This window comes from Setaria viridis, chromosome 6 (assembly GCF_005286985.2).
Source record: "Setaria viridis chromosome 6, Setaria_viridis_v4.0, whole genome shotgun sequence".
NCBI classification, from domain to species: domain Eukaryota; kingdom Viridiplantae; phylum Streptophyta; class Magnoliopsida; order Poales; family Poaceae; genus Setaria; species Setaria viridis.
In genome coordinates this window covers 29,703,767-29,774,753 of record NC_048268.2, presented here as the reverse complement: position 1 = coordinate 29,774,753, position 70,987 = coordinate 29,703,767, and the positions used below count along the sequence as shown (strand labels likewise).

Here is a 70,987-nt window from a genome sequence, read left to right as displayed (position 1 = left end):
TGGTTTAATGCTATGAATATCTAGGACACGAGGCTTGGCAAACCTAAAGGCGAACTTACTGCTGAGATGCAGAAAAAGTTCGATGATGCTAATAATCTTTTCGTGGGATGTATCATTAGCATTATATCTGACCGTCTGGTCAATGTCTACATAGACATGACAGATGCGAAGGTGCTTGTGGCGGAACCGCCCAAATTAACCTGACTAAAATGCATTGAAGTCGCCTGACATGCGATTATGCACTTTAAGCAAGTCAACTTGGTCGACCGTTGGATTTCCTCCGATAAACCACGTAAACAGGATCGAGAAGCATCGCTCACGCGAGGGTGAGTAGCGCAGAGATTACAACATTCCATCCTGACAACATAGTTCAACACTTTATTACATCAGAGTTTTTGGAAATTCAAACCGAAATTTTGCATGGTTCGAAGTCAAATTAAAACTAGCGGAAGCTAAACGTCGATACAAGGCATCATGACGGAGCCGGTCATGACATCAAAAATTCCTTCCTTCGCCGTCCGAGGAAGGATCCCACTCGACGGTCCAGCCTGGAGGAAGCTGGGTCGGCCAAGTGGTACCAACACCCAAGCTACTGACATTACCTGAAAAAGATTAGCCACAACAAGACTGAGCAACTAGTACTCAGCAAGACTGACCCGTCGGAAGGACACGACCGAGACTTAGACATGCAAGGCTTTCTGGCTCTGGGGTTTTCTTGCCAAAAGTGTCTAAAGTCAGTCCTTACTTTCAACATTTTAGCTCGTGTTCTATGTTCCTTATCCATTCTAGATTAGCAACTTATACTAGACAAACATGGTTTCCAAGCAATTACTTGACAAACATCAAGATTAAAATCATCATCATGTTCCATCTTTACTCAGTGCAGAATAGCGATCAAGTAGTCCCAATCTGTGAGAGGCAGACGAATCGATTCGAATTTATTAACCATGCATGGCAAACCTAATCTCACGACATCTGCGCACCACGAAGGGTCGCTTCATTTGTCAGCCGTCCCCATCGATCCCTTAGGCACGTGTCAGGGCCAACTTCCTTTGGCATGCAATGCTCTACAGTCCCGGCCTATTGCTGCACTGTGACCACACTTGCACCCACATGATGCACCATGGGAACGACGTTCCAAGGACAGCCGGAAGGTATGCCACGCCCCAGTTCAATCAGGTACTAGGCTTCCCCATCCCATACTAGGTATGAGATTAGTACTTTCAATCACTTGATCACGAACGCCGACACGTTTTGACCTTAGTTCATTTTCATTTAGACAGACGGGGCAATCCACCAAGCATCGAACACAAGCCTGACCCCGTCCGTCGTCCTTATAGTGGCGACAAAATCTGAAGCATTCAACTCCTATAACTCGCGAGTGACCGGAAATCACTCGACTTTTACCGAAACCTATTAAGCAATGCAACTACACGGCCTTAGCAACTAGTAGTCAAAAACAAGGTACTAAGTTATGCATCTAAGGTTTCATTACAACTCCTCGAAACGTAAATGCGCAATCAAGTAATCAATAAGTGGCATGAAAGTAAAACAGGGAGTTCATGCACCGGGGCTTGCCTTCAGAAAAAGCTTGGGGGTCCTCGGGGTCTTGCGCTAGCTCAGGCTCTCCTTCGAAGGGGTGCAGCTGTTCCTCGGCGGGGTCTTCTTCTGGTGCTGGATGAAGCTCGTACGTCCCGTCGGCGAGATTCAACTCTACACGGAAATGCAATGCAGGGGTTAAACATTTTAGATGGTTATCTCAACATTCTCATGTTTAATGCGGACACTGGTAGCAAAGCTACAGAAAAGGTGGGGGAGTTCAACTTCTGTTGGTGGAGAGCAGGATGAGAGGGTCGGATTGAGGAAAACTTAGGGTCTGACCCTCAGGTTTAAGGAAAACCGCACCGAGGTCCTCAGACTCAACATAGAGGAATCCCTGAAAACATTTCACCGATACCCTCGGATCAAAGAAAAGAATTACAACCGAGCCCTTGGGCGAGGTGGAGAAAGGGTCGGCGAACCGAAACAAGGGTCGGGCGAAACGAAAAGGACAGGGGTCGGGCGAGACGGAAAGACAGGGGTCGGGCGAGACGAAAAGGACAGGGGTCGGGCGAGACGGAAAGACAGGGGTCGGGCGAGACGAAAAGGACAGGGGTCGGGCGAGACGGAAAGACAGGGGTCGGGCGAGACGGAAGGACAGGGAGGTTAAGTAGCTTACCTCCAGGTCTACCGGCGAAGCCTTGGGGCCGAGCAGGAGCAGGCTGGGGCGGGGAGGTTGTACGCACGAAGACTTGGGCGGTGGAGAGACTTCGACGGTGGTCCGGCGGCGGCGGCGCTACTGGTGGACACAAGCAAGCTCTAGTACCGCGCGGAGGAGCGGGCGGCTGGTGTCTTGGAAGAAGCGGCTTGAGGGTGGCGGCGAAGTCGTCGGAGTGTAGGGTGGCGCAAGGGGGTGAGCTCCACGGAAGCTCAGCGGCGGCGCGGGAAGAAAGCGGTGGCTCAGAGGAGAAAGCAGGGCGAAGAGGAGAAAGCGGCGGCGCAGGTGCGGGCGGTGGCAAGGGGTGGCATTGCCGGTGAGGGGGTCCCCTTTTATAGGGCCGGGGTGGCACGGATGGTCGAGGCGGGGCTCCGGTGGGGAAAGGATAATGCCAGGAGCGGCGAGTGCTTGAGCGAGACGGCCATTGGCCGACGACGCCATTGGGCAGAGGAGGCGGGGCTCCGGGTGGTCTTCGGCGGTGATTGGCCTTGGGCGGCGAGCGTCTGGGGCTTCCGGTCTGTCGGGCGGGCGAGGCGGAAAGGCTACCGTGGGGGTTGGGCGAGAGGGCGGAGACGCGGGACGTCTGGGGCATCTCAGCTTTCTCGGCGAACGGGCAGAACCGGGTTGGCGGAGCAGAGCCGTGGCAGGCGGAAGGCGACCTGCGCGCGGCCGGTGATTGGCTAGCCCTGCGCTTGCTCCGTCCTATCGCGGGTGCGGGTTGGGCGCCGTGGCTCTCGTCCTGTCGCTGTCGCGCTGGGGATAGGGCGCCGGCGAGCTGCCGGTGGCCGGCGGCCACGCGGTGCGCGGCGCGCGAGCGAACATGCTCGGGCGTGCGGGCGTCGAGGCTCCCTTCAGGCTGCAAGCCAGACCAGCTTTGGAGCGATCCTTCTCCGAATCTTTCAACACAACTCCCGAAACTCCCTTAAACAAACTTGCTCAACTCTGATAGTTCTTCAAACATTGTTTAAGGTGTCGGTTTTGATTGTGAAAGGATTCAAAGATATCTTACGCCAAAGTTAGCCAAAAATCTGGGATTCCAGACTTAGGATTTTTAAGCATCCGGGGTGAGTTGACTGGTTTACCTCACTTTGACCGGGATTTTGAACAATTTCGGATCCGATTTGGATCTGGGTCAGTGTAACAAAGTTGGAACACTCTTGAGGTACTACAACTTCTATTAAGGCTCTGACTCGAGTTTAGATAGGAAAACGGGAGATGAAAGCTTGCAAAGATGGAGGAAAACTCGAATTCCAGGACTTAAAGAGATTTTTAGGGTCCTGTAGGAAGGCCGGCTTTGGTTGTGGTTTTTGACTCCTTTCCACTCCGAATTAGACAAGGTGCCTTTAACAAAATTTGTTGGAATTTAAAAGTTTTACAACTCTTATTTGGGCAGAAATTTAAGTTTGTAAATAGAATTTCAAGCTTTAAAACAAACTCCAAAAGAGAGCTTCTTAGGTTTATAAAGGTCATTTCACTTCTTAACTTAGGGATTTACTTTGACACTGGTTTAGAATTAAAGCACTTAATTTAGGTAGAGTTGTTACAGTGCTGTGGGTTGCTCTGGTTGCAAGGTATGATGCAGCACATGCAGGCAATGAATTATACCTCATGGAGAGTTTCCATGACTACAGGATGGTGAACAACGGTTCTATGGTAGAACAGGCCCATGAGGTGCAGTGCGTTTTGAAGGATCTTGAGCTTCTTAAGTGTCAATTACATGACAAGTTTGTGGCTAGTTGCATAATTGCAAAGTTGCCTTCCTCATGAAGGAATTTCGCCACTACTCTGAAACATAGGAGACATGAGATATCAGTTGAAAATCTGGTAGCATCTCTTGATGTTGAGGAGAAAGCTTAGAAGAAGGATACTGCTGAGAAAGAAGACCAAGGTCAGTCCAGCACCAACATGGTCCAGAAATTCCCACATGGCAAGAACAAAGGGAAAAACAAAGTCGTCAAGACTACTACCTTCAAGAAAAAGAAGAATAAAACTAAGATGAACTGCTACACTTGTGGTGAGCTTGGACACTTCTCTAAGGATTGTCCAGATCGTGCAGACCGCAAGGGCAGAAGGGCTAATGGGTCCAAGAATATCAGCATGGTGACCATAGGAAACACTGGAGATGGGTAGGGTAATCTACCTACTGTTCTTTCAGTTTTTCATTCCACTAGTTGGTGGCTTGATACAGATGCTAATGTTCATGTGTGTACTGACATCTTCATGTTTTCTTCTTACCAGGTCGCCCAGGATTCCTCCGTGTTGATGGGGAATGGGTCACATACTACTGTTCATGGTGTTGGTACGGTAGATCTGAAGTTTAGTTCGGAAAAGATTGTGCAGCTGAGGAACATGCATCATGTCCCTACCATCAACAAGAATTTTGTGAGCGGGTCGGTCCTGTGCAAGGATAGGTTTAAGGTAGTGTTAGAGTCCAATAAATTAGTCATGTCAAAATATGGACAATTCGTTGGTAAAGGCTATGAGTGCGGAGGCTTGTTCCGCTTTTCCCTTGCAGACTTTTGTAATAAGTCCGTGAACCATATTTGTGGCAACGTTAGTGATGATGCGAGTACTTGGCATTCACATTTATGTCATATTAATTTTGGTTTAATATCTCAGTTTTCCAGCATGTGTTTAATTCCGAACCTCACCATTGCCAAAGGTTCTAAGTGCCATAGTTGTGTGCAATCGAAGCAACCTCGAAAGCCTCACAAGGCGGCTGAGGAGAGACACTTGGCACATCTAGAACTCATACATTCTGATATGTGCGAGATGAATGGTGTGTTGACAAAAGGTGGAAAGAGATACTTCATGACTTTAATTGATGATGCGACTAGATTTTTCTATGCTTACTTGTTGCGAACTAAGGATGAAGCATTAGACTACTTTAAAATTTATAAGGCTGAGGTTGAGAATCAACTTGAGAGAAAGGTCAAGCATCTAAGGTCTGATCGTGATGGCGAGTATTTTCCCAAAATCTTTGATGAATTCTGTGAGGAACATGGTATTATTTATGAGAGGAGGCCTCCCTATTCGCCCGAGTCCAATAGGATTGCTGAGAGGAAAAACCGCACACTGACTGACTTGGTTAATTCCATGTTAGATACTACCGGTTTATCTGACGCATGGTGGGGGAGGCTCTATTGACTTCATGTCATGTCATGAATAGAGTTCCGAACAAGAATAAAGATCAAACTCCATATGAGATGTGGATCGGGAGAGAATCATCACTTTCAAATTTGCGTACTTGGGGTTGCTTGGCGAAAGTCAATGTACCCATTCCGAAGAAACGCAAGTTAGGACCTAAGACAGTGGATTGTGTCTTTCTAGGATATGCTCAGAGGAGCATTGCTTATAGATTTTTAGTGGTTAAATCTGAGGCCCCTGGTATGTATGTTGATACTATTATGGAATCTTGTGATGCAACATTTTTTGAGAATATATTTTCTCTTAAAGATATGCATAGGAACTCTAGATTTTCTGCTGAAATAACTCCTGAACCTACTGCACCTGTTGAGTCTTCTGAACAACCCGATGAGCATGAGGACGTCCTAGAGAAGGATGACAGTGAAGCTCCTAAAAGGAGCAAGAGACAGAGGGTTGCAAAATTCTTTGGTCATGATTTCACAATGTACCTTGTGGACAATACTCCCACGTCCATCACTGAGGCATATGCATCTCTAGATGCAGACGATTGGAAAGAAGCTGTCCAAAGTGAGATGGATTCGATTCTTTCTAATGGGACATGGGAGCTCACTGAACGATCCTATGGTTGCAAACCAGTGGGTTGTAAATGGGTGTTCAAGAAGAATCTTAGGCCTGATGGTACTATTCAAAAGTACAAGGCTAGACTTGTGGTCAAAGGTTACACACAAAATAAAGGTGAAGACTTCTTTGATACCTATTCACCTGTCGCTAGACTGACACTACTTTCTCTGGCTGCCTTGTATAGTCTTATCGTCCACTAGATGGATGTAAAGATAGCTTTCCTAAATGGAGAGTTGGATGAGGAGATCTATATAGATCAGCCTGACGGGTTTATGGTGAAGGGTCAAGAAAGCAAGGTGTGTAAGTTGTTGAAGTCTTTGTATGGCCTGAAACAAGCACCTAAGCAATAGCATGATAAGTTTGATAGAACTTTAACGTCCGCAAGCTTTGTCATTAACGAGGCTGATAGATGTGTGTACTATCGCCATGGTGGGGGTGAAGGAGTTATATTATGCTTGTATGTGGATGACATACTGATCTTTAGCACAAACATTGATGTGATCAATGAGGTCAAGTCTTTTCTATCACAGAACTTTGATATGAAAGATTTGAAAGAAGCTGATGTTATTCTGAACATCAAGCTAATTAAGGATGAGAATGGGTTTAGTCTTTCACAATCCCATTATGTGGAGAAGGTCTTGAACCGTTTTGGTTATATGGACAGCAAGTCTTCTCCAACACCTTATGATCCCAGCATGATACTTAGAAAGAACAAGAAAATTGCTAAAGACCAACTGAGATACTCTCAGATTATTGGTTCACTCATGTACTTAGCTAGCGCAATGAGACCCGACATAGCTTTTGCTGTGAACAAATTGAGTAGGTTCATGTCAAACCCGGGTTCTGATCATTGGCATGCACTTGAAATGGTTATGCGCTACTTGGTGGATACTATGAGTTATAGGATTCACTATTTCGGGTACCCTGCTGTGGTTGAGGGATATAGTGATTCGAACTGGATTTCGGGCGCTGATGACCTATATGCCACGGGTGGGTACGTGTTTACCCTTAGAGGTGGTGCAATATCATGGAGGTCTTGCAAACAGACCATCTAACGAGGTTAACCATGGAAGCAGAACTTACTGCTTTGGAAACAGCCACTGTTGAGGTAGAGTGGCTGCGTGATCTCTTGATGGACTTGCCTGTGGTTGATAAACCAGTGCCGGCAATCCTTATGAACTGTGACAATCAAATGGTGATAGTCAAAGTGAACAGTGCTAAGGATAACACAAAATCATCAAGACATGTCAAGAGACAACTGAAGTTTGTCAGGAAGTTGAGAAACTCCGGAGTAATAAGTGTGACTTATATTCAAACAGACAAAAATCTGGCAGATCTCTTTACAAAAGGGCTATCACGGAATGTGATAGAATGTTCATCAAGGGAGATGGGTATGAGACCCGTTTGAGTTGCCGTAGTGGTAACCCAACTTATGTGATCGGAGATCCCGTGAATTAGGATTTGGAAAAAATAAGCTGTCGGTTGACTGAGGAGAGTAATTATTAAACCCTCTCTATGTAAAGATGCAATACTCTCAAATGTTGTAAGGAAGGTTAACAATATGTTTTAATGTGCTTCTATTGGCTTGATTAAGTGAAGGTGTTGTCCTACAGAGCATCCTTGAAAGAATACACCTATATGAGCCCGACTGTAGAACGTCGCAGTCTATGAGACTTGGGTGATCTCTAGTAATCTTATGAAGAGACCAAGGAGTATGACGAATATGCTCCACCCGCGAGGTAGGCTACTGGCAGCCAGGTACTAGTTCCGACTTTGAGTGAAATTTGTCCGCACAAAATTTGCAAAGGCTTAGTCCATTATCAAGTTGTGGATGAATGTAGCTTGAAGCTCTAGGTGAGAATTCAACTTAACATTTCTTGCTGAAACACTTGTATATAAACAACAGTGAGAAACAGGCAAAATCTCTGATGGACATTTGAGATCTGGTGGGGGATTGATGAAATAATGGGCTTGGCCCATTGCAATTTCAGAAATTCCAAATAAATCTCAAAAGCCCATGTGGGCATGAGCAAGTGGTTGGAGTGGAGCAAATTTTTAGTCCCACATTGCTAGTGGAGGAGAAGGATGGCCAACAAAATATGGAGGTTGTCTCCACTCTTCCAAGCTATGTGTGTGGGGAGAGAAGGAAAGCTCCACACGCGCGCGCTCGCTCGCCTCACCACGCCTCGCCTCGACAAGCCAGGCTGGGTTGGGCGAGGCGAAGGGCGCGGGCGTGCGACACCTACGTGAATGGTCCACCGAAATTCGGCCTCCAGCCTTGCGGTGGCGCGGTTTCCTTTTGCGGTTTTAATTTTTGGTTACTTGGCCTTCAAGTCAGCGAGATATATGGAAGCCTAATCAGTTTAAATCACGATCGCAACGTGAGGCCGTGGATTCTCCTATATATACGACCTATCGGCCTCTACCGAAAAGACATCTAATCGAGCTAGGGCTTTTGCCTCTTCTCGCTGCTGCGCCACCACCGTAGTCTACTCCATCTCGAGCGCTGACGTGCACCGACGAACGGGAGAGCAAGTATCCGGAACCTCTTGCTCTTGTGATCCTGCACCAGGAGAGGGCAAATAAGATTTTTGGGAAGCGCTCCGCGCGACTGCTCAGGGTCTTCGCCATGGCTCATCTTCCGTCCAAGTCGGGCGTTGTGGCATGCCATCGTCTTCGACGTCATCTGCTGCACTCCGTCCGCAACACCGTCGTTGTTCCGTCAGTACCGCTTGTCATCACAGCTGAGTACGTACAGACCTAATCTGCTATTTCAGCATGCTTTCTGAGATTATGTTGGTGTGCTTGATGTTGCCTAGTATGTTAAAGATTTGTGCGCTAGTTTTTTTCTTGTCATGATAAATCTAGTTTGGAATTTACTCTTGCCGTTGTCTAATTTTCCAACAATTTTATTATAAGTTTTCTCTAGAAAAATATGGTGAAATCAAAGGCAAACCACAGTCAACAAAATATTGCGCCCCAAGCGTACGTCTTTATCATCTTTTCTCCTTTTCTTTTTGTTCTTTTCCTTTTGTTGCGGGCACTGTGCTTAACAGTAAGCACAAAGGCAACTCAAGACCCTCGTGCCACCGAGTGGATAATGTTGCCCTCAACTATCCAGCCGAAGGGTTACAAATAGAGAGGCCAATGACACATTGGTAAACATGAACTTTTGTTCACCAATTTATAGGCTGATCTGAATCTCTTATTATTGCAGGGGTTTTTGTAGTTTACACTGTAAAATAACTAGAGGATCTCTGGGGTCATCAACTAGAATCCACAAAATCTTTTGCAACTCTAAATTTGATACAAAGGAGGCGCTAATATTTTGGCCATCAGCTGCAACAAAAGTTCAGCCGATGAAGGTATAGATATTATTTCACGTGGCAAACTACATGGCCATAAACAAACTAGTTTATCAAACACTGTTTACGCGTTCCCACCGACCTCGTTCACTACCAAGCGATAGCTAGTTGTAGCCATATGGCCAATTTAAGTTAGTTTTTAAAAGGCGAAGGCTAGGTAATTTTCGTTGATCGATGTCCCTTTTCAAACTTTACAATTTAAATTACAGCCAATGTATATGCACTAGTAGAGAACTGAGCTTTAATCCCGGTTGGTAGGGTGCAAATATCACGAAAATGCATCCGGGATAAACCAACCGGGACAAAAGGGGGGTGTCTTTTATCCCGGGTCACTCAACCAGGATAAAAGACCCCCTTTTATCCCGGTTGGTAATACCAACCGGGATAAAAGGGTCGAGAGCGCCGACGCTGAAAAAAAAAATCCCGAGCTCCCAGGCAGGCCCCCCCCCCCACACGCGCAAGCCGCAAGTCACGCGATTTTTCACGCGAAATATGCGCGTGCGCGGTTCGTGGGATTCGAACCCACAACCTCCAGCCTCGCGCGTAGCTTCCTTGCCATCCCACCTACACACCACATCTGACTATGTAGGGGATACTATCCTTTTGTATTAACTCGTGGGGGACCCTTTTATCCCGGTTGGAAACACCAACCGGGATAAAAGACCCCCTTTTATCCCGGTTGGTGTTTCCAACCAGGATAAAAGGGTCCGAGGATTTAATCCCCTTCCAGCCACCTTCCAGTGACCTCGTTGGGGGACCCTTTTATCCCGGTTTGAAACACCAACCGGGATAAAAGGGGGTCTTTTATCCCGGTTGGTGTTTCCAACCGGAATAAAAGGCTCTTGACCCTTTTATCTCGGTTGGTGTTACCAACCGGGATAAAAGGGGGGGGTCTTTTATCCCGGTTGGTGTTTCAAACCGGGATAAAATGCATCTCAGAGTCTTTTTTTCCCACTAGCCTTTGCAACCGGGATAAAAGGTCCCGGTTGGTGAGCCCCCCACCAGTGACCGAGTTTTAGTCCCGGTTGGTGAACCTTTTGTCCCGGGCCAACTTTAAACCGGGACAAAAGGGGGCGGATGGAAAGTCGTTTCTCTACTAGTGATGCTTCTGCTTGTTCATAAATCCACAAAGGTCGGTTGGATAAATGGAATATCGGAAAATATCTGCATGCCAATATATATGCATTGGAAAATTCTAAATTCCAGTGAGTTGAGCGTATCTTAGTTCCCAGTGGTGGAACCAATCTACCCGGGTCAGAGTCAGCATGGTACTAGCTAGTAGTGTGTACCGAAAAAAAAAAGAAGAATTCTAAATTCCTAAGGATAAGATTTCCAACTTTGTTCCAAAATAATTTTGCACCTAGCCCCCGGGAGCATCCATCAAGCTATTTCATCTCGATCACCTCATCTCGTGCTACGGTGCTATGTGCAGCATTGCAGTGCATTGGGGTGGTCCAGTGGATGCCCCGGCCCCCGGCTTGTCCCTCTCCACCCCAACCGGCAATATCTCTCACGCGAGCCAAGTACGAATCAACACCCCCAAAAGTCACAACGCCACGTCCAATCCAATCATAGTCCATCCATGCATCCAAATACGCCGGCCCTACCTCCGGTCTACGGCGCGGTGGGTAGCGGTGGAGAGGAACAAGCTTCCCGTCCATCGTGAGCGGGCTGCTGCTACGCGTACGAGTGGTGCGCGAAGAAGACACTTTTCATACGGTGGCGCAGAGATGTAATGCAACTCATGCAAGTGGGTAAACTAACGGTCACGTTAGAATCTTTGTATGCCCAGCCAAAAAGAAACGAAATCCTTATCTTTCGCCTCTATGCTCAGGTTTGATCTTCAAAACAAAGAATCCAACCGATCCATCTACAGTAGAACTCTATCTGTTTCTGAAACACTCCATCCATTTCTAATGTTTGTCACTTGTTTATATTCTACTCCCTCTGTTCCAAATTGTAGGTCATTCTAACTTTTTTGGAGAGGCAAACCAATTTTATGTTTGACCAAAATTATAAAGAGAATTGTAAAGATTTATGGCACCGAATAAATATACTCTGAAAATATATTTAATGAAGAATCTCATAGTACTTTGTATCATAAATGTTAGTACTTTATTATATAAATTTGATCAAACTTGAGATTATTTATTTGATGGAATGATTTACCATTAACGGAGGGAGTACAGTTTAAATAAGACGAACAATCAGATGTTTAAAAACTGAGCGTACGCATAGCAGACTAGAATTATAGCACCTCTAGTCCTCAAGACCTCAACGACGAGGCGTGCAGCGCGTCGGATCACCCCGGCCAGCTAGGCTGACAGCGACGGCGGGGCACGCGCAACCCGACGAGCCTTGCGCTAAAAAGAGGGTCTAAAAGTGACATGACGTGGCCCCGCCCGTTGCCGGTGGAATTTCTCCCCTGCTCGTCATCCCCGCGCCGGGCGAACGAAACAAAAACAAGCAACGTGCCCCCCGGCCGCGGCGCCGGCAGATGCCAGTCGCCGAGCATGGCACGAGGCTGCTCGCGGCGTGGTTCGAGCTGTGCGCATATGCCGCCTGCGGTGGCCGGCGGCGACTGGGAGGCGGATCCTACTCCGGTCTACGGCATCGGAGGCTGCGAGCCAGTGGTGGCAGTTTCTGATGCCGACCAGTACAACGTCGCCACCCGCCGGGCAGAACACGCTCGGGTCTCGTGTCAGGGAGGGAACCACGAGTCACCAGATGACAGGAATCCGGTACACCGAGTGGTCCGGCACTTTTAACAAATGTTGGCTGAGCCATTCGTATATCTGCCCGGACGTCTGGAAGACTAGAAGGGTAGGAATGTTCCGATGGATTTCACTGAAATGCTGCTTGCACAAAATGCAATAGTTCCTCTGAAATTGATACTTCCAAGAAAAAGAAGGCATGTGCCTCAAACTACTACGAATATGCTTTATATAAGGAAAAAAATTCTAAAATATCGTCAGTTTTAGCAGTCCTAGAATAATTGATGGTACAACCGCCCTTCGTAAAAGCTGTCCACTATGAGCAATATCATGTCTGTTCAGTTCCATTTCCATTTCAACATAAAACAAGGAAAATTTACAACAGCAACCCGGTAGAGGTTCGCAAGTGTGACAACAACTGTTACTCTTGAAAGAACTGCACTGCAATCTCCAAAGGGTCTTGTAGGCAGGCTTAATGAGACTCTGTGTACAGGCTACAAAAGGCTGTCAAGCTGAGACTGCAAATCAGGTATCGGCAAAATGCTGATAGATTGCATTTCCTCAGTCGAGTATTCCGACTTCAGAAGGGATTGCAGCTGTATATGAGCCTCCACTATATTTGTCCTGGGATGAAAGAGAAAGGCATAAGCATAAATACATTGAAAGTTAGAGAGCTTCTCTGGGTATTTTAATACACCACAGCTAAATAATTCAAGAAATAATTACGATTATTTTTCTAGTTGATTAGTTTCATTCGTAGCAAACTAATATTACTGTCAGAAGTGCAGTTTCACCATGTAAAACTTATATATTGCAAGCAACACTGGCATCAGACCGAGTAGCAGTGCATACGCCATAGCAGATAGCACGTTCTAAACTGCAGCAACATGCTGTCTACAGTTCAATACATTCATGAGGAAAGAACCTTGTATACACCAAATTAATCAACAAGGAACTAAGATCAAAAGACTATATGAATGGCATATCAGTACATCGCACAAATAAACAGTGCAGGATTCATAGTTTCAAGGTAGAAAGTACGGCAATTAAATATTTCGAAATGGTGGCTCAGCTACAAGTGTTGCAATTAATTCGTTGTGCTGGTTATGTGTGGGCATGTCTCCTTAGACTGAGTTCATATGCTTCAAAAGATCAGCAATTTGATGTCATAAAGATGATCCAGATTGTAGATACTGCAATTGGTAGACCAAGACTAAGATGTTACAATTTGGTTTTAGTTTTAGGATTTATACAATTCAGACCTTTTTGTGCTGAATTATGAACATAGAGGAAAATACTATGCTGATTTTGGCGAAACACCTAATTCTTGAACTAATCTTGTGAGTACGGATATTCCTTGAAAAATCCAGAAGGCAAAAGGAAGTGTATGGATGTGTGGATGGATATCCTTACTTGATAGGTTTGAATAAGATCATCCTAGTAGATGGATTTTGCAAATACAACCTCATCTTGGTCATTACTTTGGGCAGATCTTCTTGAATAGCGGTGGCAACCTGTTTAGGGGAAAGAAACTTTTCATATAACATTTGGAAAAAAGGAGATATTTTCTTGCATCATATATTGAAGAATTTGAAAATGCACCTTTTGAACTAACTCTGCAACTTTATCAGGAGAAGCAAAAGCTTGAGTCTTCAGGGGTTTTGCTAGAACAGAATCCAACTTCTGACCCTGGCTACCAGAGGACAATGCAACTTTGACGGCAGTTACCTGCCACAGATTTATGTCATAACCACGTTAGAGTATAGCAGACAAAAGATACAAGGGAGTTACACCTTAGTGGCATTACAATTGCTGCCACCATGCTACCTGACTAGGGACTTTCCAGTACTATATGGGATAGTCAAAGACCTAAAAGGGGCTCAGGCAAACTACATTTACCGAAGAACAAAGTGCAAAGCCTCAAAGTTTGCTCTTAGTAGCATACAACTAACAATTTTCAGTGCCGTCATTGGTTGAAGGATAAAAAAAAACATAGCAACAGTTCAAGACGAACTACAGGTGCATTAAAGGATGCCCCCAAATCATGCAGTAAGGTCTGCAGAATGCTAGATATGGCTACCTTAGTAACAAAAGAGAGCATTGGGTCCACTACTAATTTAGTGATGGACATTATAAACTCTTCACAGGTAGCTTTAAGGCTTTTCTCCAACTCCTGAAATAAAACAGCAATAGCAAAATAAGCCAGAATCAAAGGAAACTGAGAAGCAACTAAAGAAACAATAAAGCCTGTCAGGTAAATATTGCCTACTTTATCTGTTTAGCAAATGTCATGACTTAAATCCATTTCAGTAGCATATGCAGAGAACTGCACATGGAATGCATGCACATATCTAGCCTAATATGGAATACTAAATTTCTAGGAGAAGCAAACAAATAGGTATTTTCCAAATTTGAGGCTGAACCACAAAAAGGCATCAGGTAAAGTTAGTTACTTTTCTGGCATCAATTTGATTCTCCAAAACACGAGGAGAAAAGGTCCTAGCTAGTGATGTTGACCTTGACCAATCAAACAATGAGACCTGACCCCTGAGAATCCTTCTTAGGTGATCCTGCAAAAATATTAATTGCTGTAATTAGCAGTCAGAAACTATCTATTCCAAATAAATACAATGACTGTACGGTAAGTACCAATTAAAACTAAAAATGTAAAGAAGAAAGGAGCAGACCTAAGGAATTTACGTCAGAGAAACCAAAATTATGATTTATGAGAATGAACAAGAGTTTCAAAGGTACATATATGTATATCTAGAATGTCAATGTTCCCTCGCAAACCATATGCAAGAGATAAATAATTAATATTTCAAATGGAATGAACAAAGTTCGTAAATACCAACAAATGGGAGAAATCCAGCTCCTTGTGCGTGACAGAGAACTCAATATCAAATGGAGCAATCTGAAAACATGTATGGCACCGTATGAGTTGCAAGATGAATGAACGAATAATAAATTTTTAAAAAAATGAACGAATACGATGAAATTTTCATGAAAGGTAGATAGATGGCCACCTGTTCCCTTAGAATGAGGAGGTGCTTAATCAGAAAAAGCTGGCCATCCATTGGGGTTGCTTTCTTTGAGATGACCTTGCTTGCACTCTGTTCACAACATCAATAAAGTGTTTCTCAGAATAACAAACAGTAACATGATACATCATAGCATAAAAACATGAAATAGTGTGTTTTCTTGATCCCATGGAAAATAATAAGAGGGCAAGTTGGGGTAGAAAATTGTGTACCAACCTGAAGAGATGTTGAGCAAACCTCTACAGCGTCCTAGTGTCAATCAGATTAATCTCTTGTCAAGTTAAATGAAAAGGGACTGACCAGTAAATGAAAGATTTAGTGAGACAAATGGTCTTGACTTTAAGAGGTCCAATACCTGGGCTAATCCAGTGAAGACAGAAGGCTCTAAGCAGCGATATAGCTTTGATAGGCATGAAACTGTTTTCTCCAATGGCCTGTACCATGTCAGGTACACATCTGAGTTGTCACCAACCTGCAGATTGAAACAAATAGAACAAGTACTAAGAACCATGTGTTGTCATAAAAACAAATGTAACGACAACAAACAGCTAAACAAATTTAATTTGGGATAAAGCTAAATGGAATTATCTTTGAGACCAGAGAGGGCTAATTAGAGGGTCAAAGTAGTGTGTTATTCAAAGTGCCCATGTCCAAAATGATACGCTATTTTGTGACTCGAGGGAGCGGCACTATTTACATATATAAGTTACAGAGGAACCATGTCTATTAGCCAAAAAACTGCATGTAGCAACAGATAGAGTAAACTTGGAAAGAATCAGTTGTGACTAGTAAGTGCGAAGCAAACTAACAGTAGCACTTGAAGACGTATCCACAGATCGCTCGAGCTTTCCAGGATAATCCAGATCTTCATCAGTAGGGCGGAAATTTGCAATCTGATAAAAAGGGAGATAATAAAGGTTAAACAGAAGTATTAATTAAGAACTCTTGATGCTCAAAGCCCTAAAGTATAAAGATAAATTATTTGAGAAATAATGAAAATGAAAGAGCTATCTTATAAGGTCAGGTCCAACAATCCAATCAATTCTTGGAAGGTCGCCACCTTTCAGGCAGACTTCAGGGTCTTGTTTGAAGGGGCTCGTGCTTACTCTACATGTCATGAAAGCATGTATGCCGGAGGGTATCTTAACGGTGTCATAAAAGATATAGCTTAAGCATGTCAAAAGTTAACTGGAACTCAAGGGAACTCTGCTTATATTATAGTCCAAACAACAGCCTCCAGTGCTAACAAATATGCATGCTCTCCGGTGCATAGATATATGGTCATATGTGGCAACATGTACACTCAACTACCCAAGTTTACACAGACAACTAAATGAGAACCAAGCGATTCAAATGATTATTATGTCACTAGCGCATTTCGATTACCAAGTTTCAGGTTCTCACATCAGAGCATTGAAGATTCAAGTACAAACTTAAAAACAATGGCAGTTTCTGAATACTAAGGAACAATGCCCATACTATATATATATGGTGAAAAATATAATGCAAACATGAGTGTAGCAGCCAAAAAAAGAATGCTGGCAGAAAGGCATAGAGTCATTAGTCAACATATGAACAGGCAGAATGCTACCTCCTCACGGATATGAGTCCGAGCACAAAATGCTAGCCGCTCATGAACATCAGCAAGTATCCTCTGCAATATTGGACGGAGACTGGCTACTGATTCACCACGTCTACTTAGTTGTTCTCCCAGCACTTCAACTTTCAGAATATCAACAAGTTCGCAGAGAGAATCAATATTTCCTTCATATATCAGTCTAGGCCTCAGAGTATCATACAAATATGTGCACCTGAATAAAAGAAATCATTAATCTTCTTAACAATGAGTATTTAGATCAGACAACATCACAAGAGACCCATGAACCTAATTCTAGTCCAACTACATCACTGACCTATACACTACAAATAGATCCGTGATTATATCGTCTACCGCCTACTGGAGGGAGCCTCCTACTTGACTAGCACGCCAAGTTGGATGACTGGTTGACTAGATATAGAGTTAAGCACTCAGCCTGCTAGTCAAGTAGGAGGCTCCCTCAATTATGCTGTACACGGGAGACTGGATACATATAATAGCTGTTTGGTCAATGGCACAATAATAATGTCAATCACATTTATCAAGGGATGTTAACACTGCTAGCTTCCCACAAGATACATCCATACTGACAATGCTAATTTCCAAGCATGAAACGGATGAACATCTTGTCCCACATGATCCAACAGTTCAGACCAACTACTGTGGAGTTCCAGCATAATAGCTGATGTATAGTTATATACCCATTCAAATTGACACCTATAACATCTAAAACTGTATAAAAACTGTACTCTAGGTTTTATGAATTGTTATGTTGATGATCTCTTCAAAGTAACCCCTAGGTTTTAGGATATATTACAGGTTATTGATATGTACAATCCTATGCTTCTCAAATCAAGCTTGGTGAATTTCACAAACTAATCGCCTCAACTAAAAGTAAGTCCGGCGGCATGGCAGCATATACAAATAATGCAACAACAAATCATGACAGAGAACAAATTAACTTACAGCAGCATATACAAATAACACAACAAGAAATCATGGTGAAGAACAAATTAACTTACAGGGGCTCCATTAAAGGAGCCATACTTGAAACATCTGCAGCAGATGATGGGAAGAAGTGAGCAAAAAGCTGATGCTCAAACTGGCATGCCTGACAAGCAACACTAAAACTAGTAAACATGTTTTTCTAGCAATCAAACAGAAGCAACAATTCATTATTATCATTAGAAAAATAAAAAAATACATGTGGATAATGCTCAGCAGCTGACAAAGTATAAGTACAATAGTTACTAAACATGTATAGGGGAGCATTTAATATTAGCCAGTAAATATTAACAAAGCAAAATGAATCAACATCTCTAATTGAGAGTATTACAGTAGAAACTTGCCAGTACAGTTAGTTACGGAATTTCTTCTGCCTTTTCAGTATGCTACGCATGTTTCCTTATACTACCATTATTGCAACTTTCAACTTTCAAAAACAACATTCCAATACAAAGATGAAATATAAACAAGTTAGAAAGTATGCAGTTACCTCCATCAGATAGGCACAACCAGACCTTGTTAAAGATGGTAAGGCCTCTTTTCTTGCAAACTCCGAGATTCGTTGCTGCACCATGCCTCGTACCTAGCAGTCATATCGAACTGTTAAGGCTTAAGAGACAACTGAGTTATGGAGGAACAGAGTGCAAAGGAAATACACTTGTAACTTACCAAGTACAGCCGCTGCTCGCAAAACAAATTGTGACACTCAGAAAGAATCTGCGCGTACTCCTTTCTAGAAGATCTACTTTCAATTTCACCTAATATTGGTTTTAGCTGATTGACAATAATAAAAAAAAGTTGTATCAGAACTGCATTGTCAGATCATATTAGAGACAGCATAATTTGCTATCATCAATGTCAAACATCATATAATGAAAAATTATACCTCACTAGCAGCCGCCTTGAAGCGAACATAGATAAGAGATGCCTCAATACCCTCTGTGACAATGTTTTTGCCAGAATCGCTGCCTCGAATTGCAGCTTGAACCTGCAAGGTTCAACCAAATATCATCTATAGCTGTCTATTTACTCCACTTTTAGTACCAAGGAAACGAAACTGAGAATCACCTGGGATGAAGCACCTTTAAGTATTGATAGCACATGTGAGCGAATCATACCCAATGCACGAGACTGCATAAAAACAACCAAATAATTATCAGGTCCTGTGCTCTAATTCTTTGTGCCTATGAATGTAGCTATTGGATCTGTAGAAGTCATTTACTTGAAGTTGGCGAAACTTGACCAAGTAAACAGCAGATTCAGCATATTGTGGGTTGTTTTCAACATATCTACAATCAGCAACAAGGGAGGTTGCATTAGCTCTGGAAACCTTCGCACTACACTCAAACACAAAGCATTACTATGCAGCTACTACTTACGAGATACAATCATCAAGTCGCTTCAACAGTGGGAGAAACTGTTCATTTCCAATGCTCATATTTTGAGAATAAAAGCTGCTTGAGACCTGTAAACGGAACCATGTGGTTAGCTCACAGTGGTGTGTACATGGCACAGCTAGGTAGTCGTGCCCATTAATGACAAAGCAATTCAACAGGATTCGCATGTCATCAACTGAAGAGTTGTTATGTTGGAAAAGCTCTCCATGACTTCTTTGTCATTATTCTACATGCTGTAAGCCTATCCTGATACTTGGTCATTTGTGTTCTTTTTTTTCACATCTGGGTGATGCTGCCACCCATGATTTATCAGAAACCTTTCTTTTATAGTAATTATTGCACTTACTGGGTCTAGGATTTGATCTCATGACCTTGCTGACCAACTAGGGCTGCTACCACTAGGCTAGTGCTATGGTCTGAGGAAACTTTGACCAGTATATCCTCTAGTCTATAGATATGAACGTGTAAAATAGTCCAATTTTATTAGGAATCCCCAACATGTTTTCATAAAATTTACTGGTCAGATAATGTTAAAATCAAATAACTCAAACAAACTATTTCTTCAATGGAAGAAGTACACAGCACCTGTTGTTGGCAATGAACTATTTAAGTAGCAGAAATGCCAGCACAAACTTTTCATCAATTATGCTACACTAGATTTTTTTTCTCAAACACATGCTATGTTTGAAACTCGACATGCTGCAGTTTTAGGTGCCTGCCTTTCACTGTTTTGCATGTAGCAGCTGTTAGTTCACAATTAGCTACAGTTACTTCACCTTTTTATCAAAAGAAAACAAGGCCAAAAGTGCAGCACCAAAGCTAGCATCACACTTACTTATGGCGATCCAAAGGAACACCATACTAGCAGTTGAAAAGTCTATTCATCAGCTGAACATGTTCTAATCTTGCAGATATAGAGTATTTTTAACAGCATCAAAAGCAAGGCCTAGGGGACACATACACACCAATACATATAACAATACAACATTAATCATATGTTGAAACGTAGGGTGTGAAAGTTAAATAGACATTACTCACAACAACCAGATATCAGTTTTTGTGTTTTGCACGAAACAACCACAGGCTGCAATAATAATACAAGTGTAGAAAGTCTTTTCACAGTTAGGTTCGGTAACTTTCACATAAAGTAGTAAGATAAAAAATTCCATATTTTTTTTACATTGTGTAGCATATTCATCACAGGGGTGTGAGCTCCAGAAGCAACTGAACAAGAATTTTTCATAAGTAGAATAGAAAAATCTTTGTAAGACGCCAATTAGAGACGCAAACCTTACATTTTCCAATTCATCAAAGTAGTTGAGCCTACTTCGAAGTGCCTCTGCAAACTCAATCAGCCTTTGTTTCTCAACCAACTGCATCATTAATAGAAATAATGTTCAGGAGAGGAAGAGCAAAATGTTTTTACCACCAAACGATCAACAAGGAATTAACATAATTGTTTAGTACAAATTAAAATGACACCAGAATCCAGTCATGAAAAGAAGCATTGGGTTTCATTTGTGTTCACCTAAACGCAAAATGCAGAACAGCCTGCCACCCATTGTTTAGCCAATAACCGGGCAAGACGGCCTTATAAATGGGCTAAATGTCCATTTTAACTGTTTAAATGGCCTTTTAAATGAGACATAGCTGACCACCATGTAGCATTTTAATGGGATAAACAGAGTCGTTGATCAGAAGGCACTTGCTATAAACCAAAACAGATGTGAGCTTTTTTCAGTTTGTTTTTAGGTTATTGATGGACCACTATGCCAACCTAATGGAACCTGTCAACAATTACTTGGGTTGATGCCCATGAGGACAAAAATACATGTAGTTTGACTTGTGTACCATAACATGCCTCAACTGAGCTGTGAGACCCATGTATGAAAGTCAGACGCATAGCAATGCTCTATTTTTTTACTCTTCAAGATGTCTTATGTGCACAAGTTATGTAGAATCAACAGTTCTCTCTGTTGGATATTTCTTTTTCCTTTCTGGTCAATATTTCACTATTAAGAATCAAATGGCACTAACACAACTGCAAGAATGATAGTAATATAAGTAGCGCAAAAGGGGCATACCAGTTGGTCACAAGCATCATGCAAAGTTTTTGTCTTCGTGGCAACACTCGAGTGCAAAGACTGCAGTTCTTCAAATAAGTTCAATGTATCATCAACCTGTACAGATGCACTTTAAAAGGTTAGAGCTAAAAGGGCCAAGCTGTATACGTCTGTTACATCTCTTTTCAACATAAACCAACAAAAAGTTTTGCAGGCTTACTTGCTTAAGGATACCGTCACATGTGTTGACACGCTCCTCTAATGTATTCTCATAGAGACGATACTTTTCCTCTGTCTGTCAATAAACCAGAGTGAGCAAACAATACCCTCACAATCTTACCATCACCAAGCAAAATAGTTACATTAAACAAACCTCAGATTTCATAGCAGACTCCAGTTCTGCAAACCACTTGTAAAACTACAGGAAAGAAAAGTGTAATTTCAGAATTCCATTGTCAATGAAAGTTACAAGTAGTACTACAGCCATTAAGCCTAAAGTCAAGGAACGTAAGAATGAAAACCTGATGTGTATTCACCAAGACCGCATCCATGGCACCAGCCTCTTCTAAAGCAGACTCTTTCTCTGGAACAGCCGCACCTCCATCCTTCCCTGAACTCTTTTCCTGATAAACACCCAGAAAACACATTTAAGGAACTATTTATGAACTATATTAACCCAAGCTAGAAAAAGAAACATTAAAACAGGACAAACATATTGTTCAGTAGAAGCCATTCAATGAAATTACCCTACAGGGCCAAATATGCGCTTAGCAACACATGCAGAAATCATAGTATAGCATGTCCGCTAGTCTAGAATTGATCCCAAGTTCACAACACCACAAAAGTAAATAAGCTAAACCCAGCATTGCCAACTCAAACCTCAATTTCGCGGGGCTCAGTGCAACCAGGCATATAATTTACAGCACGGAATAAGACCTTACAGCTCTACGAGGTCTCAACATTCACCGATTCAAGTAAAGCATGCGTACAAAATATGCAGACAATCCTCAGATGTGGGGCCTCACCAGGTTCGCCGGGAACGGCCGCTCGGCGACGGCGTGGGAGAGCGCGGCGATCGCGGCCTTCTGCTGCTCCGTGAGCGGCGCATTCTGCAAAATACGCGAACGCGGAAAGGAAAAGAAAAGGCTTCAGATCCACGAAACGGCTGACCGCACCTGTGCGAGATCTCGGTCCGGCCACGGCCAGATCTGCCAGAGGCGGAGGGCACGGAAACTAACCTGCTCCCAAGTGGAGGCGAAGTTGTAGCCCTTGGAGACCGCCCCCGACTTGGGCAGCGCGGATGCCGGCGCCGGCGTCGTCGCCATGGGCGGTGTGCTCCCGCGCGGTTCGCGTCAAGCGGAGGGAAGCGGAGCGAGTGAACCACACCTGTGAATACAAAACCTGCCCGTTAAAAAAACTCCCGTCACGGGTTTAATTTTTGCTCAAACCCACACCCATCGGATTAACGGGTACCACGGGTCGCCCGTGGTACTAAGGCAAGCAACCAAAAATAATTATTATATATACATATATATTCACAATTTAATTTATATGCATGCGGAAATATAGAAAGACAGGACATAAAAGTTATCAAACAAAAAACCACATGCTAACAAAGTACTTCAGTTAATAAATTAATAGTATAAATCTTAAACTACCAATAGTATAAATCTTAAACTACCAAGTTCAGTATTTAACAATTCAACTCATGATAAGAATTAAGAAGTACTCCCTCCATCTCAAATTGTAAGTCATTCCAAGAATCTTGGAGAGTTAAAGTATCTCAAGTTTGACCAAATTTATATAATAATATAATATTATTTATGATGTCAACTAAGCATCATTAGATTCTTCATCAATTATATTTTCATAGTATACCTATTTGATGTCATAAATATTTATAATTTTCTCATAATTTTGGTCAAACTTAAGATGCTTTGACTCTCCAAGATTCTTTGAATGACTTATAATTTGGAATGGAGGGAGTAGCAACTATATCTAAGAGTTGGACTATGGCTATCAAAATTAAGGTATCAGCTAAGGATATGAGCTTATTTGGTGGTATATGATCGGATAAAAAAACCTATGGGTTCACAGGTTTGGATTTTATGTTCCCAAACCTATGTCCGCAAGCCTCACTTTTTGCCCATTAGCAAACCCACGGGTATAAAAATTGACCGACGCTCGTACCCTAACGGAGTAAAAAACCCATCAGGTTTCAGGTTTCAAGCACCATTGCCATCCCTAGCACGACGAGCGATCATCGGGCCTGGACCTTGGAGTAGCTGCTGTGTGCGGGCTCACCAGCTAACGGTAAATGGACATGGGCCTGTTGTGTGGTTAGCCGACATGGGCTTGGCTATGACAAATAGATCTGTATTTCGCTGCAGCTGTAAATTTAATGGGCTTGTAAATAGAGGGTTGGGAGCCCACATATGTTCGAAACATGTAGTCCAATAACTTCCCTCGCATCACACAAATCGTATCGGAGGTCTTTTAAGATCGCAATCGCTAAATTTTAAATACAATAGTCTCAACGAAACCTAAATCTTGAATACAAAAGATTATTGAATCAAACATCTTTATTTAGATTGTATAAAGTCCTATGGTAAAATCTAAATTTTGACGTGTAAATTGCAGGCATCTTAGTTGTCTTGGGGAAAAGGCAGGAATGTGTTAATGTGGCGAAACGATGTGACAGCGCTCGACACCGGTCAGAATTTGGGAGTTCTTAGCTTCTATGGGGTGTTTGGGAGCACTCCACTCCACGAAAAATTGCTCCACTCCACCAATTCCGAAAATTTCGCAGCCAAACGCGTCTAGCTCCAGCAACTCCGGCTCTAGAAAAAAGATGGAGCAGGGGGTAGATCCACGTTTTTTGTGGAGTACCTCAAGGGGTGCTCCAAAAACCCCCTTTACAGACCTCCTCGTGGAGTTGGTGGGTATTTACCTACCATTGCCACCCGTTACACACATACCGGTTCGATTCAAGGAAAAGAAAACACCCCGTCGCCGCCCCTACGTCCGCCGCTCGCCGCGCCGCCCCGGCCTGCCGCGCCGCCCGCCCGCCCGCCGCTCGCCGCCCGCCCGCGCGCCGCTCGCCGCCCGCCGCGCGCCGCGCCGCCTGCCGCGCCCCGCGCCCGCCGCCCCGACCTGCCGCCCGCGCCCGCGCCACTCGCCCGCCGCCCCTGCACCTCGGGAGAAGAAAGGAGAAGGAGAAGAAAAGGAGACTGACAAGTGGGACCCATTCACATGGGTATAATAGACCATTCACAACAAGTGCTAATGTTTTTGGAGCTGGAGCACTGCCATTAGCCAAACATGTGCAGCAGCTCCATGTTTTTTTGGAGTTGGTGGAGTGGAGCTAGAAAAGTGTGGAACTGGTGGAGTGGAGCTGGTTTTTCTGGAGTGGAGTGCTTCCAAGCAGGCTCAGTAGTCTGGTTTCACAAGTTTGAGGAGAGCAGCAAAACCAACGATTCAGACTTCAGAAAGCCCAAGGTGAAAGTTGGATTCTCAAAATGGACTTTATTCCTCACAAAAAGCTAGCTAGCCCTAATCTTTCGGTAGAAGAAGAGTAGAAGACCAAAATAGTAGTAGTCAAACTATGCTAGCTAGTCTACAAACTTTTTCATGGCCGGTGCAATCTGTGCAATGGCTACGGAGAGAACGTATATCAGAGAAACAGCCGGAAGGAAGCCGCTTCTCCAACTCCAAGATTCGACGACGGCCGCACGGGTCCCAGGCTCAGTTCCAGCTCTGCGTCGCTGAGCCCCGGCGACCCCAGCGTAAGGCCGATGGACGCCACGTCCTCCTCCACCTCCCCCTGCGCCCGAACGCCCAACCGATCCGCCGCAGTCGCCTCCCTCATCTCCCCAGCCCTCAACGGGAACAGATCGAGGCACGCCGGGGCCGCCGCCTGCTGGTCCTCGGCGGCATCGGCAGCGTCCTCCTGCGCGGCGGCGGCAGGCTGCATCTTGCGGAGGGCGGAGTTCCAGCGGTTCTTGACGGCGTTGTCGGACCGGCCGTGGAGGTAGCGCGCGATGGTGGCCCACTTGTTGCCGTGCACGCGCTGCTGCTCCACGATGCGCGCGTCCTCCTCGGGCGTGAAGGGGCGGCTGTCCAGCTCCGGCGCCAGGTGCTGGCACCACCGCAGCCGGCACGACTTGGCGCCGCGCCCGGCCACCGCGCCCGCGATCGCCGCCCAGTTCTGCCGCCCGTGCTCCCGCACCGCCGCCCGCAGCGCCTCGTCCTCCTCCGCACTCCACGGCGTCTTCTTGCAGTCCGCCTTGCCCTCGCCGCACTCCGCCGCCATGAGCGCGCGCGCGCGTGCGGCGTAGGGCACGATGCCGCTCGGTACGAAGGGAGCGAGCGACCGCGCCGGCACGAGGCTCTGGATTAGGTACCGTCGCGCCGCATCGCCTATATACTCGCCACCATCATCATATACGCATGCGCGTCGCGAAACTGGAACGGAAATTGGGAATTGCCTGGGATATGGAAGGCTCTCGGAGTGGAGGATTTGCCTATTCATGGGAACCGGCCCGTCCGTGGTAAAATTGGGATTTGGAAAGTGGGAACAGCTTGGGATCACCAATCCATTTGTCAACTCATTTACTATCATTAGCAAATGAAATGAATCAAATCAACCACGTTGTAAAAGAATCGACCAAGTAAATCCTCTTCCTCAATCCTCAATTCCTCGTGCCATGCTTCCCGTTCTAACAGCATGCATCTACCTCTCCAACGGTATCCTCACCATTGGATCCGCTCACTGGTCACCATGCTACTGCCCCCGACCCAACTCCGAATTTTTCACATGTGCATGAATTATATGGTTTATCATGGCTATTCATTTTGGATCAATGGTTAGATAAATCATGGATAGGTAGGAGAATCAACAGTTGGATGAAAATCACGTGAGAGAAAATGATGGTGATAGCGCATGCTAACACAAGTGCATGTGGTCTTACAATGCAATCCTCAGAATGGTGAAATTATATCGAAGAAATCCTTGCCGCTCATAACTAATAAACTTATGGATAAAATTGCCATAGACTAAAATGCCTATGTTTTCAAGCTATTGGAGTTCAGATCGATGAATTGCATCTTAAGCTTATCCTTGAAACCAAACAAGTTTGCAAGTTTACTGCATCGTGAAGAATAAAAGCCTTGTTGAACTTCACATCATGAGACAATTCAATCCCAATGGAAACTTCAAACAATTGGGAGTAACAAACTTGAATTTTAATAGACCTATATATTAATTTTTGTCAAGAGAATATATGTTGAATGAACTTCACAAATCACTCTACCTTCACTGTCATGTTCACAAAGCCACACCTAATACCTCTTAAGAATTTATTTGTTGGATGAGCTAAACATTTCATAATTTTTAGGTGCCTTTTGGAGGATACTTTGTTTATTAGGCCTGGGCCTTTTATGTTAGCATAGGAAAAGAGTATAGGTTTAGAAAAAAAGACTTTTTAAATTAAACATAATTTAGGAGATAGTAGATTGTTACCTGGTTTATCAACTGCCTCTGTCCAATTACAGATAAGTTACATTTTGAATTGCAGGCTGTCAAACAGTTCTAAACTTTATTTGGTTCCAATTTTTTTCATTAAGATTGGATATTTGAAACACAATATGTTTGTCTCAAAAGTTACCTTTATAAAGGTATATATTTACTAGTATGTTTTATGAATATATACATTATAATAAACAAAGTATTAATTGAACCTAACATTTTAGAGGCCGTATTGTGTTCAAAACGTCAGTTAATTGTGACCTTGTAACGAGGGAGAAAAACGACATAAGAAAATTTCTATTGTAACGAGCATGGCCTCGTTGAGCCATAGTCTGTGGTTTTTGGTGATTGAGTGACAACATAGTTATTGGGACTAATGCTTTGTCTAGCATGTACCTTGTAGGTTTTTTAATTCCCAAGAATGCAAACCAAATCATGGCAAGGTCCAAATGATGGTATTCTTGACATCCAAATCACGGTATCCGAGTATTCAAGTCATAGTATTCGAGTATCCAAGCTATGGTATTTAAGTGACCAAACTATGATATCTAGGGTTATTTTATGGTATTGAAGCATCCAAATGATAGAGAAAATTCTAGACCATCCAAGTGATGATATCTTCGGTGTGAAAGTCCCGGTATTCAACACAGAAAAATCATTACCATCAAATGTTCCGATGGCCCCCATAGAAGGCGTCAAAGCAAGCGTCATAGTAAATTAATGGTACACTGCGAAGAAGTTCACGCAAAGTCAACCATCGGATATTCTGATGGTCACATTTCTAGTAGCATCGGATGAATTCTGAGGGGCAGGCTTGAAAGGCGAAGAAATCCCAATAGCACCGGATGATCCGATGATAGGCCAAGAGGAGAGTCGGACAAAGCATTTTTCTTTATTTCCTGATAGAAGATTTTGATCAAAAGAATCTTCAGCACCGGATGTTCCGACGGTACCATCGGAGCAAGTGTCGGAGCAATGACATCAGGGGATTCAACGGCTATGTGACATGGCCAGTGGCACCAGATGATCTGATGGGGGCATCGGATAAAGCGTCGGACGAATTTCTGGAGAATTTGGACGCGGGGAGTCCAACAGCTAGTTGCACTAGATGTTTCAATGCAGGCCAAAAATAGACCATCGGAACATTCGATGGTATACTTTTTCACTAGCCGTTGGAGCAACGGATCTTTGAGCCCTTGTGGCTATTTATACCCACACCACTTGCCCATTTGAAGTTGCTGGAGTGTCCAGAGATGCATTGAAGATCAAAACTCATCAAGAACACATCCATGCCACCAAAAGTATTTAAGTGATCCATCAAAGCCTTAGCACAAGCTTAGGAGAGTGATTAGTGCTAGGATAGGCCTAGAGAGAAGTGAGTGCAAGGTGTGCCTACCTTGTGATTAGGTTTTAGAGTGAACCACAGCTGTACAAGAGGTGTACCGGCACCTTGGAGCCTTGGTGGCTCACCGGCAAGTCTTCGACCCTCCAGCTTGGTGTGGAGCGGCATCGACGACTTTGTGTGTGATGTGGAGACACCTTTCCTTCGTGGAGAAGCTCCTTAGTGAAGACGGCATCAAGGTGACCGAGAGACTTGGCATGAGCCTTTGTGGTCAAGCCTTTGTGGGAGAGACTTGGTGACCGGGAAGCAATAATCTTATGTGAGTGCTTCAATAACGTGGACTAGTGGTGGCTTAGTGCTTACCGATACCACGGGATAAATCCTTGTGTCAAGAGTTTGCTTCCCCTCATCTCTTCTTTATGTTTTCACATTTCATACTTACAACTTGTGTGCCTTTACTTTCCTAGAGTAGATCTTGATAGGATTGGCTATAGGTTGCAAAACTTGTTTTGGGATGAGGGTTTCACACTAGATCAACTATAGATTGCACATCTAGATAGCATGATCTAGTTTATATTTTGATGAAACTAGTAAAAGCCATAAGCTAAGGATTTTAAGTTACCTAATTGTGGCGGAACCGTCCAACTTAAACTGGTTTAAATGTGCTTAATTGCTGCCGACGCAGCAATTATCCGAAACGCACTTAAAATAGTATAAGTCCGGTCGTCCGTCGAGTGTCCCTAGGACTCCTCGAAAGATCCACGTCGTGTCTCATAGCCATACATCAGGATTGTATCCGCGATGGGATAGCATCAACAAATATTACATTTTTACATACATACAAGAGGTACGAGTTAATACAAGACATAGTTTGAAGCAAACTTAATAGTGCAGTGTTAGACAGAGTTCTAGGGCTTAAAACATAAACGGTTTGGGTGGAGATGAGCATTACAAAACTTCTTCTAAGGGTATTGTGAGACTCATAACAATACCCTAGGGTTTCGGGGCTTCCTCCTCGGTGGACTCCGGCGGTGCTTCTGAAAAGATAGCCACAAGGGATAACCCTGAGTACGGGGTACTCAGCAAGTCTTACCCGACTAACCAATATAATAGTTTTTCTTGGAAGTACATGATAGCCTTTTGTTGTACTTGGCTGATACATTTTTGCCGCAAAGCTTACTACAAGTGATGCCTTAGTTTTATCTTTTATTTGAGTTAAGTTGTTACGTAACCATTCTAGATGATGAGAAAAGATTAATTGCGAACAACAAGGTATTAAGTCATACATCAATCATTAACAGAAAGATAAAACATTCATGAATTTATGCTACGATGCTCAACAGTGATCAAGTGCATTCATAACCGAGAATTGCGGCGACCCGGATCATATTACATCCTGCAGGAGAGTACCCTGATCACCAGTTATATACGACTGTCCAGGTCGTACGTAACAACTTTTCGATTAGCAAAATCAATGATTGGGAATAAGACTACCCGGACCCAGGGACGCACCCCCACATAGGACCCCACGTCTGGTCCGATCACCATGTGAGTTTCAGGCTACGCCCCTGCCAATCTCCAGCACGTCAAGCGCGGGTACGAAGTATTCCCGATCAGAGAGTTTACTAACCTACTAGGCTTTACTGGTCCCATACCCAGTAAGTGATCAGATGATTATCACTTGATCAAAGGTTAAGACAACGAATCGGGCCTTAACCAAATTAATCTAGCAGACAGAACTACATCCCTAGCTTCTGCCCGCTTCTCAATTTCCATGTCATCTTTCCATAAATAACATGTATGACTCAAAAGTTTTCCTTAAGGTTGGTAAACCAAGCATTTAAGCAACTAAGCAATTCTAGACTTGGGTTATCTACTAAAGGTTTGAACAAGTGGCAAAGATGTCCTTTAAACAAGGTATGATAATGCACAAGAATGGGTTTCAAGCAATTCCTAGACTTAGTGCATACATATAGCAAATAGCTAAATATAGGACACATGAAATATTGACTTCAAAATAATAGGTGTATTGCACCGGGGCTTGCCTTGTTCGCTTAAAAAGTTAGCACTGTCCGAAGGGTTGGCCTCGCAGGGGACCAATTCAAAGATTTCCTCAAACTCCGAAGATCCTTCTGAAAATTCCAAGTAATCTCCTTCTAACGCTTCGGGGTCTATAGCACAACATATGCAGGGGTTAGGAATGCAAATTTTTGAATATAAGACTATACAACTTTCCTTCATGATAAAGTTGCAAGCCAACAAGGACTATACAATTTATCATGATAAAGTTGCAAGCCAACACACAAAAACCCGAAAAGATTAGCCCACAATTTTTATTTCCTTAATTAACCTTACTAAGGGCCTTTCTTTTATTTTTGGAAAAGGTTACAATTATTTTCTAACTTGAAAACCTAATTTCCTATGAGTTAAGAATAATTTGTGATTATGAAAATGTTATCCCATATTTTATGCATTTTATAAAGATTAAGTATTTATTTAATTACCTTAAAAGAAAGGCATTAAATAAATACCCAAATTTTTATTATTTTTCTAGGGTATAAAAATTTTAATGCATGAAGGAAAATAAAACAAGCCTAACAAAATTGGTTTCACTAATTTTGGACACTCCTAGAAATTTCTGTGATTTAAATGGTGAGATTCGGATTTAAACTATTTATTCTATAAAGAAAATCTAAATTTTCCCGAAAAACTCCCGCGGCAACTTTTCTCACACGACCCTACTCTACCCCCTCTCTCTTACACTGGGCCCGCGGTGCGGACCCACCCTTTCTCCTATTCACTTCACCCGCCGGCCTATTCTCCCCTCTGACGGGCTTCCTGGGCCGATTCTTCCTTTTCTTTCTCATTTTCCGGACCGGCACCGGCCCACGGCCTGCTTCTCTTTTTCCTTTCCCTCGCGAGCGCGGCCTGCCTTTCTCCTAGGCCTCTGGCCTTTTTCTCTCCACTGGCTAACTGCGCGCGCTCCTGGGCCTTCAAGACCGCGGCCCAACTGGCCTCCACGTCCGGCTGGCCTACTTCTTCTCCTCCTTTCCACTGACACGCGGGCCCCTAACTCCAGCACCTTCTTCTTCCTCCCGCCAAAAACTCGAGCGTGACAGGGGCGGCGCAGCTCGCCGGCCGGCGCCCTACCGTGGTCTACTCGTAGGCTTGCGTGGTGAGGAGGTGGCGTAGCTGCCGCGCTGGCGGGCGACCGAAGACGGCGGTGGCGACACGTCGAGCTTGTTCTGTCGCCCCTTCTCTTTTTCATTCTCTGACACCCGAACTTCAGACCTAAGTCACGGTCGATTTCCAATCCAACGGTGCACAAGTGTCTTAACCAAAGTTGTAGATAAACTTGAACTCTCCAAGTTTTATTTTTGCTCTGACCCAAGATAATCATCCGAATATAGTCAAATTTTGAATTCTTTCTTTCATTTGCCTGAATTCCTCTGAAACCCGATATTCAGTTCGTCAGTTACATGACAGTGCCATTTGCCTCACTTTGTGAATGAGTTTAGTGATCCAAATCCTTTTCTTGTAGTCCAACTCCTTCCCATTTGTGTTCTACAACCTTCAAGGATTCCATTTTACCCAAAAACACCTACACCTTTTGATCTACATTCCTCTGAAATCAACTCCAAACTCGGCCATATACTGCTGTTTTCAGACTTAGCCATTTTCAGCAAAGCTGCCTACTGTGACAAAGTGCCGACTTTAGGCCTCCATTTGAAATGGTTCCCTCTACCATTCCTGATCAACAACACCCAAATCTAGGAGTCCAAAGTCCACACTTTAACATGGTATAGTTTTTTGGATCCACTTATTTGAAAAATTCAACAGAATCTAATTTCCAAAACGGAACCTTACGCTGTTTTTCTGAAATCCCTGTTGTCGGACAGGGAACAGTACTTTGAATTTTCATTTTCCTTCTTTGATCTTTTTAAGGTATTTAGAACCAATTCTTGTCCCAAGTTTTGATCTTTAAGTTCTAATCACCCTTACACCTCCATTCCATATTTTTGTCAAATTTTTCTGAATTTCGAATCCAAAATTCAAATTTCGGTCAAATTTGACCCGAATTTGATTTTTGGCCAATTTCTTTTTCTTTTCTTTATGAATTGCTTCCATTTCTTCAAAGTCACTTTGAGGACTAAAATGGCAGGTATTACACTAATTCACCCCCTCCCCCTCTTAGACTACAAGCACCGATTCCTTACATCTATAATGACAACATCCGGCTTCTTGTTGCAAACATTAACTGTCACATCTGCGATTTGTTTCTGAAGAATTTATGAGGAAAAAGTCCATTTTACTCCCTCTACCTATCCACTTTGTCTGCTTAACTTCCGAACAAAATTTTAGTTCACTTTACTTCCCTGAACTATTTCATTTGTCCAATCTACCCCCTAATTAGATTTCTGTTTCATTTGTCCAATCTACCCCTAATTAGATTTCTCTTTTTTGTTTCTCTTTGTATGAGTTGAATTTTGAGTTCAAATTTTGTGAGCAGATACAAAACATGATGCTTTATGTTAAAAAATTATACTAAGAATTTTTCATAAGTTAGGAATATTTGATACGAAATTGATCTTAGATATATAAAACTATATGAAAAGAAATCATGAAAAAAAATTTAACATCGAGCATTATAATCATGAAAAAATTCTAATATATTTTTCTAACATCGAGCAAGTCAATTGAGAAAATATGAAATTAAAACTCAACTTTATACGAAGAAACAGAAAAAGATAAATCTAATTAGGGGTAGATTGAATCAAATGAAATAATTTGAGGGAGTAAATAATTCGGGAAAGTAAAGTGACCTAAATTTTGTTTAGGATTAAGCGGACAAAGTAAATAGGTGAAATGAGTAAAATGGATTCTTTCCAATTTATGAATTCCACTTCTGCCTGAAACTAACTTTATTTTTTATGACAGATGGCAATAGCCCCCCGAATAAATGACAGATGGAGAACTTAATATACAACGACCGCTTATAGCACTTACAAAAACAAAAGAACTCACTGCCCTGCTCGTTCTGTACATCGAACCAAAATTAAGCGACGACAACAGGGGAGCGATGACACTATAAACTGATTTATTAAGACGAAAGAGGAGAGAAAGAAAACTAAACTAGGGCATAATTACAATTTCGAGAATATACACATCCGATGCTTGGGAGGAAGTCAATGATGCGATCGGATCTGTGCCAATTAGCACAGGAGACTGCGGTCCAAGTAGGAAGATCACTTGGAATGCCACCTGGAGTAACCAAGCCTGCCTGACCAGTTCAGCACTCTTTACAACAGGAGGACAAAACCGGCATCGTCAATCCAACATAATGCACATAAAATCTTATCATTCTTGCAAAGCCCTTTGAGAATCTTCTTCACAAACATTTGATGATGATTTGCTTGGATTGATTATTGCAGGCATCCATTGCTCAGGAATCACAATAAAATAAGCAGACATGGCTTTCCTGAACCTCTTCTTATATTGCATAGGTGAAACCACAGTTGGAGAGGCATTCTTCGGCCCGCCAAGAATGCCAGAAGATTTTACCCATGTTTCAAGGTGCTTGTCCCATGTATACTGCCTCATAAAATCAATAATTCCTAAGACTAGCTCATGTTTCTCCTCATCAACTCCCACGAGCAAGGAATAGTCCATCACATCAATTCCCTGAAAAAACAATGGAGCTCGTTAATGCATCCATGTATAAGGCTCACAGTTTGCAATTTATTTTTAGATTGTATTTCCATTTACCATATCTTGCGCGCTAGTATATCTACCTATAGACCTATCGCCTATTGTTAATCTGCAGCGAACCTTACTGAGTCCTAAGAGGTGGAGGAAAAAGAACTTAGTCAAAGACCTACAGAATATCAGAAAATTGAAAAGGTAGTCTAATTACAAATAGTGTCTTGTCATTGTGTGGCTGCTTAGAAACTTGTAAGCATCAGCGCTGCACGTGATGGAGCTAAACATCCAAGTCAAAATGACCAAGATGGCTTAACATATTATAACAAACTATCAGCTCACTGTGGCGTTTGGTATTCTCAAAGCATAAATGACAGCAATTCAAAGGCTTGTAGTATGTGATTTGCTTTAGGTCCAAAAGTATATTTTGCTCAGGGCCATGTAAATCAAAAGTCAAAGTATAAAGTGGACAGATGGCGAGCAGGTTAATATTTTATTATCTGCAAAGTTTTATATTGTTCCCCAAATACTGGAAAAGGCAAAAAAAGACAGCGATCTTCTAATTTATACTGTATTGAAGATTATCCTTTAAAAAACAAGGTCCACGTATACTACAACAGTACAAGAAAATAAATGAACATATGTCTGGCAAGTCATGCACAAAATAATATTGGCCAAAAAAGGATTAATTGGGAAAAAGAAAGAAATTGAAAATAAGGATGCTCAGTTATGAGTCACAAGCTGTCGACCACCCTTTTTTGTACTAACTCAGATTTTGATAAAAACCAGGGTGAACATTATCAAACACAAAAAGGTGACATTAGTAATAACCTTGGAAGCTACTACATTTTCAATAAGCTTTGATGAGAACAAATTGATGTAAACTTACAGCTAGAAAAGAAGTATCATTCCACACAGCTCTTTCCAGTAGCCGCTTCGCCTTGTTACCAACAAAAATCGGCGAAGTTGGCATCGCCTCAATTAAATTCTGGTCAAGAAGGACCTTGTTGCTACCATTCGAATCTGCATTATACCTTGACCTTGAAGATCCCTTGAGATCGTACAGCCTGGTGATATTCCGTCCAAACAAAAGATTTTCCATCACAAGCAAATCCATCTTTGACTCCTTGCCACCCTTTACATGCTTAATGGTAACCTATGCACATCAGGTCAACAAAAGAAAATTACACCCTCCAGTCAGGAAAAAAAATGACATTTTTAACACTTTGAAGTTAAGATGCTGCTTTGACCACTAAATTTTGTTCATAAAATTTTGACGATAGGCTACAAAGGCGTAATGCTATGCAACAATTTTTCTATGGCACGTTTACTCACAAAATTTTCATATACCAAAGGAATTTATTACAGACAATATCTTCAGTCAAAATTAATACAACTTTGCACATGATCTTAGTAATATTTTCAACAAAAGGGAGTATATCTGTTTCTTGCTAATTATATGCTCTATTGCCTGTGAATCTGATCCCAAAACACCAAGGATTTATAATAACTCAAATATGGAAGTCCAAAACATAAATAAGTTTTAATTTGTGCCAATTTGGTGAAAAGTTAGTTTTGACTAAAGAACTCTAATTTGAGTCTAGATTTAATCCTAGAATTAACAAATAATTCAAGGAGGAACGCAGGGGTACAAAAGGATACAAACATAGTACAATAATATTTATGACTTGCATGCAAAAACCAGAAGATGCTTTTTATTGTTTCTACCAGCCTAAATGTACAATTTTATGTGTTTGGAAAGCTGTCATGCTTGATAGACAGAACTATGTTTTTGAAACTTTCTGGTTGATCGCCAGTGCTATTTTTCTTACAAGGTGCCTATTAATTTTAAAGGACCATAATATTGTATTAAATCAATGGGTGGATGAAAATTCTTTCACGCAGTTGAAGTGTAATAAAACTGAAGAAAAATTAAAAGAACATACCTGATAGATCCCCAAAATTTTTGCTAGGCATGTAGGACTTCCAGTGCTTATGGACTCTGACAGATATTTAAAATATTCTGTGCCAAATTTTAGGAATGATTCGAGCTCTGTCTTTGTAACTTGCTTTATTATAAATCTATCATCCAAAGATTTCGCAAAAAACACATTGCTTTTACCACCTTGTGCTCCCCATTTTTTGCATCGACTGATAGACCTCAAAAAGTCAAGCTCAGATGGACAGCAAGACCTTCTCAGTGCTTCAAACTTGTTTGCATAATAGCATGTCACATTATATTTGACTTTCCCAAGTGGCCCACCATCTTCAAAAGAAACACTCAAGTGCACCTGATCAGGAGCAACGGATCCTCTACCTCCAGATACTGATGAAGTAACATCATAGTGGGATCCAAATTCGTCAAATAAATGAAATGGGTTAAAATTCCCTGAATCATAGACAGGCAATGGAAGCGAAGAATCTTTCTCTCTATTTTTTATGCTCTCATCAGACAACTGGAAGCAGTACATGGGTGAAACAAGTGCATAAGAAATAACACTTGTTGGCTCATCATCAAATACTGGGATGACAATGTCATTAGCTCCAGTAGGCAGGAAAAATCTTGCTCCACCTTTCTGTGATAGCTCGCAAAACAATTCAACGTATTTAGGAGTGTATTCAGTCAAGGAAGCAAATCTCAGTGGTGAGCCAGAGGTTGTGTTTAAGGAACTGTTTGATGTCATGAATGGCACCTTAAGCCATCTGAGTAATTCTTCTCCTGCATCACCAGACCGGACAGTGAAAGTAGGAGTATGGGATGGTACAGCCTTGGTTTGGCTTTTAACATCGACTCCTGTGCCTTCAGCTGAATGTAGTGGTTTCGCCAAAGTCGAATCAGGAGCAGGTCCATTCTGACCTCTCCATTTTGCATCCAATGTGTCCGGAATATCAGTAGTAACTGGGAATTGTCCATCAGAAACAACCCTACGTACCCCAATTCTGGATTCGTCGTTATCCAGTCGATCCTTAACATCTGCACTGGTAGCATGATTCAACTCTTCAACATTCCTCAGGCTATTTTCATTAGATTGATGGGCCTGGCTAAGCCCCTCGTCTTCACCATGAAGTGGGTGACTAGAGCTCTGCTGTAACGGCCCTTCCTTACCAATTGAAGGAACTTCTACGACCTTTGAGCCCTTCTCTAACTTTGGGGCTGCACTAGCATTAACTGATTTATCATTAAAATCACAATTCCCACTTCCAATCCGTAAACCAGCGAGTGCATCACAGTACTTGCCACCTGAATTTGCAATGAATTTTAGCCGTTGATCCCACAAGTAACACAGAAACAATAGATGCCTCCTTAGTTTGTTAACCTCAAGAATATCAATGAAGGGCTGTCCTTTTCTCATATCACTTTTCAGTAGATTCTTTAGTGACTCCTGGGAGATGAAAAATCCAATAATCAGAATACAGCTTTACTAATGAAATTCTATTTGTGCAGACATAAGTAGGACAGTGTTCAATTAATTAAAACATTATATAAAGAAATCCAAACTACTTAACCATAAAGTCAGCCTTCTCTGCCAGCAGGATCTCTTCCAGTTCTCCAATATTTCTTCTCAACTCAAGAATCTTCAAGTTGCCATCAAAAGAACCTGTAATTGGCCTTCCTCCTGAAATTTTGTGTAGTGCATTTAGAACTTCAGAGAACAGAAGTTCGGCTGAGTCATCCACCTGAATCATTGACAATCAGCATCAGTGAGGTATTATTGCATACAAAGGCTCATAACGTTAAGCACATCTGCACATTACCTCTTTTGCTTCTTGTTCTACCCATTCCTGATGCTGGGAAGTAAAATCAAGTTTTGATGGTGGTAAATACACAGAGTGGACCTTAATTGACGCATATCGGAAGCAAGCAACCATTTCACCAAAGCTGAAATACCAACATGTAAGGCACAACCTTAACAATTTGATAAAATGGAAAAGAGATGAGAATGTACCCGTAAAAGCGAAGGCAATCCCTGTGAAGCGAATGACCACAGCTGGCTACCCTACTTGCTGCTGCATGATTTGAAAAACTAAGTTCCAAAAATTTACCAAAAGACAAGCCCCAGGCAGCATCAGACATCACTACTCTTTTAGTTGCTGGAGGAAGCCCGTTAACTCGAGGACAGCGTAAGCATCTATGCCACATCCAAATTCGACCATCATGTTCACTGTCACCAGGCAACTTTACTGAAAGTTTCCTTACTGATATTGTTAAGCTGCCTTGGGGGTGAACATAGCAATAAACATGGGCCTCTGGTGGCAGCTCACAAGACTGACAAAGGTTGCTCTGAAATAAAAATGTAAGTCAAGTACAATATAAGGTTGCAAAGCAATATAGATTTATGAAGACCTCAGTCTAACCTGATCAAATAGCTGGTCACGCAGAAACCTGCCTAAAGGTTTGTCAAAGTTACCATAATATTTTATGCGAAGAAGGTGTGGCCGCTCACAGAGAGTTTCTCTCCAAACACAACGAGAAGACAAAGAAACCAATATACTCTGATTGTCAGCAGGAGATGCTGGAATTTCATCTGTTTTGGCAACTGAATTATCCTTTGCATTGTCATCATCATGAGAAATCTGTACATTGAGAGGAGCAGCTGGCATATCTTCTACCTTGTAACCAATCTCAGAATTCTTGGCAAATGAATTGTCACTCTTAACAGACAGCAAATTTGTAGAATCAGAAGGCAATGCACCTAAGTCATTAACCAGCACATGTCTAGTGGTTCCAGGTTGGCTGTATTGCAAATTCATATTTCTATTCACATCTCTAGTACAATCAGGACATTGGCAAGATGAAATGTTTGAATGCTGAACCAAGGGACCAATAGATGATTGAGGAGCCACATCCAGCAAACGGGTAATGTGTCCATTTTGGACATTGATTTCATCAGAACGAACTCCCAATGCTGTCTGTTCCATTCTTTTAGTGCTACTAAATGTCAAATCATCATTTCTCAACTCAAGGGCTTCCAGGCTACTATTTGGTGATGAAGCACTAGGGATTGGTAAGATAGGTATTGTGGAGATGGATCTATCAGCACTGGAAGGTTTATCTGGCAAAGCAACAATGATTGGTGACTTCAGTGGGAGTTCTGGAAGAGTTGCACCTTCATCCACAAGGAATGATGTTTCAAGAGCCAAGTGGTAGGCTGCAAATACTCCATATTGCACCACATGCTTCACTTTTTTTAGCTCATCACCATTAGCACCTTTGAGCAAGATCTACAGAAAATTAGACATAGTTAGACATGTGGCAGCAGCCTATTTTTTTATTATGCATTTGTTTCCTGACAGAAGTAATGCAGATCATTTATCTGCATGAGGTGATGACAAAGTTCCTAATAAAGCATTCAAGGAACATATATCCACAGTTAAACAAAAAGGCTTTTCTTTTTCTAAAATGAAAATTGCTGTTCATGGACAGAGCAATTAGTCCAGCCAGATTTATTGCACAACTAACACATCAACCCCAATTGCATTAACCATTTTCAATGATAAAACTTCCAATCTCCATGCTGAAATGAATACTTCAAATCAGTTTAATTCCAAACTTTTCCCATATCATCCATTTGCAGGATATCAAAATTTAAGGCGGGGATTAGGTGAAGTATATGGTATAACTGTATAAGTACCTTCCAGCTACTCTACTGTCCTTTGTTACAGAACTTGCTGGAATGCTAAAAACTGTTTTTCTCATTCATTATGTTGTTTTCAGGTACCCCAGCAATGACCTTGGTTTCCACTTAGTAGTTAAGTAGATAAAGGTACAAGGTGAGCATGCTGAAACATGAGAACAAACATAAGCACTATAGCTGAGACAAAAGGTGATTACAGAATACTTACTGTACAACCAAAGGGTTTGGGACAGCCTTCAAAAAACATGAGTGTCTTCAGCATTTTCTTCCCACCTTCCCCAGCAGTCCCATGCTCTTCAACATACTTCTCTACATGGAATAAATCACAACGCCCTAGCTTCTGAGACGACAAATAATCAATCGAGGGAACTATTTGAGCACCAGTGCAGCGAGATATCCTTTCCAGCAGTGGCCTTTTGATATTGAGAACTAGTGAAATGTTTTTCTCTAGAAATAAATCCTGAGCATAACGAGACACAGATTTCTCCACCAATACAACACTCGGTTGGTGTGCTTTGATCTTCGCAACAGCCATTTTCAAATAATCGGTTTCCTGGAGTCAAAAAGAAAAGCTATGAGAATGCATCACCAACAGCAGCTGTCTACAACCCTGTCAGCGTGCTTTGTGTTCACAACATATGTGTGAAAATAGACTGGGATTCGCAGGCAATACCTGCTGCAGTAAAGTATCAAAACTTGAAAGCAAATTTGATACACGCTGATATTCGAGTGCACCACCAAGAATTAGGATTTGCGGCTTTTCTTTTTTTGATGACATACGCCGGTGAGCAACATTCTTCTTACAAACAACTCCTTTTACTACGAAACTGCAAATAAAGGAATTTACGATGGAAAAACACAAGAGGAGATCAACGAAATGCATGGACAATAAAACAATATGAAATTCAAACTGCAGTAAATTTGTTTGGGGGGGGGGGTTCAACAGCAGGCAACATTTGAATTCCAAAGCATTCAATTTGCATAAACTATAAGGTTATGGACGCTCAGAAGCATATTGATGTGAAATTATTAAAATATATGAATCTGAGTTCTGATGCATGGAAATTGTAAGATAGAATCTGTTTACCTTTCACTTGGGTGCCCACAAGCCAAGCATTTCACCTTAACATAGCCACCAGGATCCATCTGACCACCTTTGCTGGTGGTATCTGGCTTCAAAAGAGATGCAGCTTCCCAAGACAGAGAGGTAACTATATCTAGCCAACTCTCTTTGCCAGTTTTATCAATTAATGGTACCTTTTCAGCCTGAAGAAGTTGAGAAACTAATGCACGAAAATGTCCATCAACTATGTCTTTCATGGCTTTCTTGTGTTCCTCGGCCGATTTATCTCTACTTCGACAGTGCCCACTGCCAAAGCTGGTTGAGCGCTGATATCCCCACTCTCCTGTGGCATCCACCCCCTCATCATCATCACGTTCACCATCAAGATCATCCTCTTCGTCCTCAGGTTCCGGAGGTACCCAAAGTGAGCTATTGTTTTCAAAGTCCACAGGTTCATTATCCAGCACTTCCATGCTGTACATGGAAGAAGACCGAGCATTGCAGCACTCATCGACACTATGATCTTCATTCTTATCTGCGCCCAAGGAATCAACTAAGGATGTCACATCTTTCCTTGGGGACGTCGATTCTTTTGCACCATCACTGCAATCAACTTGATGGCCATCAAAGTACATAGGTCCATAATATTCATCAGAATTTTGCAAGTGCTGCCCTTCCAAATCTGAACGGAAAACTGTGTAGTCATCATCTTCATCGTCACTCCTAACAAAAAATAAAATGTTCCTATTATTTTATTCATAGTGTATTACTGTGCAGATATTACCATTCAATAGAGCTGCAAAAAGATAAATCAACCAATGCAAGAAACAAAATGCTCATTGCAAATTAACGTCATGAATCTAGCTAAATCGCTGTTCCTCTAAAGAACAGACGCATTCCTTGGTAAAATGAAGTGAAAAGGATAATAGATATGATGAACTCAAACTGAGTATCTTTCATTTTAAGGAGAGTAGGGACCTAATAAGGACAAGCAAGTCAGAATGCCAGTATAACGGACTGCACGGCATCATGCATACTGTTAGTGAGATTAAGAAGAGAAAATTGATGGGATGGAAATATCTCAGTTACCACATTTCATCTTCTTATTGATCCAAGGGATGATGATTAATAACTAACCCAATTCAAGCCGCACATTGTTGGTTAACCATGAGTCAACAGCTTATGAAACTTCCAACGCTCATTTGGCAATTTCACGAATAACTGGTCATTTCAAAATGAACATTGGAATACGCAGATCTGAGACTACCCTAGTCGTATACTAAAATGAACCAATATGAATCATGGATAATCAAAAGTAGTAACTGACACAGTATTTGGAAAAACACAGTTGATAACTATGCAACACGGGAAGCTGAGGTCAAGGACCTGACCGGCCCGGGCCTATGGCGTGTGGTGAAGAGGGAGAGAAGCACTAATGGTTACACAGGGAGAGTTGAAGTCAAGACATAGACAGAAAGGTGAAGGAATATATTGATACTTATTGCTTACTTGACTTCCAATAAATATATTATCCCTTCAGATAGTGATAACCTCCAAACAAATCATATCTAATCGGAACAAAACTACTAATTAGCAGATACTCCCTCCGTCCCAAATTGTAGGTCGTTTTGGCATTTATAGATTCATAAATTTTACTATGTATCTAGACATGTATATCTAGGTGCATAGGAAAATCTAAGAATCTAGAAATGCCAAAACGACCTGCAATTTGGGACGGAGGGAGTACCAGATAGCAATCTAATTTTCAAATGAAACTTATCTCCTAAGCAGATCTTGAGTCTTTGGGAGCATCCCCCACAAGGCCCTAGGCATTAGTGCATACTTACAGTTTGAGCTAATGTACAGAGAAAAGCCCTGATACCACGAATCCACGATACCAATAGCAATGTCAGTAAACAGGCAATCTCCAGACAAAATGTCGAGAAAGGTTCAAATACCAGGAATTTTTATGTCCAGGCATGGACAGAGAAAATTTATTATGGCTCATCAAGTCTACCTGATATGTGCTGGCCTAGTAGCAAATGTCATAAGGCATACATGCTGGCCCAAATAACAGTATGTACTCAGAATTTTAGCTAATAGTTTTAGAGAGTTGAGATGCACCTGATACCAAAACCGTTCTCTCTCCAATAAAATATCCAAAAGGTTCAGAACTGGGATTGTCTATGTTCCAGGATCCACAGAGAAAATATCATGGCTCAATTAGTATACAGTACACCTTGTCCAATACCTCTACCCAAAACTAATGTAACCTGCAACAGCATCTCGCAAGCATGGATGCAAAATCCTACTCCGTCAATCAATGCACGCATGATCTTTGACTGATACATAATCTTTCCTCTCAATAGCAATGTGACGAGTTAGCTTTCCATTTCTTAAAGAACAAAGCATGAATCATGTAAAGACCTTACCTCTGCACACAAAAGTTGAATGGATCTGACGAGTTGTCCACATAAGCTGCAGGCTCCATGGTTGGAGCGGGCTCCATCCCAGGCAGCTGCTTCTCAGGGTAGCCTTCATCCTCACCGCAGTTGCCCTCGCCGTGGACCGGCATCGACGCAAAGTCAGCGTAGCTAACATTCGCATAGGACGACATCTGCCCGTTCGTCCCCGTGAAGCTGGACTTGTCGCTCCCAACGCTAGCGGACGGGCTGCACGGCTGCTGCGCCGCCATGTCCCCCCTCGCGGCGGCCTCCTCCTCCAGCCAGCGCTGGAAGCAGTAGGTGCAGACCCTGATCCTCTCGCCGTCCTCCCTGGCGGCGTCCCCGGGCGAGCGGGGCACGGAATTGGCCGTGCACCGGGCGCAGAACACGCGGCCGCAGTGGCGGCAGTGGTGGCGCCGGTTCAGGATGGTGAACTGCGCGTCGCAGTCGTAGCACACGCGGCAGCTCTGGTCCGGCATCCAGAAGTCCCTCGACAGGTCATGCGGCAGCGGCTGCTGCTGCGGCTGCCCCGCCGCCACGGCCGGCTGCGGAGCGTGCGGCGGCGGCGGCGACTGCTCGCCCCGCCGAGGCATCCACGACTTCACGGCACCGAACAGCTCCACAAGGCGCCCCTCCGGTGATCCCATCATCCACGCCAGCACCACCGCCACCACCAGCAGCAACACCCCTCATGCTCAATCCGGCGACGCCTCAATCCGCATAGCCAGCTTCTCCCCAAGCCAAAGCCGCTCCCACCTCCGCGCCGCAACCCGCCCACCAGATCAGATCACTCACCGCGGCAGCGGCAGCGGCGGCGGCAGCAGCTCACGGCCTCGACGAAATGGGCACGCAAAGACTCCGACCTCGCCACCAGGAATTAGACGCGGCTGGATCGAAGCGAAGCAACTAGGAATCGCGGAGGGAGGGGAAGTGATTTGGCTTAAGAAAAAAGAGATTAATAACTTCGGCTGAGATTAGGGAGGCTGAGGGTTCCAGAAGGGCGCCAGTGGAGCACGGGAGGCTGGAGGGTGCGGATTCACGGGGACGGAGATAGAAAGGGAGGGGAGATGGGTTAACTGACGCGTCTCTTTTTTTTTCAAATCTTTTTTCGGGATTTTGGATTTGTGTTTCCTTTTCTTTCCCCTGCTTTTTGATTATTTCCTTTTCTTGCCGCCACCGTCTCTCTCTCTCTCGTTTCGCTATCCTCTTATTTATTGGTCTGCGCTATATTGTGGCTTTTTCATTCGGAGACAAATCAATTGTTCTAAGAAATATTTACTGTATTCCTCTTTTGGGCTATCTTTGCACGGTATCCGGTGACACGCCTTAAGGCTAAGGGACTTGTAAAGGTGATGATTTGGTGATGACTCATGCTTTGTTGAACCCATATAAGGTTGATTTGGCGGCAACTCATATTTTCATTATCTTGACGCATCGCAAAACGGTGCGTCGTATATGCAAAAAAGAGGGGATATCCAACTAATTTTGTATTTTTATATCTTGCTTTGCGTGTTTTCTATTAGATATTTGCATGTCATCGTGACTATGCTATCTTTTCACAACACTTTGTACCTCGCCTTATGGCTATCAACTCGCTATAATTTTAAAAGTTATCGATCCAACTATGTTATTTTGTATGTTTAAGAGTGAATTAATTATAATTACTCTGTGTTTGATGGTTTGTTTTCAAGCCTATATTGGTTCACACTTTGAAGAAGAAGGGATGACTCGATGCCTTCTTACATTAGTTGTCTATTGCTAGCCTAGCGTAACACATGTACCATTTATGAATGCACTGATTGTTGCGCCTGATATTGAAACCTTATATGCTTTGTTACTTATAGGTAGATTCTGAGCATTTTGCGGTCAGACTGGACCGAAAAAAGCTCCATTCGTTTTGAGTTAAAAATTTGCACCCACGACAATCCCATAGGCATTTGTCGTGGCTCGAACTTCCCATTCTTTTTTTTAAAAGTAAATTAATTAATTGTTTGGATCGGCTTGAATTTTTTAGACTGCGAAATTTGATTTTCGCTGACCACATCGGCCCGGCAGCTAGCGACCCCATCGGGCTCGGGACCGAGCTCAAAATGCTCGGGTACACTTATAGGGTCTTAATACGATGGAACTAACACTTTGTACCCCACCTCTGTTTTCCTCCTGCACACGTTCTCGGGAGATTGAATGCCTTTGTTAAAACTTCATAGTTCACCTTCTTGCATCAACGAACAACTTTAATCGTAGAGACACCTCAAAATATTGCTAAATTTTCAGCGGCAAAATCGAACTGGACAGTAATCACTCGAGTTGTGCTCTTATTAATTGTCAACGATTTAAGATAGTACAGTAGTATATACATAACGAAAATTCTAAACAGAACTCCCATCGGACACGTAATAGGTCACGGTCTCGTGTTCAATCATCGCATCATTAGGTTGAATCTTGGACTTCTTCTGTTCAAATGTGCTGGACTGGAAGCACATGCATATCCTCTTATTAAAAGGACGTTTGGATCTATAGATTAATTTTTAGTTCGGATTATATTGGATGTTTAGATACCAATTAGAAGGACTAAACGTGAACTAATTATAAAACTAATTGCATAAGTCGTGACTAATTCGCGAGTTGAATCTATTAAACTTAATTAATTTATGATTAGCACATATTTACTGTAGCATCATATGGGGCCTGTTTGGTTTGAGTTGCTTATTATAAGCAACTTAAAGTTGCTTATTGGAGTTGCTTATTTTTAGTTCAACTGTTTGGATACCCTTGCTTATAAGCATTAAATGAGGTGGATATTGTCATGTTTGCCCCTAATCATTGAGAGAGGAAGGGAGGGCAACCAGGCATTCAATGAAGACAAGAGGTGTAAAGTGCATCGGGAAGTCCCCATAAGCAACCATAAGCAATCCAAGAGTTGCAGCCTGTTCGCTGGGCTTCTGCTGCTGCGCTGGGCTTCTTCCGGCTGAAGCCACAAGCAGCAGCTAGCAGCTGCGCTGCAGCCGCTAGCAGCAGAAGCCAGCAGCGGCAGCCACAACTAGCGCTGCCGAACGGGGCCTTGCTTATTTGCTTATAATAAGCAACCCCATAAGCAACCTCATAAGCAAGAGTGATTGGTTTCATAAGCAACTTATTTGCTTATTTTAAGTTGTTTATGCATAAGCATGTGAAACCAAACAGGCCCATGATCAAATCATGGACTAATTACGTTTAATAGATTATCTTACGAATTAGCCTTCATTTATACAATTAGTTTTGTAATTAATTTATATTTAATACTTCTAATTAGTATCTAAATGTTTAATGTGACGGGGATTAAACCCCGAAGTAAACAGGACCAACTGCAGGTCTTTTTCTCCCCAAGGAATATTTTGTTAGCTTCCTGTCGCCTGATTAGTTTTCCTCATGCATATCTAGCACGACACATTAAGTGCGTCATCTTTCAAAACTGCTAGATCCTCCACTACGATGTGATGGTTGGGCTGGTAAGTTCATAATGAAGGCTATCAGGCTATGCGTCAAAAAGGGCTCGATTTGAAGACTGGAAAACCATTTCAATTCAGGATAAGCGCAGGCGTAAAATAACCCAAATATTCAGGTGAGACTTGCATGTCCTTTGCTGGCAGGTTACGCGCGGCGAAGGGGCTCCGCGAAGGTCGCTCTCAGGTGGGTCCACACGGCCGACCACAGCTGTGCCCCTCACGATCCGCTGCGAATCACGCAATCAGGCGCGTCCCAAACCCAAACCAACCCCCCAAAAAAAACATCACCAATTTTTCCGGATACCCAAGAGAGAACGTCTGCCGCGATGCCGATGCGCTCTGCTCTGGTTTGGTTTCTCTGCTTATTTTTAGCACCAGTCACATTAAATGTTTGATACTAATTATAAGTATTAAACATAGACAATTTATAAAACTTATTACATAAGTGAAGCCGTGAAGGCTAAACGGTGAGACGAATCTATTAAGCTTAATTAGTCCATGATTCGATAATGTGTTGCTACAGTAAATATTTGCTAATGATGGATTAATTAGGCTTAATAGATTCGTCTCACCGTTTAGTCTCCACTTATGTAATGGGTTTTGTAAATAGTTTACGTTTAATACTCCTAATTAGTATCTAAACATTTGACGTGATACGTGCTAAAAATAAGCAGTGATCCACACCTCCACCACACGTGTTGCTCATGCACGCGTCCATAATGACCAGTGGCACGTATAATATTTCATACAGTACTGTATTTGCGTATGCATGGAACGTTCTCGATTCAGCAGTGCATTATTGACCCTTACCAACGCGACAGACGCAGCAGTTTCAGATCCCTCGGAAGAAAATGCAGTAGTTCAGAGGGTGGATCTTGCCCTAGAGTTTGGCACGTGCGATCGTATCGAATGTTTGATACTAATTAAAAAGTATTAAATATAGAGTATTGATAAAAATAATTACATAAATGAGAGGTAATTCGTGAGACGAATCCATTAAACCTAATTAATTCATGATTAGCACATGTTTACTGTAGCATCACATGTGCTAAATATATGCTAATTATGCTTAATGGATTAGTCTCGCGGATTAGCCCTCATTTATACAATTATTTTTATTATTAACCGATATTTAATACTCCTAGCCCTTGTTTAGTTCACCCCCAATTCCCAACTTTGGCACTATGCAAAAAAGAAGATTCCCCATCACATCAAACTTGCGGTACATGCATGGAGTACTAAATGTAGACGAAATTAAAAACTAATTGCACAGTTTTATTGTACTTTGCGAGACGAATCTTTTGAGCCTAATTAGTCAATGTTTGGACAATAATTCACAAATACAAACGAAATGCTACTTTGTGCTACAGTGCTGGTACAGTAATTTTTGCACTCCAAATTTTAGCAACTACACAAGACCCTAATAACATCCGAGGTGACCCGGACCAAAAGTAGCAGACACCCGCTAGTTCATGTGTTTGTTTCGGCAACAGCGGCTGGCCGGGGTTGTGCAGTGCTTCGCCATTTCTTTCGCAACAGGCTCCATCATCTTTAGCATCTTTTTTTGTATCGACGCCGATGCCTCGCTTGTGCGTTGATGTGATGTGATATGGAGGAGTATCGAGATGTCTTCCAACCGGAGAGCGACGCAAACAGTCCGAAAACGACAATTTTCCCGCGCGTGAGTGTAATTTGCCCAGAGAAAATTCAAGGCCTAGAATGCTCATCGCTTGAGTAATCAGCTGCTACGTTAATCAGCTGCAGGAAAACAAAATCCTTTTCCGAATAGCTTGAGTAAAGAAATATGCGATTGGCGACTAAAAGTAAGTTTACGAGTTCAAAATCCTAATTTCAACGAAATCCAGATTTTCCAATGTTAAGCTGAGAGTTGGACCCGGGATTTTTGAAACTTGACCAAAGTATTTTATTTATAAGATTATAATTTCATGGGACTGGGTGTCACTACTAAGAAATGGACCTTTCGTCCACGCATTAGTGCCGGTTATTTTTTGACCCGATACTAATGCTCACATTAGTACCGGGTCTAACGGATAGTACCTAAAGAGCCTTAAGGCACATTAGTACTGGATGGAGCTTTCACCCGGTACTAATGGATGAGCTTATCCATCCCCCCGCTACCCGGCCGCTTCTTATCCATCCGCCTCCCCCCTCCTCTATCTCTCTCTCCTCTCTCTCTCTCTCTCTCTCTCAGCACCCCTTCCTCTCCTCCTCTGCCTCCTTTCCCCTCTCCCCTTCCCTCGCCCTTACTAACCGTGAGGAGCAGCGGCGGGGTGAGGTGAGGCGGCGGTGGCGACGGCGGGAGCGGCGGCGGTAGCAAGAGCCGTCGGGGCTGAGGGAGGAGGCTGCGGGGTGGGGGCGGGGGGTGGCGGTCGTGGGAGGGAGGGGGTGGCGAGAGGACGGGAGCCAGCGGCTGGGCGGGAGCCGGCGGGAGGGGGGGCGCTGGCGGGGGCCGGGGGGGCCGGGATTTCATTTTTAATACCCTTTAGTACCAGTTATTTCAACCGGTACTAAAGGTCTCCCCTTAATACCGAACTATCAATATCAGTTGCGCAACCGGTACTAAAGGAGGTTCCCAACCGGTACTGATGGGGCTTTCTCCGGTAGTGTGTCCATTATTAGTTCTAATGCTTCCTCTCTTAATCCTTAAATGCTTAGGTCTAATCGTCCGCCATCCTTCACTCTCCACTAGATGATATCATTACACTACCTTCCTTGTATCGTCTTGCCTATCCCTCCCTACCCATCCGAACAACAATTTTACAGCATTGATAAGCCATAGGGTCCGCGTGAATGTGATATGATGAACTCCATCATAACATGACTCTATCTTTCATTTTCATTAGTGAAGATGCATGCAAACGTTGATCAGATATAAGCCAAAGGGGGAAAATAGCATGGAATGGCCGGTGCCACGAGAACCTGGATACCAACTACCCCAAGATGCAAGATTTGCACTTGCACAGCTAGGATTCAGCAGAGGTCATCGTTTGTCCACGTGGGACTTGCTTAGCTACACGTCGTTTTCACAGGCGAGTCGATTGATAGCGTGTTGGACAGAACAATAGAACAACCAGGCCCAACAGGCCTACGATCTGGGTTGGGCTCAATGACAGGCCTAAAATTGTCATCTGGCTAACGGCTCACGTCTTTCTCAAAAAAAAAAAAGGGGGCTAACGAGCTCACGTCCTGCTTGTTCTGGAAAAGATTTGCCTGGTCCAGCCAGCCGTCCAGGGCGGCACTCCCAGGTGCCTGATTTGCTTGTTCTGGAGAAGCTTGTTCGTTCTAAAACGCGCAAAATTAAACGTTCAAAAAAAAACGCGCAAAATTTTACTACAAGCAAACAGAGGCAATTGTTGTTACAGGCAAGAAACGGGAACTTTTACCAGTAGATGCTCGGTTTGTGAATTATGCTTTCCAATTGGGAGTGACTCCCTGACAATCGAGTAATTTTCCGTATTGTCTCAGTCGATTTTTTTTAGCCAATAAGGAAAAAGATACGTAGCACTGTCCAGCATAATTGGGATTTGAGTGATGAGACAACCAAAATCAGTCGGTTTTGGTAGTTGACCAGCAGCAACAAAAAATCGAGTGAAAACATACATTGGAACAATCGAAAAACAGCCGAGCTATCAAAACAAACACACTCGCTAGTTGCCGGCTTGCGGACCAGATTGCCGTAGGAGAAAACCTGAAACTCATTGAAGCTTTCCCTTGCTTCAAACATTTGTGAACCATTTTGCACGTATGTTCAATGAATTAACATTATATTTACAACAGGGTATTCAAAATAGCTTTTCACATACAGATATTCACACAACAAAACATGACATGCTACTGCTTAAGGATTGACAGGACTGACACAATGACACAGACAAAATACAAGATCGCTATTTAAGAACACAGAAGGATACAAAAAACTAAATACAACCAAATTAAAACATACTTTCGGCATACAAAACATTACAAATTCTTCTGCTAATCTGTTGTGGTCCAAAGAAATGGCACTCTGCACAGCATTAACAACTTCAAAAAGAATTTTGGAAAAAATAAAGACAACAAATACAGAAAAATGTGAAGACATGTCAATGAAAAAAATGCTCAAGCACTTCGTTTGACAAAACCTGATGATTGCGCCCCGACGGGAGCACGATGGAGCTCAGATTTGCTTCCATGGCCAGAGAGCTCGACATGGCGCGAGATCTTGAGCCCAGCGGCGGAGGACGGGCTCAGGGTGGTGGCCGCGGTGCTCGACCTGGAGGGATGGTGGCGACGAAGAGCCCGATGGTGGCGGCAGCGCTCGAGCCTGAGAGAGGGCAACAACGGCAGAGGAGAGCCTTTGGGAGGGCGGCAGCGCTCGAGCGAAGAGTGGCGCCAGGGCTAGTGGCGGAGTCGCGCTCAGGGGTCGGAGATCGGTCGGCGGTCGTGCTCAGGAGCGGAAGACGGAGATAGAGGGATTTTTTTTGTTTTTTAGCTTTTTTTTTTAATTCCCACAAATAAGCTCCTCGTGGAAACATTTCTAAACCTGGACCCTTAGTTTGGCGCTATTGACGTCAATCTTACATGTCTCGGTGCCAGAGGGTTTGACGCTAAGGTCGTTGCGCCGTCGGTGACGTGAATGCTGATATGGCAGTGTCGATGGCGCCAAGCTTGGCGCCGTAGATCTTGACGTCGAGCTGTTACCCGCTCTTAGCGTTTTGAATGAAACATGTATAATTATTACGAGAGCTATGGTTTAGCTGGTTAGGACGTGCGCATCTTATCCAAGGTTTAGGTTCGAATATAGATTTCCATTTAGCACTAACACGACGGGTCGGCCCAAGCACGACACGAAGAAGCACGGTCCAGGAACGGCCCGGCCCGACACTCATCATGCCAGTGCCTGGCACGGCCCGTAGGTAGTGCCGGGCCTGGGCTGGCAATCTGGCCCGCAGTGCCGGTACGGGCATGGCACGAAAATTGGGCCGGCACTATACTGACCCGAATCGTATGAACCGTTGGATGTTTGATATTCTTCCTAAGCTGTTGGATGTACTCGATTGAAAAACCTTAGAATAAAAACACTCATCCCAGCCTCCCATCCCTCCCCGCGCCACTATCGCTCTTCTCGCTCGCGCCGGCGCCGCTCTCTCTCGCTCGCGGAGGCAGCCCCGACGCCGCTCTCTCTCGCTCGCGGTGCGGCCCCCCGCGGGCGAGCCCCCTCAGCAACTGGTGCCGCGGCGATGACGGAGCGGGTCGCGGTCGGCGCAGGCACGTCGGGCTACCGTGCTCGACAGCACGGCACGGCTAACCGCCCATAGGGCCGTGCCAGGACCGAGATGTCGACACGGCGGTACTACATGGCACGGCACGGCTAAGCCACCGTGTCGCATAGTGATGTGCCGCGCCGAGCCCGTGCCAGTGCCGTGCCGTACGACCCGGTTGGCCATGTATAGGTTCGAATCTTAGTACTGAATATTTCTTGCTGCATTTTATTTTTTTTTCTCCCTCCCTCCGCGAGCGAGGCAACGAAAGAAAGCAACACAGATGCATCTCCAGTTAACAGCCGCCCCAGTTGAGAGTTTGACACATAGCAGTATTATATTATATTTGTGCAATACTTAGCTAGTTAGCTTGGACCCGAATCTGAGACATACATGGACGTACTGAAAATTTGTTGCAGCCTTGTTCCTGCAGTGAAGGAATCTGCAGTCTGAATTTCAACGTATCTGGATTGCTGCAATGCCGAGTGCTAATTAAGCACTAAAATATAAATATAATTAAGCACTAAAATACCGAAAGGTACTATGCATGCGCGTGCACTAAAAAATATATATACAGCTCTAGCTGCACATGAACAACAGATTTAAGAGAGTATAAAAAAAACCTGCCAGTAGGGAATCACATGTTACCGCTAGCCTTCTTGGAAGCTTGCTGCTGAATAAAAATTCGGGCAGGAAATGCACAAGTTGCGTGTCGCTTGCGTGGACAGTAATCTCGTGGCAAACATCAGTATAGTCATGCACAAGTTGCCGCGCTCGGGTAGGGAGAGAGAAAAAAAATAAAATGTAGAAAAAAAGATTCAATGCTAGGGTTTGATCCTAGACTTTTGGGATAAGGTGCACATATCCTAATCAGCTAAATTATAGTGTGGTTTGTTGCATGCTTCTCGTAATAATTATACATACTTCATTCAAAACGTCAGGAGCTATGGGATAACAGCTCGGCGCTAAGATCTACGACGCCAAGCTTGGCGTCAAGATCTACAGCGCCAAGCTCCATCGACACCGATACCAAGCCTCCTGCCATGTCAGCACCCACGTCACCGACGGTGTAACTACCTTGGTGCCAAGTTCTCTGGCGTCGAGACGTGTAAGCTTGACGCTGCCAAAGTCAGATTTGGAAATATTTCCGTCGAGAAGGAAAAAAAAAACAAAAAAGTCGGCCCGGCGGGATTGCGCGGCGCTGCGGCCTCGACGAGACCGGAGGCAGCAGAGGGGCGGTCCGGCGGTGGAGAAGGCCGTGTTGTTTCTCTCGCTCGACGGAAACAATCGACGGGATATGATGGGCCATATTCCCACATATGGGCCTTGCGTGTCCGCTTTGTGGGCTACGTGCGACAGGGATTGGAGACAAAAAAATCGACTGACGACGCAAAAGGATTTTTACTCGAGTAACGGTTAGGAATTCCGTTTCCAATTTTAACAATTATTGCATGTAAAGTGATGTTATCAGTTTTATTCTTTTTACATACGTGTGATGCCAATTTGTGAATTATGTTTTTCTTCATTTTAAAACTTTCTTGCAATGTGTGATGTCATTAGTTTTTATTCTTTTCGCACATGCAATTGGTGGAACTTTTAACCAACTCCCAAATTAACCAGACTTCCTCAAATCTCTCAGCGCCGTTGTTTCTCTAGAACGACATCGAAACGAGGCCACCTTTCTTCACTCGGTTGCTCTTTCTTCGTCCTCTCTGCCTTTCACCAGGTAAGGGCAGAGGGAGAGAGAAGAAAGGGGGAGGGGGTAAAAGCCGTCGACCATGTCGACGGCATTCTCGGACTTCGGCCCGCTCACGGAGCGGCGCCGCGTCGAGAAGCAGCGGCAGCAGCGCAGGCGCGTCATGGTTGCCGCTGGCGGCGCGTCGGTGGTCCTTATCCTCATTGTCATGGGAGGCGCTGCCGTCGCGTACAATGCTAGCGTCCAGGACGACGACGCCTCGTCATCGTCCACCTCCTCGCCCTCCTCCCCGTCCGGCGGCGGTTCGGGGTCGAGCCTGCTCAGCGTGTCCAAGAGCGTCAAGATGATGTGCGCGCAGACCGACTACAGGGACGCCTGCGAGAAGAGCCTGTCCAAGGCCGTGAACGCCAGCGCGTCGTCCCCCAAGGACATCGTCCGCGCCGCCGTGGCCGTGATCGGGGACGCCGTCGGGAAGGCGTTCGACCGGTCGGCGCTGGCCACGGGCGACGACCCGCGCGTGAAGGCCGCCGTCGCGGACTGCAAGGAGATCTACCAGAACGCCAAGGACGACCTCGCGCGCACGCTCCGCGGCATCGACGCCGGCGGCCTGGACGAGGTCACCAGGCGCGGGTACGAGCTCCGCGTCTGGCTCAGCGCGGTGATCGCGCACATGGAGACGTGCATCGACGGGTTCCCCGAAGGGGGCCTGAAGAAGAACATGACCAGCGCGATGGAGTCCGGGAAGGAGCTCACCAGCAACGCGCTGGCCATCATCGAGAAGGCCTCGTCGTTTCTGGCCGCGCTCCACATCACGGGGGCGGCCAGCCACCGGAGGCTGTTCAGCATCACCGAAGAAGAACATGTGGAGAAGCAGCCCAAAGTCAACTATTCGGGCACTTTCCATGGCGAGCGCGACGACAGCCCGGCGCCCGCCAGCCGGAGGTTATTCAGCTTCACCGAAGAAGAAGACATGGAAAAGCAGCCCAAAGTCAATTACTCGGGCACTTTCCACGGCGAGCGCGGCGACAGCCCGGCGCCCGAGAGCCGGAGACTGCTCAGCATCGAGGAAGACGCCCCGCCGTGGGTGAACGGGCAAGAGAGGAGGCTGCTCAAGGGCAACAACTTCCAGGGCAGGCTCACGCCCAGCGTGGTGGTCGCCAAGGACGGCAGCGGCAAGTTCAAGACCATCAACGACGCGCTCAAAGCCATGCCGGCGAAGTACACCGGAAGGTGCCGGCGCACGCGCACGCGCGTGCATCCATTCATCCATGCTCTTTAATTTTCTCCAGCTACGGAGAAGCTTGGGCATCCGCCAATGACCCTTCTGCTTTCTCGTGACAGGTACCTGATCTACGTGAAGGAGGGGGTGTACGAGGAGTACGTGACGATCACCAAGGCGATGGCGAACGTGACCATGTACGGCGACGGCGCCATGAAGACCATCATCACCGGCAGCAGGAACTTCGCCGACGGACTCACCACCTACAAAACCGCGACCTTCAGTAAGAAGAAGCGGCCCCCGTTTTGCATACGTACGCGTGGCCTCAATCGCTGACACACGATTTGAACGCAGATGCGCAGGGCGACGGCTTCATCGCCATCGCGCTGGGGTTCCGCAACACCGCCGGCGCGGCGAAGCACCAGGCGGTGGCGCTGCTGGTGCAGTCGGACCGGTCCATCTTCCTCAACTGCCGCATGGACGCGTACCAGGACACGCTGTACGCGCACTCCAAGGCTCAGTTCTACCGCAACTGCGTCATCTCGGGCACCATCGACTTCGTCTTCGGCGACGCGGCCGCCGTGTTCCAGAACTGCATCCTCGTCCTCCGGCGGCCCATGGACAACCAGCAGAACATCGCCACGGCGCAGGGCCGCGCCGACGGTCGCGAGAGCACGGGCTTCGTGTTCCAGTACTGCCGCTTCACCGCCGAGTCGGCGCTCAGGGACGCGTCCCGCCCCGCCATCCGCAGCTACCTCGCCCGGCCCTGGCGCGAGTTCTCGCGCACGCTCATCATGGAGTCCGAGATCCCCGCGTTCATCGACAAGGCCGGGTACTTGCCGTGGAACGGCGACTTCGGGCTCAAGACGCTGTGGTACGCCGAGTACGCGAACCGGGGGCCCGGCGCCGACACCGCCGGCCGCGTCAACTGGCCCGGGTACAAGAAGGTGATCGCCAAGGAGGAGGCCGCCAAGTTCACCGTGCAGAACTTCCTGCACGCCGAGCCGTGGCTCAAGCCCGCCGGCGCACCGGTGAAGTACGGCTTCTGGGCGTGAGGGCATTCTCCTGGCGCGCATGCATCTGACTCCGACGAGACCACCAGAGAGGTGCGTTGTTCAGTGACGGAAGCAGAGGAGATCATCTGACGATGGTCATGGCCGGTTACCAAACGTTGTGCTGTTCAACTGTTGGAAGCGTGCTGGTGAATTGGTGATCCATGGACGAGACGATCGGACGAAGGCGCTGCGACACTGACCATAATCCTTGTACATTGTATGACTTGTATGTTTTGATTTGGGTACTGTACATGTATTGATGTATCAGATTTTGTTTTCAGTGTACCATATTATGAGTTGCAAAAGCAGAAAAGAGGGTAGGTGATATCTACGGGCCGAAGGACTAATTTTGCTGATACATGAATGTAAATGTTACAAACATCAGAACTTTACAGGTTGTAGCATGATATTTGGGATTTCGTTGTGAATTACCAATGCATTCAGGCCATTTCAGTCTTCAGATGTTCAGAGGAATTGGCCATTTCAGTTTTGACTTTTCTGTGTGTAGAATAGCACAGCTGCACAGGAATCTAAAGCATTTGGAACATATGAGAATTAAACAGGTCGATGTACCGCTGATCTCAGCCCCTGTTCTCATTGTTGTGTTTAAAACAACAACCCCAATCAACAACTGATTCATCCACTCACCATTCTTTCGTACATTTCCCTCCACAGACATCATGTAGTATGCTGACGATCGATATAGTACTAAATCTAGAGCTTGCACCATGACGTGCTGAAGCCGAATCAAGACGTGAGGCCGGCGGTGTACTTGACGCCGGTGGGTGGCAACCACATGTTGCCCTCGATGAACTGCGCGACGGTGAAGTTGCCGGCCTCGGCTGGGCTGGTCATGACGTGGAACCCGGGCCACCTGACCCGCGCGCCCACGCCGGCGCCGGGGCCAGTGTTCATGTACTCCCCGTAGTAGAGCGTGTCGAGCGCGAACTCGCCGTCCCACGCGAGCCACCCCTCGGGCCGCACCACGCCGCCGATGTACGACTGCATGAACACCACCCGGGAGTACTGCTTCCACGGTCGGCCGAGGTACGTCTGCGTCGGGAAGGCGGCGGTCCCGTTCCCGGTGTCGTTGCCGGCGCTGCCGGCGGCGGCGGCGAGGAGCTCGTCGTGTGCGGAGACGTTGCAGAACTGGAAGGCGAATCCCGTGGTCATGTTGGCGTCGAGGCGGCCCTGCGCGGTGACGGAGTTCTTCTGTGCGGGCAGCGGGAGGCGCGCGAGGAGGAGGCAGCCCTGGAACACGGCGGCGGCGTTGCCGAAGACGAAGTCGACGGTTCCCGTGACGCGGCACTCGCGGTAGAACTGGCGGAGGGAGTGCGCGTACAGCGTGTCCTGGTACCCCTCGAAGGCGCAGCGGTAGAAGACGGAGAGGTCCGAGTCGCACCGCAGCGCCACCGCCTGGTGCTTCGCCGGCCCCGCCGTGTTCTCGAACGTCAGGTCCCGCGCGATGAAGCCCTTGCCGTTCACGGCTGCAAAACAGAAACAAGCAGGCGCGAGAAACTGGTCAGATTCGCGTCAGACTAGTGGTTTCCTGAGAAGTACAGTAAGCAGGTCAAAAGATTTATCAGGAGTCTCCACGCATGCATGTGGTCGGCACCAGGCCCCGGCTCGGGGGAGGCAGTCCGACCGCCGGGGGCCACGCAGCTGGAGGACCAGGATCAGATAGGTAACTAAGTTCATATAATTTTCTATTAAGCATTTGAATATCCGTCACAAAACAGCTCAAGTCGTAGGTAGCTCCCCTTCTGGTCCTATTCTACGTAACCTGATCCATCGAGCGGAGGGTAGGCCGCAGGCGATGTTTCGTTTGATCGTTTCCTGCCGCTGCGACCCTACCTGCTCATCGACGTGCTCCGACTGAGGAGAGGAGACGTCCGCGCCGATCTGATTGGCTCCTCACCCGGTGATGTAGCGATCGACAATGGTAAGGACACCGATCCGATTCGGTCGTCATAATATGCAACGCACTGATTGATTAGTATTTCTAATTTTTTTCTTATTTATTTTTTTATGCACTATACTTATACCGATTGTGTTAGGGTTAAAATTTCTAATTTAAAGTCGTAGATTGCTACTGAATGTCTCCATTGCATATCGGATTCTCTTAACTACATTGTAGCATGAGCCGAAAGAAATTTCTCCAAATTGAAACTATTGAAAAATTATTTGAGATCAACTATATTACAAGGAAGATTGAATGGCTTGGCTATGTGCAGCACTGAGAAGAATGTTTTGGATGATATTAATCTTGATTTTGTTCTTGAAGATTTTGCATCGAGAAATGTCCGAAGATAGTTTTTTACAAAGCATTGAAGCATTATATTTTTATTTGAGGTAATCATAATGGTTATTTTTAGTTTTTGTTGTTACACTATTGTTATGTTTTACGAGCTATACATATATTGCAAAGTAATTTTTATTATTCGTACTATATACTTTAATTTTGATATTTAAAATTAGTTCAACGGGTCTTATCTTTATGTTTACCCAGGACCCTTAAAATTATAGAGGCGGCTCTGGTCGGCACCTGGGCCTGCCCCTCGACCCTCCATCGGGATTGGTTGTGTGCACGTATGGATACAAGTTGCTCCGAGCTGCTGTTTGGTCTGCTGCACAGCTAGCACTCCGGCAGTTTTTCTCCTCTGCACGCTTCCCCAAGCAGCTCATTCTTGCACCGCGCGAGCATGGCTCGCTGGAAACGGCTGATTCTCACGTTTCCCTGGAGCCTGGCTGTGGGAGCATCTTTGCCCGCCGAGAGCGTGGCTGGAGGAGACAACCAAACTAGCACTACGAGCGTGATTGGTGGTGGTGCGTGCCTCGGACCACGATGGTAGGATGGTGCAGGCTCAAAGCAACCATGATACACTTATGCAGGTAGTTATGATTGGTTATTTTTTCTTTTGATCCTGTATGAGATGAGATTTTGTTTGGATGCGTGCAAGTATCAAAGTTCTAGGTAATTGACACAGCCTATGCACCGTGCATGCACCCCCTGGCTCGCGAGGGAAGGGAAATTTATGCGGACGAATGGATGCGGGATGGGAGGGGACAAGTGAACGAGACGGTGCAGGTATATAGTGCGGGTGACGGAACCAAACTAGGTTCAAGTGCACGAAACGGTGCTTGATAATTTCCAGGATACCCCCTTCCCGCTACCAATCACGACGTACCTGCATCTGGCGAGCCTGGTTCACCTGCGTGCAGGAACCAATCAGGCCCGAAGTCTCGTTTGTTTGATCACGGAAACAAAGCGGGCCCACAGGTCATATGGATAAGGACGTCACTGAGTTCGGTCATGCAGTGCAACATGTGACTAGTGCTGCTGACAGCAATCAGGTCGTACTAATCTAAGCACATTCCAGCTGGTTGCCTGGCCGCCAACCACCAGCGAATGGGCAAATGATCCATCGATCCTGTGCATGCGACGCCGATGTTTCGGCACGGCACTTGGCACACCACTCCACCAGCCTGCTGGTAAACGAGACGGCAAAGGGCAGCACGGACTCACGGCAGAAACCAGAGAGCGCCGAGGCTGGACCGACGAATCCCAGCCGAGACTGGGACGTGGATAAAGCAGCACCGGCACATGCTAATCCGAAGGCTTCTTTCTTCCGGAACTGGGCGCCCCAGAAAGCACAAGGTACACTGCAGTAGTATATCTGGCCAGCATCACCGCCACTGCACACTCCAGTCTGCACCGCCGCATCGGCATCTTTCTCCTGCCGATCGAATCAGTGTCGGTGAGGTGAGGCCGGGTCCTGTAGGTGCTGGATCGATCCCCGGCTCGCAAAAGGGTCGCGAGATGACGTGACGATCCTCCTCACTAGTCACCCACCAGACCACGGCCCGGGCTTCTGCTTTCCTAAATTCTGCTCGTCCAGTCGTCCCCCCTAAGATTCACAGACCGGCTCGCGGCAAGGCGAATCCCTGGTGCCCTTCTCGTCAGATGGTAGCACCGCCGCGTGCCAGCGCGTGCCGGTGCGGTGCCCGTGCCGGTGCGCGGCGCATGGATGGTGGTGGGGTGGGGTTGCCGGGTGTGCACTGGTTCTTGACCGGAGTCAGAGATCTCCCGGCAATGGCCCACACGCCAAGCCAGCCCCAGGTGCATGGCATATAGCCATAGATGCATCTCAGGTTGGCAACCACCCAAAATCCTGATGCAGTTTTTAATGCGGCACGTTGCGTATTTAAGGCGAGGGAGGAGGAAGTGAGGTGGGAGATGGATATGGATGTCTGGAAATCCAAATTATTCGAATTCTAAAAACATCAATATGGATATCTACGTATTCATTTTAATATGGATGTAATATAGATGTTAAATGATGTATCCGGATTCGATTTTCAGTATTTTTCTCTATCCGGTTCCAAATTCGTATTCGACAAAAATGTGAAATATCCGACATTATCCGTATCCGCGAAGAATAAAGTACCCAATGCAGCCATCTAAAATTTATTTATATTACTAAATACTAATTACTAATGATGTTAATTTTAATATTGCCACACCATTAAACTATAAAAAAATTTATCTATGTACTTATTATTATTAAAATATATTTATATACTTATGAAAATACTTATTTTATATTTATTTTAATATGTTTAATTATTTATTAATATATATGTTATTTTAAATAAGATACTATTACGTACTATGCTCATAATTTACTCCCTACTTGTAACATGATTTTGATCAATTACAAAACCATCGATAAATAAAATTAATACTCGTTATGACGCTATGTTATAAGGCGAGTAAGTATCCGTATACGAATCCGAATTCGAACTATTCATTTTGTATTCGTATTTGATAATATTCGTATTCGTATCCGAATTCGAATTAAAATGTGGTAAATAGTGCTATCCAAATTCGATTCCATGCGTATCACATCCGAATCATCCTCAGGGAGTTGAATGTACTTCACACTTGCTACTTGTCTTGGAGGCACGTTGTATGGCACACTGTACAAGCATGCGTGCGTGTTCGTGGAATCTTCCGGGCCCGCCACAGTGCCACACTTGCAATGAAGTGCAGCACGGGAACAGTGCGTTCCAGCCCGTGTGTAAGACGGCGCCGGGAGCCCAGGCCAGGACTGACTCGAGTGACACCGCAACCACAGCTACCGTCAAGCCCATGCTAGCAGGCTAGGATCCCCTAACCATATGTCGCTCGATCCACGATTGGTACCGCAGCAGTGCAGCACAGTCGGTGGTCGGCACCACCCTCGGTTGGATTTCCCATCCCCGAGCTACACTGCTCGCCAGTGATCACTGACATGATACCATGCCTGACGCGCACCGTACGGTCGGTCGTCGTAGCCATACCGCAGTCCAATGATGGCGCCTTGACCATCTTACGTACGCCGGCAGAGGTCGCGCCCTCTCGTATACATAACTAAGATAGATGATAATGTTAGCTTAGACTCTTAGTGAGCTTATCCCAGCAGGCGAATGTAATCTAGCTTAGCAGAGCTAACTGCTAAGCAACTTTAGTGCTCCCATTGGTAATTTCGTAGGCCTACCAAGAAACTAGTGCAATCCAGTTCGTAGTCTTGGCTTTGACCGTGCACTTGCGTATTCAATTTCATGCATGGACCTCAACACGATCCTCTACTCCTACGACGTGCTACCTGCAATCAAGTCTCTTGAGCCTGTTTGAATGACCTGTCTACGTTTCAATTTGTCTCCGCCGTGGTCGGGTATTCACGAGATTTGGAGCAGAATGGAAAGGGCAGAGTGGGACGCGCACTCACCGACGGTGGCGCTGCGGTAGGTCGTGTAGCCGTCGACGTAGTTCCGGTGGCCGGAGATGACCGTGGCGCCCATGCCGTCGCCGACCAGCATCAGGTTCCACTTCTTCTTCTTGATGTCCACCGTCTCCTTGTACACCCCCTTCTTCACGTAGATCACGTACCGCGCCGCGCTCTGCGACGGCGCCGCCTCCACGGCCGCGCTCACCGTCGTGTAGTTTCCGCTCCCGTCCTGCGCCACCACCGCGTCCACCGGCAGGCCCCCGGGCCCCACCGGCATCTGCAGCAGCAGCCGCTCCCTCGCGCGCAGCCACCGCGGGGACGCCCGGGCGGCGCCGAGGCCGCGGCGGGAGGGCGACGACGACGAGGCAGCAGCGTCCGCCGCGGCGACCTGGCCGAGGCCGTCGGCGAGGAGCGACGTGACGGCCTCGAGCCCAGTGGCGACGAGCGAGCCGAGCACCGAGCCGGTGTCGTCCAGGCCCTCCTTGCAGGTGTCCTGGTTCCCGAGCGCGCCGCTCAGCCAGGACCGGAGGTCGGACCGGGCGTCGCCGGTGCCGAGTCTTCCCCCGGCCGCCCCGGCGCCGGCGGGGCTGTAGTCCGACGACGCCGAGGTGGCGGACATGGACCACGACAGCTCGTCGGAGGAGAGGTCGAGGAGGTCGAGGCAGTCGGCGACGGCGGAGGAGAGGCGGAGGTCGCCGCCGCCGAAGATGCCGCCGATGGGGAACGACGAGATGATGTCCGCCACGCTCCTGATCGCGCCCAGCGTCTCGCGTAGCGTGGAGACGAGCCCGGCCGAGATGCCCGTCTCCCCTGCCTTCGCCGCCGGTGGCGCGGGCTCGCGCTGCCGCGGCGCCGGCGACGGTGTCATGGGGTGCGCATTGGCGAGGGGGAGCACTAGCAGCAGCAGGGAGGAGAGCGCGAGGAGGAGAAGCGCTGTGGCGCGCGGATACGCCGACGCCATGGGTCGCTCTAGCTCGCGAGTGAAGTGTTGCAGATGTGTGTTCTGCTCGGAGGCATGGCCGGCGGGTCTATATAAGCACAGTTGACCGCGCTTTGCGCGCTAATCGAACGGCAAATCACGACGGTGGGGAGATGACGGCGAGTCGGTGATGGGTGGGAGGAGAACATGGCGGCGTCGGGGGTTTGGACAGGGTGTCCCTGGAGACGGTACCCAAACCGAGCAGTACAGGTACAGGCAACTGTTTTGTGCGACCAACAGTTTTGGTATGCGCGGTATCTCTGAACAGGGCAATAAGGTTGTCAGGACAGGAAACGGAGTTAGCCGTGCAAGAAAGAGGCTTTGGAGGCTTGCTCCATGGGCTAGCACTTCTAGTTACAGGTGCTTTTCATGCCCAGCCGACAGCCGTCGGTCGCTTGCTTTTGGCGCTGATCAGTGATCAGTTCTAGAACTGGGAGGAAGCTTAACGACAGTTGGATGTTTAAGAGGAGAAAAACACTCGGTTTCTGGATAGACCCCAGCGTTATTGGTATGCAAAGCTTAAGTGACATTATTGTAAATTAGCCCGTACTTCTGCGCAGACTAATATTATTAAAAGCTATTGTATTTAAAAATTATTTAAAAATTAAACTCCTAGCTAATAATCAAAATTGTTTATCTACTACTCTCTCGTTCTTTCAATACTTCCCCATAATACTCATATAGATGTGTAGTTATCTTTATCCAGTTGTGATAAATTTTTAATTACTAATTACTCTATACACCTTTTCATCTACATTCACACGTTTTTTCATTTGTATTGCACCTCGTGTTTAGTATAAAAACCCAATATTTTCCATCACTTCCTTTCATAAATGTATAAATGGTCTACATGGTTAACTTAGTATTTCTATATTAATAATGACATAAAAGGTAATTTAGAATCCTATATTAGTTTACTATTGAACATTTTGTAGGTGCACATGAAGATAATTAGATTAAGATTTAGCTGTTTACTTTAGGTTATTTTTAATAACAACACACGTGGGTAACTTAGATACAAATTTAGAATGATATTTTTTAAGTTATGCTTTATAATGGTATGCATGATTAAATTGGATGAAGATTATCAGGTTACTTTAGATTATTTTTTATAATGGCAGAGTGCGGAATTTCATTTTAGAATATTTTCATAATGCTAGTGGTGGGTAACTTTTTAGAAAATATAATAGAGCAATGAATTATTATTAGAGTTAACATGATTGATATTTGATGTTTCTGATTTTTGTGAGAATTTCATAAGATTTTTATTTTTTTCTAGTGTCTCGTGAGAAATAATGCGGAGTCTCCAATTGAAAAAAATAAGACCACATTGCTAAAAGACTATTACCTTAAGGTACCTCTAATTTGTTAAATATTCGAACATAATACTTATATAGATATATACTTATTATCTTCATCCGATTTTAATTAATAACCACTCTATAATGCTTCCATCCATATTGTAAGTTAACTACTCTATAATGCTTCCATCCATATTTACAATCTTTAACTTTTCACTTTGCATCGTAAGTATGCATTAGAATTTATTTAATGGATCCTAAGTTTGAGCTATAATTTTAACATAAAAATCTATATTCTCATCACTTCCTCTATGTCTTTATAAATGGTAACATACACATCATGCATATATACCTTAATTATTATATTATATACTAATAGTGTAAGAAATTGATGATTTAAAATCATATATTGGTGTATATTTTTAATTACGGTCATTTGGATTCAAATTTAGGGTTATTATCTTATGTTATTTTAATAATGGCATATGTGGGTAATATAGAATGCAAACTTAAGGGGTTACTTCAATTATTGTTTTGAAGTATTAGTAGTGGGTAATTTAGTTGCAGATTTAGGGGGTTATTTTAAATTATTTTTATAATGACAGAAGTGGGTAATTTTGATGAAGATTAGAGGTTACTTTAGTTTGTTTTATATAATAATAGAGGTGGGTAATTTGGATATAAATTTAGGGGGTTATTTTAGGTTATTTTCATAATGGTATAGGTCAGTAATTTTTTTAGAAAACACAATAGATCCGATAGTTATGATGATTTGAGTCGACTGATTGATGGCGAGATGTTTTGTTCTTTTCAAAAATTTCTAGAATTTCTCTATTTTTAAAGTGTCCATTTAACATTTCTAGGTCCGTTCATATCATATGGAGATTTAAAAAGAATATTCAATTAGTAATGTAAGATTTACTTCGTCTAATGATCAACTTTCAGTACGGAATAAAAATCACGGTGATTTTGACGAAGACAATGCAGGTGCAGAGGACAATGCCCAAAAAGATCGAGAATCCCTGCATACAGCAGGCAGCAGCAGAGGCGCTTTCCAGCCACACTCGCACTACCATTCCAGTCCAGTCCAGAGCCCCGATCGGCCGTTCTCGGCCTCGCTTTCCCAGATATCTTCCTTGGTTCGGACCCGAGTGTGTGACCCTGACCCCTACAGTGTTCAGCGGCACACATCAAGTCATCAACTGATCAACAGCTTGCGGCATGCATGTGCTGCTGGTCGTACTCCCGTACACGCGGCGGTGCTCTCTTTCTGATCATTCTCACGTTCTCTCGTGTCACCTGCCTGGTGCGGGCGCCTGGCTGCTTGCAATGCCGGCGCCATCGATCCTTTCGGCCGGAAGCAAGCAACTGAAACCGAACGAGAGCCCCGACCCGGAAGCAAGCAAGCAAGCAATTGGAGGTGTCAGGTGCGCCCGGCCGGCCGGCCCCGGTCCAGGGGCACAGCGCACTGGATGGATGCAGCAGGCTGCGTCGCGTGCATGCATGCGCGCGTCCACACCGCGCTGTGCGTGTAAAGCGGCGCGCAAAAGCGACCAAGCGAGCGAGCTACCTTTTGGGCGTGATTGGTTGTAGTTTGCTCCCCGGTTCAGGATGGGTGAATCCAAAGTTCAAATGGAGGGATACTTCTTTTCCCTCTTCTTTTTCCTCCTTCCTCTCTTTTCCTTCTTCCTTATCCTCTACGTCTATAGCTACAATTTGTAGGGGAGTGGAGTTATTTTTTTTTTTGGGAGGTGTCTCCTGCCCCATGCTAGATCCTCCCCTGGCATGAAGCTCCATGAGTTTACCGGCTACTGGATCCTCCCCTGGCATGAAGCTCTATGAGTTTACCTACTAGTTTTTAGTGCAAAGGCATGATGATCGTGATGACCCAAAATACTTAAAAGCCACCTAATATTCTTATAGAGGTTCAAATGATCACACATAAATGATGACATAAAAGAGGACCATGCATGATCATATCTAAATAATAATGGTCACATAGCTTACATAAATTCAAACGGAGGACCATACATGATCATATCTAAATAACGATGGTCACATAGCTTACATAAGTTCAAACAGATTGCAAACGAATGGTGATATAATGGAGGACCATATATGGTCATATTCAAATAGTGATTACTAGATAACAAGAAATATAACCCAACACAAGAGTTATATCATTCAATCTTTGTTCACTGCCCTCATCGGCTTATCAGATGTAGCTCAAAATGTGAGGCATATCATCAACTTTGATAGGCTTGGCGATAAAGTCCTTCGCACCTCCATCAAGGGACCTTCATACAAAATAGGTGTATAAGACAAATTGAATATCCAATTATGTAGCTAAAATATGACTTGACAGTTTTTTTTATTTACTCACCTTTAACCCTTTCAGTGAAAACATTAGTGCATGTAATCACCACAGGGAGATGATTAAGCTTAGGTGATTTCTATTTGGGGGAAAAAATTCTTATTAGTTATTAATTTTTAAACATTAGTGTATGGGTATATACATTCCACGCAACATTTGATGAAATTGTAAAAAAAATCCATAAAAAGATCCTACCTTCAGCTCAACCCAAAAGATCATAACCAATCATATCAGGGATTCAGTAGTCCGTCAGAATCAACTTCACGTCATTTTCCTATATTCAAAGTGCACATAGACAAATATTTAATAGATAATTTAATTAACTTAAATAAGTAAATAAGTTCCTGTATATAAACTATTGATATACCATATCCAAGAACTTCAAGGCTTGCTTAGCACCTTCAACTGCAGTCACTGCAAAATAAGAATAATAACAAGGAATATATTAAAATGGAACCATTTAGGTGGAGAAAAAATATTTAAGGTATGAAAATTTATTGAGTTTATATATTTATAAATGGCATAAAATACCGTTCATAATGTGGCCCAAGCTGCATCTTTAACGACAACACTAAACAAGGACATAAGTGCATCTATGGCATTGCAAGTCACTATTGCATATCACAATTCCCCATTTCCAAGAAGTGTGAAACTTAGATTTAAAAAACCTATAAAGCAATAAATCATAAAAGGTTTATTGTAGAATGCAAACGAAAAATTCATACTAGTCATTTTACCTTTAACATTGCAACTCTCAAAGACCCTTGATGCAACCATACGATCAACACAAGAGTCGTCAACTAAGAGAACATGAGTGGCCATGATACTCTCTACACAACCTCCTTTTCTTTCCTTTGAGGTAGACCCTGCAACCTTGATATCTAATGGCCTATATTGAGTTGTTGTTGAGGAGTGAAGCCACAATGGACCTATTTATATAGTAATGTCTGGCTGTAGTAACGACATCCTCAAGATAGAGTACAAGTAACTTGCCGCTATACTAACATCTTTAAGCACTACAAGAAATGTGTTGATCTACGACAAAAATTTTATGACACATTTGTTCTCATCATAGATCTATGATATTTCTAGCTGAAAACGTCATAAAGTTTCACATCCAAGCAAATTTAGTGACAAAGTTACGGAACGTCATAAAAGTTGCCACTGTAGCCAAAAAGAAATCGTCACTCGCTGTTACATGGTGGTTTTGTGATGATATAAGCTCCGTGAAAATGTCATAAACCAAATAGGGTCCCACATGTAAGTTTAAGCTAATAAATAGGGTGGTAAAATAAAATGGAAAGCGTGCTCCTCCCATGGGTCGAACCTGTTACCGATCGAATGGGAAGTCTTTACCGCGACCGGGTCTCACATGTAAGGCATGTTTTGGGTGAGTGTGGTATTTGGTGGCAGAAAAGCCCGCGTTGCAGCTAAAAAATAGTTTACCCCTTGCTGCGCTCCCGCGATAGGGAAAAAAGAGGAATAGAGAGAAGGTGGCCAGGACGGAGCACTCCGGCGGAGATCTACGCCTTCCCGCGGCGGCTCAATCCTACAACAGCATAAATCTGGTGCTTCCTGATGTGGTGCATCAATCTGGTTAGTAATTTTGAGTTGAATTCGTCAAAATTTCATTTCGCATTAAAGTCTTTCAATCTGGTCAGTAATTTTGAGTTGAATTCACCAAAATTTCCTAGATGGATAGACGTTGGATACACGGTTGTCGACTATTTACCCCCGAGCATGAGAAAGGGGTCAATGATTTCATGGAATTTGTTAAGAGTAGATACTCTGACGATGAACAAATACTTTGCCCGTGTCGTCGATGCCTGAATCAGTCTAGATGTATTGTAGATGTAGTGAGCATGCACTTACTTTTGAATGGGATGGCAAGCATCTACACTAGATGGATCCATTATGGAGAAACATTCAAGGATAGGGTTTAGGAAAATGCAAATTTGCAGGATAATAGGGTTCAGGAAAATGCAATTATGCAAGATGATGGGGTTGAGGAAACTGTAATTATGCCGGATGAGGGGGTTGTGGATACTATAGTTCTGCAGGATGATGGTGATTAGGAAATGGTTTAGGAAAATGAACACATATCAGGTATGGAGGAGAATGAAGGCACCGAAGATGGGCTTTCTGAAATGATAGCTGACATGTGCCATGCTAAAGAGGTTGGAGGGAAAAATGTTAGAATGTATAAAGGAACATATAAACCGTAAGGTGTCATCGGGATCTAAATATACACAATTAACTTTTGTTGTGAAGTTACTTCATATCAAGTCTTTCTATCGGATCAGCAATGTCGCATTCAATGCGATTCTGAAGGTGGTATCCCTTGCTTTCCTAGAAGCATGTGTTCCGACATCTTACGATGACGCAATGAAGTACATACGTGCCATGGGACTCGGCTATGAATCTATCCATATTTGCAAGAATAATTGTGTATTGTTTCACAAGGATCTAGGGGAACATGATGTTTGCCCAGTGTGTTGTGAAGCGAATTCAAGATGGAAAGGTGCAGACAACAAGAAGCGTGTTCCTCAGAAGGTATTGAGGCATTTCCCACTGGTTTCAAGGCTGAAGATGATGTTTCTTTCATCAAAAACCGCATAGGATGCACAATGGCACTAGTTGAAGTGACAACCGGTGGACAATGAGCATAGCCATTCAGCTAATGGTGAGGCATGAAAAAACTTTGATAAAAATTGGTCGGAATTTGCAAAAGATGCTAGGAACATTACACTTGGCCTTGAACCGATGGTTTCAATCCATTTGGCAACATGACCAACTCACATAGTATGTGGCCAATATTTGTTGTGCCGTATACCGTGCCACCATTGGTATGCATGGAAGGATAAAACTTCATGATGGCATCACCCTGGGCCGAGTTCTCCATCAAAGGATTTTGATGTCTTCTTGCAACCTCTCGTAGATGAGCTGTTGGACTTGTGGAAGGGTGTCGATGCATATGATACTTGTAGTCAACAATCCTTTAAACTGTATGCTGCAGTTATTTGGTGCATACATGATTATCCAACACTAAGCACATTGGCGGGGCGAGTCACGAAAGGTTATTATGCTTGTGTGCGTTGTGACAAGGATCCTTGCTCAAGGAGATTGAACAACAAGATATATTATATTGGCCATCGTTGTTTCCTTCCAACTGACCATCCATGGAGAAGAAAGGAAGCAGAGGTTGATGTTAATACTAAAAATCGAGAGAGGCTAGAGCAATTTACTATGGAAGAACTTCATCAGCAACTGAAGAAGGTTAAAGACATTAAACCAGGAAAGCCTCCTCAAGGTCAGAAAAGGAAGTGGGAACCCAGACAATGTTGGAGCCAAATGGTTTGTTTGTTTGACTTGACGTATTGGACAACTCTGAAGTTGCCACATAATCTTGATGTCATGCACATTGAGAAAAACATATGCAAAAAGTTTATTGGAACATTGCTTAAAATTTCTTGGAAGACAAAGGACACGATAATGCTAGGGTTAATTTGGAAGAGATGGGCATTAGACCACATCTACACATGTTGAATACTACGGAAGGGGAGTCATGCAAAATGCCAGAAGCTCCATATATAATGGGTAAAAAGAGATAGTAGATGTTAGGTGAAGTTCCCAGATGGATAGGCTTCTAACTTATCATGATGTATTGCCGCTGATGGATGCAAACTCCAAGGACTGGAAACTCATGATTGTCATATCCTACTCCAAAGGATTTTGCATGCTTCCCTTTGAGGTTAATGGATAAAGAAATATACTAAGTTTTTTCAGAATTAGGAAACTTCTTTCGGCAACTATGTTGCAAAACTCTGAAGTTGAATATTTTGAATAAATTAAAAACAGATATCCCAATAATTTTGTGCAAGCTTGAGGAAGTTTTCCCTCCTGCCTTCTTTGATGTTATGGTGCACTTGGCTGTCCATTTTTCTGATGAAGCAATCCTAAGAGACCCAGTACAATATGGATGGATGTATCCCGTCGAAAGAATGCTATGCACATTGAAGCATTCTATGAGAAACATGGCTAGGCCTGAAGGATACATCGCAGTAGCATATGTTGCTAATGAGGTCTTGACATTTTGGTCAAGGTACTTTGTGGATGATGATGTTGACACACAATTCAATCAGGAGGGCAGGAATAGAGAGAATGCTGATTTGTTACGAGAAGGTGATTTATCTTGTTTCCAGCACAATGTTGATGTACTTGGAGCAGCAAAGACTTCATTCCTTTACTCGGATTAGGACACGCTGGTTTGGTATGTGCTACATAATTGCGATGAGGTTGAAACATATATCGGGTACGTAATCCATCATGCATTGATTGTACTACAATTATTTTGGTCTAATTTTCAAATGGATGTGCTTTTGCAGGATATATAAGGATCAATTAGAAGTGGAAGATGTGTCGGACCAGGTTATTGACCGTAGAATTTAGAAAGAATTTGCGCGATGATTTAAATCGCATGTAAGTTTTCTGCTTTTTTAGAACAAACTTATATTAGTTAGCAATGACCTATATATAAAAATATATATAAAACTATGGTTTTGTTGTACAGATTGAAAAGATGCTTGAAGGAGAGGTTGTTGATGACCTATATGCATTATCAGCTTTTCCAAACAAGCGAGGAAGAAAATATTCAGCATGTCTTGTTGGCGGTGGCTGCAGGCTTTCATAACATTGAGCCATTGGAGTTTTATGGTTGTCTAAAAGAAATTATTGAGCTGCAGTATAACTCATTAGGACGTGGCATAAATCAAACTGTTGTATTATTCCACTATGATAGGTATGATCTGGGAGGGACCAAGATGGAACTGAGGATTAGAAAGGATGGGTACTGGTATAAAAGTGATCCCTACATTTTTGCTAAACAAGCAACGAAGGTGTTTTACTTGCCGAACACCCTGCTACAAGA

At 44.3% G+C, this 70,987-nt stretch overlaps 5 protein-coding genes across 5 annotated transcripts; 1 reads left to right on the top strand and 4 right to left on the bottom strand.

Moving 5' to 3' along the window:
• Positions 1-12,306: 12,306 nt before the first annotated feature.
• LOC117860574 (conserved oligomeric Golgi complex subunit 3) lies at positions 12,307-22,606 on the bottom strand. The gene is made up of 25 exons (XM_034743893.2): positions 22,446-22,606; positions 22,233-22,316; positions 21,729-21,830; positions 21,581-21,625; positions 21,428-21,502; positions 21,229-21,324; positions 20,440-20,517; positions 19,127-19,212; positions 18,970-19,036; positions 18,816-18,878; positions 18,634-18,735; positions 18,417-18,521; positions 18,238-18,330; positions 17,765-17,853; positions 16,737-16,956; positions 15,955-16,038; positions 15,501-15,617; positions 15,362-15,394; positions 15,131-15,217; positions 14,956-15,018; positions 14,558-14,674; positions 14,185-14,277; positions 13,707-13,832; positions 13,518-13,618; positions 12,307-12,728 (listed from the first exon to the last, which is right to left on the bottom strand). Exons 1-25 carry the CDS (start codon positions 22,530-22,532, stop codon positions 12,599-12,601), a joined length of 2,343 nt encoding a protein of 780 aa, XP_034599784.1. The 5' UTR covers positions 22,533-22,606; the 3' UTR covers positions 12,307-12,598.
• A 1,990-nt stretch (positions 22,607-24,596) lies between these two features.
• On the bottom strand, positions 24,597-25,519 carry LOC117861890 (transcription factor MYB77). The gene has a single exon (XM_034745412.2). It carries the CDS (start codon positions 25,517-25,519, stop codon positions 24,881-24,883), a length of 639 nt encoding a protein of 212 aa, XP_034601303.1. The 3' UTR covers positions 24,597-24,880.
• A 7,415-nt stretch (positions 25,520-32,934) lies between these two features.
• Positions 32,935-43,983, bottom strand: LOC117862016 (1-phosphatidylinositol-3-phosphate 5-kinase FAB1B). Its single transcript, XM_034745525.2, has 11 exons — positions 42,908-43,983; positions 40,500-41,198; positions 40,086-40,239; positions 39,621-39,965; positions 38,133-38,999; positions 37,724-38,058; positions 37,533-37,656; positions 37,284-37,454; positions 35,723-37,159; positions 34,666-34,932; positions 32,935-33,758 (listed from the first exon to the last, which is right to left on the bottom strand). The coding sequence occupies exons 1-11, from the start codon at positions 43,567-43,569 to the stop codon at positions 33,435-33,437; spliced, it is 5,385 nt and encodes a 1,794-aa protein (XP_034601416.1). The 5' UTR covers positions 43,570-43,983; the 3' UTR covers positions 32,935-33,434.
• Positions 43,984-53,056: 9,073 nt separating this feature from the next.
• Positions 53,057-56,113, top strand: LOC117859706 (pectinesterase/pectinesterase inhibitor). Its single transcript, XM_034742872.2, has 3 exons — positions 53,057-54,591; positions 54,703-54,863; positions 54,935-56,113. The coding sequence occupies exons 1-3, from the start codon at positions 53,444-53,446 to the stop codon at positions 55,633-55,635; spliced, it is 2,010 nt and encodes a 669-aa protein (XP_034598763.1). The 5' UTR covers positions 53,057-53,443; the 3' UTR covers positions 55,636-56,113.
• Positions 56,114-56,160: 47 nt separating this feature from the next.
• On the bottom strand, positions 56,161-62,504 carry LOC117859707 (pectinesterase). The gene is made up of 2 exons (XM_034742873.2): positions 61,407-62,504; positions 56,161-57,122 (listed from the first exon to the last, which is right to left on the bottom strand). The coding sequence occupies exons 1-2, from the start codon at positions 62,365-62,367 to the stop codon at positions 56,383-56,385; spliced, it is 1,701 nt and encodes a 566-aa protein (XP_034598764.1). The 5' UTR covers positions 62,368-62,504; the 3' UTR covers positions 56,161-56,382.
• Positions 62,505-70,987: the final 8,483 nt, after the last annotated feature.

What these genes read in the sequence shown, in the direction of transcription:
- LOC117859707 (XM_034742873.2), bottom strand. Translation starts at nt 62,367, where the DNA reads ATGGCGTCGGCGTATCCGCGCGCCACAGCGCTTCTCCTCCTCGCGCTC. An exon ending in CTACCGCAGCGCCACCGTCG is followed by an intron (nt 57,123 to 61,406) that starts GTGAGTGCGCGT and finishes TCTGTTTTGCAG; the next exon opens with CCGTGAACGGCAAGGGCTTC.
- LOC117859706 (XM_034742872.2), top strand. Translation starts at nt 53,444, where the DNA reads ATGTCGACGGCATTCTCGGACTTCGGCCCGCTCACGGAGCGGCGCCGC. An exon ending in CCGGCGAAGTACACCGGAAG is followed by an intron (nt 54,592 to 54,702) that starts GTGCCGGCGCAC and finishes TTCTCGTGACAG; the next exon opens with GTACCTGATCTACGTGAAGG. An exon ending in CTACAAAACCGCGACCTTCA is followed by an intron (nt 54,864 to 54,934) that starts GTAAGAAGAAGC and finishes ATTTGAACGCAG; the next exon opens with ATGCGCAGGGCGACGGCTTC.
- LOC117860574 (XM_034743893.2), bottom strand. Translation starts at nt 22,532, where the DNA reads ATGGCGACGACGCCGGCGCCGGCATCCGCGCTGCCCAAGTCGGGGGCG. An exon ending in TTAAAGGTGCTTCATCCCAG is followed by an intron (nt 18,736 to 18,815) that starts GTGATTCTCAGT and finishes TGAACCTTGCAG; the next exon opens with GTTCAAGCTGCAATTCGAGG. An exon ending in TTTGCTCAACATCTCTTCAG is followed by an intron (nt 15,218 to 15,361) that starts GTTGGTACACAA and finishes TGTTGTGAACAG; the next exon opens with AGTGCAAGCAAGGTCATCTC.
- LOC117862016 (XM_034745525.2), bottom strand. Translation starts at nt 43,569, where the DNA reads ATGATGGGATCACCGGAGGGGCGCCTTGTGGAGCTGTTCGGTGCCGTG. An exon ending in GTGACCAGCTATTTGATCAG is followed by an intron (nt 38,059 to 38,132) that starts GTTAGACTGAGG and finishes TTTTTATTTCAG; the next exon opens with AGCAACCTTTGTCAGTCTTG. An exon ending in TAGAACAAGAAGCAAAAGAG is followed by an intron (nt 37,455 to 37,532) that starts GTAATGTGCAGA and finishes TCAATGATTCAG; the next exon opens with GTGGATGACTCAGCCGAACT.
- LOC117861890 (XM_034745412.2), bottom strand. Translation starts at nt 25,519, where the DNA reads ATGGCGGCGGAGTGCGGCGAGGGCAAGGCGGACTGCAAGAAGACGCCG.